Raw genomic sequence first — 68,815 nt, 5'->3', positions numbered from 1 at the left:
ATCACTGTACAATCAATGAGTCACTCATTCTGCTCTATTTTCCTCAATTAGCATGTTTAAGCATGAGTTGATATTTTGATCGACATATCCTATCAAGCAGTGGATCACACAGTGAATCTGTTTGCTGGCGGGGGCCTGATGCAGATATCTATGACTTTGGTGCTCGAGATTTTAAATGGGTGCTCGAGATAAATGCAAATCTACCACTGACATCAATGCATTATTTACGTGAATGTTCAAGACAAGTCATTTGCTTGAGTGTGTGAGCAGGCAGAGTTGGAGTTGAGCTTTCTCTTCTGACTTAGAGGTAAAGACGACCAATCCCCAGGGTCTGTCTACCCTGTGAGGACATCCGCTCTAAACAAAGGAGGGGTGGAGAGTGGCAGAGTTAGTGTGGGTGTAAAGGAGGGAACTAGGGGAGACTGGGGAGGATAAGGGGGTTTGGTGCATTAACAACAGCTGGAGCGGATGACCTTGGTTTCCCCTGAAATCCAAAACAAGCTGGGCCCCAAGCAGAACAGCAGGGCCATGCAGGGTCACAACATTGAGGGCTGCTACAGTCTGGCTCTGTTTACCCAGAAGACTTCCAGTCGATGAGTGGCCTCATTCTGGTTTGTGTGTTTGTGTGTGTGTGTGTGTGTGTGTGTGTGTGTGTGTGTGTGTGTGTGTGTGTGTGTGTGTGTATGTTCCTGTGTATCATTGCACAATGACAAATAAATATGACAAAAACATATTGTTTATGAGTCATTGAACTACAGTAGAATACAACATCCTCTGGACTTGCCATTGGATGTCAAAAGAGAAAGATAGCAATGTAAACAGAAACACTATGATAACAACACACACAGACACTAAGCACTAACCCTTGTGAAGCCATTCTTATTTTAGACTTTGACGCATTACAACATTATATTGGAATCTGACAACACCTTTCTGCCAATCTTAAAAACATATGCTTTCTCTCAGTAAATGGACTCCCCAGCTTCGGCACAGAGGAGGGTCATCTGTCCTGCGTTCAACAGAGCTCAGAAAACAGAGCTTTAAAATGGGGAGTGAAGCCACGTTCTAAGGATCAGACACCAGTCATAAATCAGAGCCACCAAATGTTGGTGATATTTCAATACTATCTCCATTAACCCTTACCTAGAGTAAACTCATATTGAGGCAATTAAGGAACAACTCTGTGACCCCAAAAACAAGAGTGACATCTCACAAGAAAAAAGTGAGTTTGATCAAGAGGCAGGAAAAACAACTAAGGTTTCTATGGGCATGCCATTTAAAGCTCTAAGTGGTGCGTGGTGCAATTTTCCTCAGTGACCAGCCCTCTCCTTTGTCTTCTCTACACCACAGTCAGAACATTCAATAAACAAAAGAGCCTCAAAAACGAAATGTCCAGCCAAGGATACAGAGTGTAAGAGGATGATGATAGGCAATGGTTCTTCAGTCAGTGATTTGATGTCAAACATAGCACACAGTTGAGGACAAACTAAGCCAGGAGTTGAAAAGTGCCCTGCGTAAGTAATGGGACAGTGAAGCATTTTGTCTTCTTCTAGTTCTACACTTCAAAAGTTTGGATTTGAAATCAAACAGTTACTATGAGGTTGAAGTAGAGATAGAGCTTTTATTTGATGGTATTTGTGTACATACTGTATTGGTTTCACCATTCAGAAATGACAACACTTTTTATGTCTATTCCCCCTATTTCAGGGTACCCAAAAGTAATGGGTCAATTTGCTTAACAGGTGTTTCTGGTAAGTCAGGTGTCTTCCATCACATAATTTGTGCAGGCATAAGAGAACTGTCAATGTCTAGTATTGATTCTAGGCTTTTTGTTTGCCTTTGGAGTCTGCTGAACATGGGAACCAAAGCGGTATCAATGAAAGTCAAGGAAGCCATTATTAGGCAGAAAAATCAGAAAAAATAGTAACATAGTAACATTTCCAAAATCAACAGTTTGTACCATCATTAAAAAGAAAAAAGAAGCACTGATGACCTCAGCCAGACTTCTACGGTGGATGACCGAAGAATGCTCACCATAATTAAGAAAACCCCCAAAACAACTGTCCCACTGATCAGGAACACTCACCAGGAAGTAGGCTTGAATGTGTCAGAGACTACCATCAGCAGAATACGTCTGCTCTTGGGATATACGAATGGACAAAAACTGAATCATAGTCCCCTCCCCAATTTCATCAGTGGGGGACAATAAACACGAGTGTATATAGAGTATATATGTATATGAGAGAGAGAGAGAGAGAGAGAGAGAGAGAGAGAGAGAAAGAGAGAGAGAGAGAGACTCACCCTCTCTGCAGTGCTCTCCAAGGAAGCCTGGGCAACACCTCCACTCCAGTGCAGTCACCTGCCGGTACATCAGTCTGTACATGGGCCTGATGAGGGTCCTGTAACTGACACCAGAACACCGTCACTGTAGGCAGCCCTGTGGCATCAGGATATCCATGGTTATCATCAAAAAGAGTCAACAATCACTGCCCTTCCTACAGAAACTCAAATCTATCTCACTAAACTCAACCTTTTATAGACATAGACATAGACAGAATCCTCTCCTTCCGTCTACAACAGGGGAGGCTGATGGAGGCAGGAATCTACAATAAAGGTACAATCAGCTACAATAAAGGTCTTGAAAAAGTAAAACAATGTAAGGCCTTGTTTGTGCCTCCACCACTCCACCGGTCTACAAAGCATAGTATCTGCCTGATCCAAAATCATCAGCCTTTCACTCAGAAGCTTACCTGCATTGCACCAACAACAGACACTGAAAAAGTTACAGGCCATACTGGAGGACCACTTACACATCCAACACCCGTCATTTGACCTCGTCCCACTAGGTTGGTGCTTCCGCTGCCCTAGGTCTAGAATCAATAGGAGGGTCCCATTTGTGGCCAAGGCCATCAGGCTGCTCAATACCCATCTTCCCCCTGAGCCCCCCGAGCCTGACACTCACTTTATAATTGAATTGCATTGAATAGGCCTCAACAGACATAATTACTTGTTTTTGCACTGACATTAGGACAAACCCATTGCTCTTTTTTGTCCCTTTGTTCCTCATTTATTCAGCTTTAAGCTTTAACCACATTCAGTTACCATTGTTTTAATTGTTCTGTCAATATATAGAGACAGGCATATCACTGTGACCTCTATACACAATGAATAACTCGAATCACATCAAAAGAGTTTAAGCAGTGTGTTGCAAAGGCATGCAATAACAACATTGGCCCAAGCTTAACACAGTGGCTGAAGTAGGAGTCCATTTAGACTTTTTGGATGGGTCCCAAATTCATAAAACAATGGAATGCAACCATACAGTTACAAATCACATACATCTGTATGATAAACTGCTATGGTCTTACATCAGCGTCTTTTCTAGAAGCAATGGCAGACATGGGAATACAGGAATGGGAATGGGAAAAATCACATGGCCTTTATGTGACTTTACGACTTGCTGTGTGGTGGTCTTGAGAGTGATTCCGCCTTCCACTACAGTAACAACAAACAATGGGACAAAGACCAGCTTTATGGGAGTGAACTATCAGCCATTAGACCTGGATGATAATGAATAACTCCTTTAGGCTAAAAATATACAAACACCATCAATGCATTATGATACCTCTGAAATGTCTGGGGAGCTGAACTAAAAATCAATGATCTGATCTTTTCCCAAAAGGGCTTTTTCTTCGGGAGATGTAAAATGATGATACTGAGAATACTGGTAAAAAACCCAACTTCTAAATAGAGTAGCAACTACAATAAAGGTCTTGAAAAAGTAAAAAATGTTTTAAAAAAAGTAAGGCCTTGTTACTGTAACCAGGTTGAGATGATAAACGTCAAGTTGAAATACCCTGATCACGCCATTGAATTGCTAGCTTTTGGGGGTATTTTGGTGACAGTCACGTGTATTATCAATACAGAGGACGAAGGTTGGAAACGTATGTGAGCTTGGAAGCAGTGCAAGGAAGCAATACTATTTGCAGCAGTGTGATGCATGTTACACTACAATGAGGTTGTGTCACATCCAACACCATGTTCATAAGCAATCTTCTTAAATTTGGTCATATATGCCATTTAGCAGGTGCTCTAAAGCGACTTGTGCATGCAGAATTATTTGTATATATGGTCCCAGCTGGAATAAAACCACAACCTTAGCATTGCTAGCATGGTACTTTAACAACTTAACCACACAGGTACAAAGTAACAACAAACTGGTTACTATACTACACTGTAACCTATCCAGGTCAATTCAGCCACTGGATTCTCTACACCTGTAGGGGCAAATACAGCAGCTTGCTCGACAGTCGACTTTCTATGGCCCTAATCTGACAGTGATATTAGGAAGAAGAGTAATAATGTTTTGCAGTGTTGCACATGACTTAAGACCACAGAGCATACAGTATGACATAAAGGCAGTAGGAGGAAGATGAGTGGATGGGACTGTTATCCATACCTGATGAGGTTAGAACAGGGTCCGGGCCAACGGCAGCTCTGAAACACTCTCTGTACCAGCGTCTCTGTCCCATTGTGCACCTGGCATGACACAGTGTTGGACACTGTGTACTGACACCAGTTCCTACCAAAGCAAACCACAGGAAGGGAGGGTTGATATGAATATCATCAATGAGCAACACTTACCAGGTCGGCATTAGGTGATTGAAAAATCCTGAATATCTGTCCAAATCAAGTTAGACATACAGTGCCCTCCATAAGCATTGTCTTATTTTAGTAGTTTGGATTTTTTTTAAATAATTACTATGAAGCTGAAGTAGAGATTTTCAACTTTAATTCAATGTTTTCTTTTTTTCTGAAATTACAACCCTTTGTATACATAGTCCCCCTATTTCAGGGCACCAAAAGTATTGGAAAATTGGCTTGACAAGTGTTTCTGGTTAGTCAGGTGTGTTCCGTCACATAATTTGTGTAGGCAAAAGAGAGCTGTCAATGTCTAGTATTGATTATAGGCTTTGCATTTGCCTGCTATTGGTGTCTGCCAACATGAGGACCAAAGAGATGTCAATGAAAGTCAAGGACTTTACCAAAACCTTAGACTTACCAAAATCAACAGTTTGTAACAGCATTAAAAAAAAAAAGAAAGCACTGGTGAGCTCAGAAATCACAAATGGGCTGGTAGGCCCAGGAAGAATTCTACAGTGGATAACTGAAGAATACTAACCATAATTAAGAAAGAACAACTGTTCCATAGATCGTGAATGTGTCACTACCATCTGCAGAATATGTCACCAGCCAAACTACAAAGGTCTCACTGCAAGGTGCAAACCACTAGTTATCCTCAAAAAGGATGGTCAGGTTACAGTTTGCTACAAAGTACCTAAAAAGCAGAGGTCTGCAGAGGTCTGGATAAAGGTATTGTGGATAGCATTATCATGTACTAGAATGATTGCAAATGGAATGTTTGGAGAAAAAAGGATCTGCCCAAGATTTATAGCATACCACCTCATCTGTGAAACATGGGGGTGCTATGGTTTGGGCATGTATAGTTGCCACAAGAACTTGCTAACTTGTCTTAATTGATGATGTTACTGCTGACAGCAGAAGCAGAACGTATTCTGAAGTTTACAGAAACATCTTGTCTGCTCAAGTACAAGCAAATGCCTCCAAATTCATTGGATGGCGCTTCATCATACAGTAAGACAATGACCACAAACATAGCAACTATGGAGTTTTTCAGGGACAGAAAGTGGAAGGTTATTGACTGGTCAAGTCAATCTTCAGATTTAAATCCAATTGAACATGCATTTTATTTCCAGAAATACCTCAACACAAACAACAACTGAAGATGGCTGCAGTCCAGGCCTGGCAGAGCATCACCAGAGAATATACCCAGTGTCTGGTGGGGTCAAAGGGTCGCAGACCTCAGACAATCCCTTAGCAAAGGATTGTCGACCAATACTAAACATGAGTGCTTAATTTGGACATTATATGATACTTTTGGAGCCCTGAAATAGGGGGAGTATGTTTAAAATATGTTGTGCTTTCTAAATGGTGAACCCAATGTGAAAAACAACAACATTGAATTAAATCTGAGTATAGAGCTTAAAAAAAGACTAAATGCTTACAATATTTATGGAGGGCACTGTATCTAACGTTCTATCTTTCCAACCTTATGTCTGTCCAAACCTTTCAAGTACCTAGCCATCATCCTTTCACCAGTCACTACTGCTTCATTCAGTATAACCCATACTGATTAACCTCTTAATGGTTTGATCTTTCTATACCTCCCTTCTCTGATCTATCCATCCTCTATTTCATCTATCCATTCATCCATCCAATCAACCAACCAACTAACCTTACCAACCTATCTCACCTTCTGTCAACTACCCAGACAATGTTATCAACCCTGATAAAAAGCCTTCTGATACCTATTGAACTTTTTAAACTATTAAGCTTTTTGGAACTCCAAAAACTCTCATCCGGTTAACAAACCAACTCTCTACCCACTCCACTGAACTACCCCAGGCTCTATCTATCTATCTATCTATCTATCTATCTACAGTATCTATCTATCTATCTATCTATCTATCTACCTATCTAGCTATCATTCTATGTATGACCTTTTCACATACTATGTATCTAACGTACTGTCTTTCCAAAGTTATATATATCTAACCTTTCAACTACCTAGCCATCATCCTTTTCACCCTCTATTGTCCAAACTATCTTTAAACTTTTTCTACTACCAAAACTTATTTTTTTATACTTATTTTTCTTGTTATTATTCAAAATGTTCCACCTGCTACTCCTCCTACAACTTTTAAGCTGTTCACACCTATCCAACTTTAAAACGTGCAGAGTTGCTATGACTTTTGATTTTGATACCTTTTAAACTGTTTAAACTATACAAACTTGAGAGTTCACTTTCTAACATGGAGGTCTATGGAAAATTTTGAACCACTGCCGCTCCTACACCTTTTAAGCAATTCACATAATTTCAACTGTAAAATCTGCCCAAAACTCCAAATTGGAGGGCACTGTCGGAGGATGTGAGAAAATGCATTGAGCAATGGATTAAGGCAATAAGTTATTGACAGTTGTTTTTACAGATGTACTGTAAACTAACCCTGAGGGACCATTATAGATGTACTCAAAGGAATAGATTTGCAGCAATGGGTCATTCGATTCTTTCTGTTGTTCATAGGCAAGCAAATAGTTCTAGTTGCACCACAGACATGTATCTTAGACTACTTTATTTTTCAGTCACTGACCCAGATTTCCCCACAAAAAGGCCAAATGCATGCGCTTGATAGCAAAACAAAAACATCTGTATATTCTGATTACATCAAAAGCATTATTTGTCGCTTGTTTGACCCTTCAAAACTGCACGAGATATTATTTTCAAAATGACACTCATAAACGCAGCCTTGTGTGAAAGAAATATACCGAAACTGCAGGGCCATGACTGAATTCCCAAATAAACGTAGTAAAATGCCTGTTAATTCAGGTAATAGAAGAATTGTATAACAATTTGGTTGAGTCGTGCTTACCTGCGCGCCGCATTAGCGCCTGCTGGTGGTCCAACGGTTTTTTCGGAGTTGGCGCGTTGCAATGTCACACCTGGAAATTGATAGATGAACCCACCAGTCCCTCGTGACAAATTGAGTGAAAACATCCAAATGAAAACAATGCTAAAAATGGTTGAGAGTGTCATCATGGTCCGTGCGTTTCGAGGGACAGAGGTTGAACACTACTGCGAATGCATACAGTTTGGAGATGCGCGTTTGGGAACAACAAACCCTCTTGCCTATCGATCAATATGTCGTTAAATCTAAAATAAAAGTGGATGAATTAGCCTACTGTATAAATGTGCAACTTCGAGAGACATTCTCTACAGCTCTCCCGGTCCCCGCCTTTGTGGTGTTGCTATGGCTTTTGCTTCCCAACTCTGCAGGGATTGTCTTTCTGGAGCAGCGTGCGCGCTATAACGCACTGGAGTTTGGGGAGGTCGATGCTGCAGACGTATGCTATAGGCTACTGCTCCAATGGAAGAGCGGTTCTAGGGTAGCTAAGAAATAGATAGATATGCTTTAATGTATGCACTTGTTAAAGAACAGACTACATATGTGTGTGTGCACACTAAACATTTGTGTGTAAAAACGAGTGCACAGATGTCATTAAAGAAAACACAAGAGAAAAGAAAACACAAGAATATGGTTATTTGCATGTTTCACACTGTACTGTAGCTCTTAGTGCATTGTGATCACTTCTAGAGTGGTGCCTCCATCAGGAATAACCTTAGATCAACTCAAGTGTTTCTCCACTCTGGACCCCCTGCTCTCGTCTAGACAACTGTCATAGTTACTTTCCTCTGTGAAGATAAGACGTCATACATTTATGGTTCCTCTTGTAGAACGATAATAACTAATAAACAGGCATATATCAATTTCATGTGAGCCTGAAATGAGCATCAGTTCTTATACTATTTTGAATGCTGTATACTTAAATCCCCGGAGCAGTTCTTAAATCACATCAACTACATCAAGGATTTAAAAAAATAAAAAAAAAACACAGTGTGATCTTTGTAGTTTTTCGTAAAATAATACAAGATATTTTATGAGCATAACAGTCTATGAAAGTGAATTAATCTCCAACACTAGAGAATTGTCTGATAAAAGCATACAAAGATAATTTAATTGTGCAAAAATGCCACATGTAATTTATAGCCCACAGATGAGCCATGAGTCATGGAGTAGGCCTACTTAATACCGTCCACAACAAAGAAAACAAATGACACACAAAAGAACATTTCACTAGAGGAAGTTGGAGTATAAATCTCAATTCAATAATACTGTAAACAGAAAAGTACATAAACAAACCAATTAATTGTAAGAGATTCACCATGGTGGGCAGCTTCAGTCCTCAAGGGGCACATTAGTGTTGGCACCAACACATTCATTTTAAATAAGCTTTAAATAGTAAATTCACTTTGAACTAAAATCTGTTGTGTTAGTACAAGACTGTGACAAAAGTGTTACAACAATGCAGCCCTCCAACACCAGAGCTACCCACCCGTGGCAGCACCAGTATGTACAAGTCTTGTAATTGAAGATTGCACACCACCCCTATCCAGCCACTTGCTTCAGTTATTTGGCGCCCTCTTGTGGTCACTGTATATAATTGCCTACAAGACGGGTCTCCTGACAGCCAGTCCACTCCAACTCTCTGTCCCACTTCCCCCGTCCAGTCACCTGCACCTTCTCTGGATCAAAGCTCCAGTATTCCTGCTCCCTGAAGAAGTACACTTGGCCGTCTGGGCGACTAAGGGCCCCGTTGGCCCCTTGGGGACCCCCCCTCCAGTCTGCCAAGCTGCGGGGGTAGTAGGACTCTGGCTTCAGGGTTGCCAGGTTGAGCACAAAGTACCGTTGGCCCTTGAACAGGACCAAATGGCCGAGGCGGGGGTAGTAGAAGGCACAGTCTGGGTGGCTTGGGATGCCCAGCTCACTGCTGCGCATTGGGAAACCTGGGTCCAGACCGCTACTAGAGTAGCGCCACATTCGCCTGCCTATGGAAGAGATGTTACTTCTGGTGATGTTAGAAAGGAAATTGCAATGTTATTGTTAAATATGCCATCATAACCTGTAAAAAGCTGTTTATTTCATTTGTTAATCTACCCAATTATAAATGTCAAACTTAAACTGTGACAAGAGCTCACACTACCTTTGAAAAAGTAAAACCTGTTGTCCATCTGTGAGTAAGCAGCGGCCTCGATGGCAAGGGGTAGTCCTGCCCAGCGGTTCTGCAGAGGCAGGGGAGAGCTTACGCTGCCTGTACATGTCACAGTCCAGAAGAGACCCCCACGGAACACTAGGATGGTGCCGTCATGGTCTGTAAAAACAGAAAACATGTTTATGAAAAACAGGTACTTGAGTCAAAGTCAATGAGGGATTCTCTTACTATATGGCAAGAGAATGTATGGCAACTAAGATATATTTTTTATTTCATGTACATCCCTCAAATAAGATTGTCAAATTATGCTATTTTGTGACATTACGCCTCGCCTGCAATCATCCACAAGATGGCACTGCTTACATGCTTATGTACATGCTTATTACACTTATTTGCCACTTTAGTCTTTAGAAACCAGTTGCATACTGTGTCTACAGGGAAAGCAATACATCATCTAATAAAATGAAAGCTTTTTGAATTATTTATTTTTTTAAAAGGATATTCATTATTCTGTAAGATACAGTTGCAGCATGTAGAATGGCTGTTTTTGATAATGAGGCAGTAAGAACCGTTTTACCAGTCGTCAATACTATATCTGGCCACGCTACAAAGATATCTGTCACTTTCTACCCAGAATGCAATCTTACCCTAACCTTAATCCAGACCCTAACCCTTAATTCTTGGGTTGTGATATTCCATTAACTGTTCCTTTCTACCATGGCCATGCATCTAGTGACAAGTCTTACCCATGGTGATGGCATCAAAGAAGCCTTTGCAGTATGGAGGTGGGGTTGAATCAGGCTCCCCAGCACCCCCTTGGGTCAGTTCCCACCTCTGGAGGGCAGAGCTGAACACCTGACCAGGCAACTGGACCACCTGACCACTCTCAGACTTCCCTATCAAGGACATTCAGTGACAAAAGGGATAGAATGTCTTGAGTAACATTTTAGTTTCACAGCAAGTTAGTATGAATATAAAAGACAACAGATATCAGCAAGCCACATGATTACTGTGCAAACTGAACAACACAACGCAACCACATGGGTGAATGAGTACTTTACTAAGAGGTTGACAGTAAAGTTAGCTCAAATTATTTTCTCCCAGAGAACAGACTAACATTCCAAAGAAAAATTAAAACACAGACACAACGTCTCGTTTTAATTGTCTTCAAATGTTGCCCACCCATTCTGTTTGTAAAAGGTTGAGCAAACATTTGTCTAAAGACCAGATAAAATCTGCATCCCTTAGGAGAGCAAGACAAAACATGGAAGATAGTTTGTCTGGCCTCTCCTGTTTCATTGGCTAACTGGAAACGTTGGCACGAGGATGTCTTTTCTTGTTTACATTTGTGTGGAATTGGGGACCGTTCGAATGGAAAAAAGACTGATAAACATTTGTTTTCAGCTGCCGGAAGCCCTGTCTCTGGGATACAGTGATCCCTGGACATCCCACTGGGTGCAGTGAGGCGTCACAGATCCAGAATGGAAACATGGGGATGAGGAGGTAAGTAATATATTACAGCAGGGAAGGGCAATCTAGCAGTTTGTGCTTAAGTGTGTGTGGTTCATGGGGTAAATATGGAGGCTTTCTTCACGATTAGCCACATTTACCACAGATATCAGTTTGTCACAAGGGAAGAGAGTCACATTACTTACACAACAAGACAAATTGGATGCCAAGATTGTGACAAAACTTTATGTTGGTATTTGAGAGGAATGTTAGGTAAGCAAGAATTCCAAAATAATTATATTTCAGTTACGCAACACAGTTCAAGGGACAAGGTCTGCTACCTGAAACACAAGATGTATTGAAGAATATTGCCACAGCAGATGATAATGGGTTAGGAAAGCTCTTATTTCATCCGGTCAGAATCTCAGACAACGATCAACAAGTGGCTTCCGTACAAAGACATGATACCTCCATATGTTTCCAATTCAATCCAACTTAAGATATGCATTCGATCACAAGTAAATAGTGTAATGTCATTTTATTTTTGGCTTCCTTTTACAGTCCTTTGATTTTGTAGATCTGCTGAATTACATGCATGACACAGTATTTCCCATTTCTCAGATTATTGAAATGAGCAAAAGAGAAGGGTACAGCTCTACTGTATTTCAATATAAGGTATTTATCTTAGAGCAGGATAATTATAGCAGCAACGTTCGGTCTCAAGGACTGTCATCAGAGAAAAGAAAAAGAGAGAGCACTGCGTTGCTGCTATGAAGTTTCATTTTGTGGATGTTCTGTTTATTTCAATAATTTGATTTGAACCAGCAGTGTTGTCACTCAGAGCTGAGAACATACCATAGAGCTGCTGTACCGCATTGATGTCATCCCAGCTCAGCACGGTAGCCTTTCCCAGCTTCTTGTAATAGGGGGACATAAGAGCACGGCGGACCGGCGAGTGTTCCAGGCCCAGCGTGTGGCCGATCTCATGGGCGATCACCATGAACAGGTTGTGACCCTTGTAGCCATTCAGTGTCCAGCGCTCCGCCATGTCAAAGTGGGCCTCACCTCGACAGGGGAAGAAGGCATGCGCTAGGGCGCCCCCTGTGGGTCAACAAATACAACAAAGACTCAGAGGAGTCAGGAGTAAAATAGGATAGACAAGGATGGTGGTGGGTTACAGAGCCAAAGGCCCTGGGCCCGTTCCCCACCCATACGCTACCTAGGAATTATGATTGAACCAGTCAAGAGAGTGATCAGTGTCTGTAAGCAAGGGAATATTGTTACAGAGCTGGGGGATGTTCTGAATGAGATCTTTCACAGCTGAAACAAATTGCTCTTCGTCTTTTAAAACTGCACTGCTTAAAAATGCACCCTCCTCTCCCTGAGGATCGCAGAGAGCAATGCTGTATAAACCACACATTCACTTATCCAATCAGATAAAATCAGTGATTACTTCAAGGAATCAGGAATAAGGATAGGGAAGCACTTCAGAAGTATTCAAACAAGAATACACTGTCTTGGCCGGTATGTGTGTGCTCCCCACCTGGTCCATCGAAAGCATTCCCCGTGCCGTCATTGTGCTCCCCCTCATAGAAAGCCAGTCGGATGTCCGCCAAGCCCTGGGTCACCTCCCGGAAGGCCAGGGCCGACACGTTGCTCCACAGCTGGAAGGCGGTGCGCACAGCCAGGGCTACCTGCCCCTGCGCAAGGTGGCGAGGCCAGTTCACTACCCGGTAAGTCAGGTGACGTTTGTGCCACCTCTCAGCTGTGAAGAAGATAATGGACTGTGAGTATGGAGGAGCAAGGTGATCACATGTATATTCCCATAACATCCCAGTAGAACAGCCCTATAGGCCACTTGCACCCACACTTGGGGTTGTCTTTGAGCAGTGGAAGTCAGATTTGGATTGGCATTCATGCATCTGTTAAGGGATGTTACACTTGTTATGTTGATGTTACTACAAAAAAACTAAATAATCCTAGTTTGGCCCTGGCCATGGGTGCAGTTGATTAGCCCAGGCAGTTTTTTGTTACATATGTTGCTTCCTTAGATACTGAGTAATCATATTTTAGACCCATTATTTTTTAGAGTCACTTTGTCATACTGTAAACCACTTTTTCCTTTTCGTTGTCATGGTAAATGTAATGCAAAATCAAAAGCTAACAAATACAGCCACGGTCAGGGGCAAACCAAGAAAACATTTTAAAAGGTGGAACATCCCTTTAAAAAAAAAGAAAAAAAAGGACAGTAGCAGAAAGGAGAGGGCCGGTGCACATTTCAGGAAGTGCAAGAATGGTTGCAGAAGGACTGTTTAAGTAAAGAAGTTTGTGAGTGTTTCATTTTGAACAATAAAAATGAATCCCTTTGGCTAAGTGAGGTAATGTTTATTGCTTTAATGTTGGTGGTCTTACAATAAATGGGTTTTACCTGGGAAAAAAGGGGATTCAGGGCAGCACTGACACTATCTCAATGAATGTAAACAACTCATTCAGAAGAGAAATTCTACTTTGTGGGATAGGAATAGTTGTCTAATGCAATATATGTGATACATTCAAGAGCTATACTGTAAATTTGGTACTTTTACTGTCCAAACGACTGAACTACACATTCTTGCAATGTCTGGTGAGAACGATAAAATAACTTTGTTGATTGAGGCCCCCTTAAACAAGAGACAACCATGGAGCAAGGTCACCTCACACATACCTCTGATTTGCACTCTGGTTTCTACATCTGTTAGAAGCCAGTGTTTTATCAATGGCCAAGGTAAGGTGAGGTAGTCTTCTTCACCTACACAAGCTTAGAGCCAAGGTGTTATAAACACATTTTTAGAACTTGTGTGAAATCACTCTGAAAGGGACAGGGGACGATCTCACCCTGCTTCTCTGTGCATGTTTATTGCACCTGAACCTAGATTTGACTCTTAAGGAAATGTGTAAATTTCCAAAAAACATTGACATAACCACTTTATGTTACAAACTAAATTCTTAACTGACTGTTTTACTCAATGTTTGCAACATGTCTCTCAAGCATGCCTCATTGGTGAGGCCAGATGGATCCAGTATGATGCTAGCTTGTGTCTCGCCACTCAACCTACCAGCTAGAGAGGGCTAGCCTCTGCCTTTACTTCTGCTGGACGATTTCACTGTATAGATGGATGGATACTTGGATGGATACTTTATATAACTGTATATAAGACCAATTTATATTTCCATAAAAAAGAATATGGACAATGAAGTAATACTCTTCTTCTAATCATGCTCCCCTACCACTGTTAAGAACAATTTTTATGGCATTCCTCTTTTTTCCTGCATCGGCATCACAGCCCTGTTACAATAAAGTACAATTTAATTCACGAACAAAACGTTGTCTACGGGACAGAATAACTCCTCCAATATCCTGTTAAGGTTTAGAGTCTTGGTCAAATAATACCTCAGTGAAATAGGATCATTGTGACTGGGTTTACAGTCTGGTATCTGTCTGAAATGGCTTCGCTTCAGGAGACCCAAACCTTTTTGGACTTGCATTGCGTCTTTGCACAGGTGGCAGCTGTCAGGTACTGAGTCAGAAATTGGCAGTTCAAGTCCTGCATTCCTGTCGTATTATGCATTCACTATAGAGGCTGTGTGGAATGTCTTCATCATGACCAAGACTTGCACATCATACCCCTCACAGCTCTATTCACCAGGGAGAATGGATCTCTTACACACTGGACAGTCTCCATATGTGCCAATGCAGATGTACAAGCTTACTTGGGCTTATTGGAGAGTTTCAAATATCTAATTTAGGCAGAGGTTCTCACAGTCATATAGAGATTAGAGAATTCCCTCAAGATAAATAAATGATTAATAAGGCTGTGTAGGCGGAGAGTTTCATAATATCTTCCTCATTCTGCCTGTGCTTCCCACAGACAAGTAGACATAAGGGCATTCTCTGAAGACACTGTACATACAGTTGGCCTATGACATTAACTAGGCTGGGGAAGCAGGGAATACTACTACAACAACTACTATTACTACTAAGTTCCAGTACCAAAGCATGTAAAGGGGCTAAGACCTCAGCATGAGCAGTGAGTCCAATGTGATACCTACAGTAATGTGAGGTGAGCGCTCTGGCACAAATTGTGGTGCTATACATTGAGTCAGTGTACTACCCCCATACAATGTAAAGTGCTTTGAGCATCTGGAAAATACATTTAGATTATTATCAAAATGTGTCAAAATGTTCAACAGCACTGCCCACTAACCTAGCAGGCTGTGGCGCTTCTTGCGTAGGTGCTGCCTGCTGTTAGCCAAACCCCCCAGGAAGATGGTGTTGACCCTCTGAGCCCAGGCACGCTGGCCCCTGTTGTCCCTCACTCCACACCTGGGCACAGCCATCTGGTGCCGAGTGGCACTGTCCAGCCGACCAGTGACTGGCAGATGGGTGAGCCACTGGAACTCCCTGAAAGAGGGAAAAATGCAGAGAGATGGATGATAAATGATAGGATAGTAAAAAACAGGGGGAGGAGACCACATCCATTTGTTTATAAATCAAATTAATGTCTGCTGAGGTAATGTACCTCATCTTGCTCTCCTCCATAAGTGTGAAATGTATGTAGTCTAAATATCAACATAAATAATAGCAGTCATAATACCAATTTCACCTGGGTAAATACCAGGCTCCGATGAGGACAGATTTTTTGACATTAGGGAAATTAAGGCTTTGTTTTGGTAGTAAAACATAAACATCTGATACAAAGATAAATCTTTGAAATGAGGCAGGTTTTTCTGTGTCCAAACATGAAGTAAACCTCAATGCAACTGTGAAAACAGAGAAGTGTGCTTGCTTTCCCACTCAAGCACAACTGGGGAATGGGGCACACTTGTAGCTTTTGCTACAACGCAATGTCAACACAACACTTAAACAAGCGTTTCCACAGGTTTGGCATTATGAGAACATAGTCAGAGAAAACACAAAGTCTAAGAAAAGTTGCATTACACCTACTTCAACTACAAATGCATTTAAGTCAACCTTTGACCAAACTTGAAAGTTGTCCTTTTGAATAGTTGAAGTGTTCCATCTGTTGAATGACACCTCCAACAGTACCTGAGAGCTGTGTTGACCTCAATGGCATTGTGCGTGTGATCCTCCTCTTCCAGGTAGCCATACTTCTCCAGAAAATGCTATGTAGGCAAACAGAGAACAAACAACATCTAGAATTACAGAATAAACTCTGGGCAACTTGCTCTACCATTTCACATTCACATAAAATTTACTTAGACATCTGGCCTAGACGGGAGAGATGAAAGCAAAGATCTAGCATGAACAAATGATTCAAATAAAGGGTCTAATCAGAGTTGGGGGGTGGGGGGGCTTAGCAAAGCAGATGCTAATACCACAGATGCCATAGGGAGGTTTCTCACCACTAATGTTTGTGGTGAGCTAACAACCCATCATCTTATTCCCCTGAGGAACACTAGTGCTGTTCCCATGCCCAGCTGGAGGCAGGCAGAGTGCATTGTGGGATGTGCTGTGGTGTTCTGGTCTTCACTAGCAGCTTGATGACGGGCGTCACTCCCCTGGGCTATCTTAAATGGTTTCCAAATGGAAAACAGCCAGCACAGCTGGGTAGAGGGAAAGGAGGGGTTGCTCTGTGTTTAACTCTAATTCTGACCATTAGCTCATCCGCAGACAATGGTCCAATGCATAAAGAGTCACACAGGGTTGCCTGGGTAGATTTATATTTTCAACAGCTCTAGGGGCGTGTCTCAAGTTAATATTCATCTCAAAGTAAAATAATTGCTTGATAAGACACTTCCAATGTTCTCATATATGGTAGTGGAGATCAGGTACTGTAGTCATGCTACGTAGGTTTTCCCTAAGGGACCAATCCTATCTTGGGTAGTGATCAAGGAGTAGTTCAAGAAGTGATTTGGCTGAAAGCAGTTACAAGAGTTACAAGTTCATTGTCCCTGTTTAAAATACTTTGAGTATTATAATGGTTTAGTTTATAATGGTTTAGGAGAATGGAGCAATTAGCTTGCATTTCAAAGCCAAACCACAGGGAGCTTAGAGCAACTTGTTGAGTAAAAGTACCATAAAGGGAATGACAACAGAGTGAGACTGGGACCAACATTTTATGACACAATGTGGACATAAAGAACTGAGAAATACCCATTAAATGGTGTTTCTGTAAGGATCACACAGAATACAAGAAGAACCAAATGTGGACATTTTCCATGCTTTCAAAAACAATGCAATGTCCAAACTGGAAATGTGCTCTGAAGTAAGGCGGGACATGACTTGTTTGGTAAAAATGTGCCAAAGCAACATGCTTTGTTTAGAGTTTGCCTCTTCACGTGCTTTAACAAGTTCAAGTTGCTTTGGTGGAAAAATGCTTGGTGGCGGAATTCCTTTTTTTTTTTTTTTTCGGGAGATGCTTAAAATTCCAGTAGCCCAGTGTTATACCAGCACAATGACCCTTTGACTTGATTTTCACATTGTATGGGGTGAACATAGGTCAAATGGAATAGAAAGGTCATGACCACTTCAAGCTCAAATGCCAGTGGACAATAGAATAATCAATTTGCAGTTGATTCCAATTGTTCCAATTGAAATACAGGGTGTTAAGTCAATTGGATTTTGCAAACTGAATAAATCAAGATTAGATCAGTCAGACAGATCAACTGACTCCTGCTTCTCCTTGGTGTTGCTGAGCTCCAGACTGCCAGGGGCAAATCAGCGTCATCCACATATGGGGAACAAGCAACTGTTCACTGACTTTAGTGTATGTGTGTGTGTTTCCCTAAAGGAAAGGTACACACAGGCATCCGAGGAGCACTGGTCACTGTTGGGTTATGGCTTCTCCATGTTCTGAGCCTATGTCACATAGGTCATGTGGTTGGGGTTAATGGTGTGAAGCCTGACCTAGGGCCACAGAGGGTGTAATGTAGTGTTGGTGGTAACTTGTGAGGCCAGGAGAGGAATCCAGAGGGCAGCCTTCAGTCAGGGAGGCCAGGAGAGCTGAGGTCAGCAACAAACTGGGATTTGTGTGCAAAGTCACACTCTCTTCCTGGCAGGAGTGTGAACGTTATTCTTTGTCAGAAAGGGCAAAACAAGTGGGGCCATATTGTTTGCAATTTTGCTTCGTGAATCTAAAGTGGGTTTATGCATCTAATATTATTGACATGAAGACCCATAAAGCAGGGGGAATTTTAAGATTACTAGAGTTTATGTAACTATTGATACATCTCTACCTGACCAGCTGATGTTCTGGGCCAGAATGTCCCTGACAACAATATCCACTGACACCACAGGACCTGATGAAGTGAAATGTCCTGTACAGGATCTCTCTGTATGTTCTATCTTAATATTTTGAGTAACTGACGTACTTAGTGTATAATCGACAGGCAATCACATGCGCAAACACACTCCTATTGGAGGTTGGACAACTTCTCTGCTCTGATGCTGGATATTGTTCCCTTGTTGCTACTTGATAGTAACAAACCTATTGATTGAGCATACCTGCTGTTGCTCATTCCTCTACCTGAGATCCAACGGGAACAGAGTAGACTGAATTTCAGATGACACATAGTAAGCGGGAACACATTAGCATGGAGAACTTTAATTTTCTCAATGCACAACTTTTATTCCAGCCCTGTAGTCTACATTTGAACACTGAATAGTGTTAAAGGTAAGTCGTAGACATCATTCATTGCATCGTAACTCACCTCGGCACCGTCCTCCGGTGGGCGCGTGAGGCTGGACACAGGTGAGCCGACCGTTAACTTCGGTGGTGTGAGCAGCGCGAGCGCGAAAGACAGCGAAAGTGTCCACAACTGATAAGAAGGTAGAATACTCATCATGCTCAAAACGCACATCGAAATCTCACGCTCACCCACTTTCAATACATTTCATATTTATTTTAGACATTGGTCAAATATGATACGCGGTTTACTTTGTCGAGATATATCCATCGTCTGTTTGTTCGTGGCAAGCAGTCGACTTTCACCATGCATGCCTACAGACCGCCTACCCAGCACTGGAGGGTGTGACTTATTTGATTATTAAACTGTGGGTCAAAGAGTGAAAGAGACGTAGGCCTATGAAGTCAACATCATACATCTATGGTTGATTATGTCGACAGTAAAGTATGATGTGCAAAACGAAAGTCTATGGAGATGGAGAGACATTGGCATTGGTAGGCCTATAAGGCATTGGGGGGGGGGGGGGGGGGGGTAATAATGTAATAATAATGTTATCTTGATGTCCAAAAAGTTGTCACAAAGTGCCATATTACGCCACCCAAGGTGTGGGTTGAGGACATCAGGCATAGACAAAGTTTACATATTTGATTTCCAACAATCAGAAATGCAAATGCAGCCAGGGCATAAAATTAACTTTTTGGTCTACCAGCCAAGGTGTCTGGTGGATGAGAAAATTCACCAGCCACTCAGCCATTTAAAATATATATATATATATATATATATATATATATATATATATATTAAGGCAAACATTAAAAAAAATACATTATCATGACTTCTGACGCATTGAAACCTGTAGGCTTTAAGTTTCGCATCTATCCCTGCCAAAATACCGCAAATATTTCCCACTGCATGTTTTCTATCCCACGTGTTTTGGCTACCCGCCAAAGTTGCTGGTAAGATTTACAGATTTACCCGCCAATGCCAAAATGTTAGGCCAAAGTGTTATTGCTATATATATATATGTAACTCTTAATCTTCCCCACAGGTAGACTTGGTGAGAAGTGTAATGGATTGTTCTACATCAAATAGCTATAAGGTGATAATGAGTTATACCTCAGCGCCATCATGAGGCTGATACATGAATTGCTACAAAACAGGGTCTTGTCTGAAAACAAGTACTTGATAGGGTGGGCAAATTCGAGTATCATGCCCAGGCTGTGTAGTAAATAGCCTAAACCTATCAATGTTACATTGAGCTGAGTGAATGGAATATGAATGACAGTCATACAATGTGCAATAAAAAAAAACAATAAAAAAAAAACAGTTGTCCTGCCTAATCTTTAACGGCACCAGCCACCACTGTTCTTTTTTCATTGCATCCTGGGTCCTTCACTGACCTCTCACTTACAGACCACGGTGACTGCCAAACCAGGATCCACCCAACCTAGGCTGCTCAGGTCGTTGTTCGCCATCTCCCCGAGCGCCATCATGGGGATGGTCAAAACCCTGCTCAGCGAGCTCCTCCTGGTGTCCACCAATCAGAGGGGGCCTAGGAGGCTCCACTCAGTGTCTGTGTCAGCGGACACATGGCTGGTGAGGGCGATGGTGGAGCTAGTGATGCAGTGTCTGAACGACAGGCTGGCTGAGCTGGTGCTGCAGGTAGGAGAGGTGGGCCAGGAGCTCCAGGTATCTGGGACCTCCACCGCCACCACCTGGGAGATGTTGGACCTGCTCTCAGCCAGGATCCAGCCCTATGCCCTGGCCAGGTGGCCCTCAGCTGTCTGACTGGCAGGGCTGCTCTGGAGTTGGAAAGAGAGCTGGAGAGCCAACTGGGGCCTCTGGCCGGCCAGGTCCTCTTGGCCATCATCAGCAGCATCCTGAGGTGGAGGTCAAGAGGGTCGGGCCACCTCCCCCACCAGCTACTTCTTGTCTGCCGTGTTGGTGAGAGATGGAGAATCTGGCAGTGCGGAGTCGGAGGTCAAGGAGCAGGCCAAGCTCCAGGCCGCCACTCAGTAATATCCGGCTGAAAATATCCAAGACCAACATCATCAAAGCTGTGGAGGTAAAATTGGCAGAGATGTTTGGTCGAGGCAGTGATGACCTCTGGCAGTGGGCGGAGTCAGAGGACACCCATCTGGGGGACTTCCCAGGACCTCGGCGGTGTCCAATGACATCATAGAGGTGGTCTTCGATTATGTCCTCTCCACCCTGGGCCTCTTGGTGGGGAGCCAACCACCATCCAGCTCTGCCTACTCGAGGCCCACCTCCTCCTCAAGTTCCAGGAGCGGGAACTTCATGTCAACGGCATCATGAAAGGTATGATGCATAACATCTCTACCACTGGGAGAGGTCGGACAGCTTGTTGGAACTAGATGTAGGCTCCTTCAGCAACAGCACCGTTTCTATGACGGACTCCTCCAAATCTCTGTCAGACCTGCGTCTGCTGTTTGTGCACTCTGCGGAGGAGCAAGGCGGCATTGGGACGGAGATGGACAACCAGCTGAGTGTGTCCCCTGAAGAGACAGACTCCTGCCAGGATGACATGATGCTGGCCTCTCTCTGCCAGGGCCTCCACTGCATATCTGAAAGCATACAGATCTGCTGTCATCATGACAAACATGTGTCTTCTTTAAAATAATAAATAAATAATAATAATATTTCACCTTTACAACATACTGTACCATAACCACATTAACATGTGACGGTAATACATATTAACATTAAACATTAACCAACAACACAATCAACAGGAAACAGAAAACAAAACAAGGTCGCAGTCATAACTCATAACTAGAGCCCGACAGATACATATATCGCAGCATCAATATTATTGGCCAATATTGGCCTTTTACAGAAATAGGGGGAGGGGGAACTCTGGAATAAACCATGACTGGAAATTACAGTGGTTGGCAACCAGAAAGGGGTATTCTAACAGTATGTTTTAAGAATGTTTTTCACAGTGCGTTTTTGTATGTTTTTGTAAATGAAATATAACAAAACTAATGAGATAAACTAAGTTAGATTGAACAGCAAATCACTGATCAATATACAGTGCACTGAATATGTGAAATTCTCATTTGGCATAGTAACTGTGCACATAAAATAAATACATGTTGCTCTACTGTATTTATTTAATGGAGATAATTGCAGGTCATTATTGAGATGTGGATGTATTAAGAGCATGTTTTTGCCATTGTTTTCTTATGTGCTAAAAAAAATATCTGCAGACATATCGGTTATCTGTGAATTTTGCCCCCCATAAATTGGCATAGGTATGTGACCCAAAAATCCAGTATTGGGCTCTACTCATAACAACACACACAGTATTGTATTACTGTTTTGCCTTGGTATTTTTTTTATTATATCATCCGTATCTAATCTAAAATAATTCCATTTCCACTCATCTGTTCTCAGGGTCCCTCAGCCATACTGGAGAGCTCAGCGATCCTGCAGCACCCAGAGATGTCGACTACAGCCATCTACCGCTCACTGCTCCTGGACGCTACCATGGCTACTCCCTCCCACAGGGAGGGAGTAGCCATGGTCCTGGAGACAATCATCATTACCTGCCCGCGACCCCTGCCCTCTGAGGAGAAGGTCATAGATCAGGAAGAGGAGGAGCAGAGCTCCGTTGGGGTCATAGACTATGTCACCTCCGAGCCATCAATCCCAGCAGGTCTAAATGGCGAGTGTTTGTTTGAGGAGCCAATTAAGGAGTACCTGACCAGAGCTAAGGAACTGGTCAGCCAAGTGATATTCACCACTAGAGCCCCGACCCCTCCCACAGAGACACACAATGAGCCAATTGGAGACCTGCACTGTCTCCACGGAGACTGCCATGACATTAGCCACCCAAACCCCAACCCCTCCCACAGATGCAGACGCGATCAGTGACACAGAGCGCCTCATAGAGCTGCTGTCACCTTACGTTGCCATGGAGAGACCTTCTGAAGTACCAGATCATCCTGGACCAGGAAACATTGTCTGCCAGAAATGGTAGCAACAGCTTTGACAACAACAGTGCTAAGACCATCCTGTGGATGATCCTAGAAGCCATCAGGACCAGAGTGGCTGGATCTGAGAGCTCCTCTAGAGGACAGCACAGGGCAGGGGAGTGCCTGGTAGTTTCCAACATGCTGTACTGCAGAGCCTAGACCTGCTGCCTGACCAGCTGATGGAGGGCGCGAGGGTTGGTGACTCAGGTCTACAGTACTGTCACTGGATATTGAGTATTATGGTCTGTTTCTCATCCTGTCTCTGTGATATGTTCTTAATAGAGTCTCTTGTAACGTTGGTGAAGTTCGGACACTTCAGAAGACCATGCTTTATGATGATAACTAACTAGTGGTTTGCACCTTGCAGTGATGCCTCTGTAATTCAGCTGGTGACGTATTCTGCGGATAGTAATCTCTGAAACATTCACTCCTACATGTACCTCCTGGAGAGAGTTCCTGATCTGTTGGACAGTTGTTTGGGGTTTTTTCTTAATTATGGTGAGCATTCTTCGGTCATCCACTGTAGAAGTCTTCCTTGGCCTACCAGCCTGTTTGTGATTGCTGAGCTCACCAGTGCTTTCTTTATTTTTTAATGATGTTACAAACTGTTGATTTTGGTAAGTCTAAGATTGTGCCTATGTTTCTGATAGATTTTTCTGATATTTTAGCCTCATAATGGCTTCCTTGACTTTCATTGACGTCTCTTTGGTACACATGTGGATAGACACCAATAGCAGACTTCAAAGCCAAATGCAAAGCCTATAATCAATACTGGACATTGACAGAATCCACCTGTCAAGCCAATTTTTCCAATACCTTTGGTGCCCTGAAAAAGGGTTGTAATTTCTAAATGGTGGCAGGCATAGCAGGCATGGCAATTTACCGGATGCGGGTCCACCACCGAGATCCATGATGAGCGACTCAACAGGGTTTTCACAGCCCTAGCCAAGCTCACTCTCAATGACGACAAGTGTGTCCTCCCTGTGCCAGCCATTGGGTATGTGGGGTTCTGGCTGTCAGCAGGTGGCATATCTCCACTCCAGTCCAACATGGATGCCATTCAGGACATTCCCGAGCCCAGCTCAGCCGCTCAGGTCGCCTCCTTCCTGGGCATGACGGGCTATTACCTGAAGTTTCTGCCACAGTACTCTGCCACCACAACTCCACTGCGTCAGCTACTGCATAAGAATGAACAGGGTGTGGTCTCAGGCATGCACTGATGCTGTGAGTGCCGTCAAAGCACAACTTACCTCATCTCCAGTGCTGGCTCACTTTGACATCTCCAGCCCCTCCCTTGTCACCTATGACACTTCCGCCACAGCTGTTGGGGCTGTGCTGTTACAGATACAGAACGGAGTTGAGTGCCCTCAACCCGACTGAGCAGCGCTACTCTGTGGGTGAGTGGGAGGCACTAGCGTGCATCTGGGCCTGTGAAAGGCACTTATGCCTATGGCCGCTCCTTCACCCAGAGGACAGATCATCAGGCACTAACCACGCTGCTGTCCATTATTCAGATGCTACTGTACACACACCCCTCCAAGCCACTGTCTCTCTGCAGGAGCTCAAGGAAGCCTCTGAACAGGACCCTGTCCATTCCCAGGTCCGTACGTCAACTGGTCTCAGGAGAGTTCACCTCCTACCTGGAGAGCAAGGGCATCCGTCATGTCCACACTGCCTTTTATCATCCCCAAGCCAATGGAGGTGTCGAGTGTTTCAATTAGACATTGAAGAACGGCCATAGAGCGCACCTAGCCCAAGGGTGCCCCTTCAAACAGGCCACCCGCCACACTCTGCTGCATTACAGAGCCACACAGCACTCAACCACAGGGGTCTCCCCAGCCTACCTCATGCTGGGCTGGGAGCTCAACCTGACCATTGACAGGCTTCGTCTCTTCACACCTCAGGCCCCTGCCCCTGGGATCAGAGCCTCAGTCACCAGACAGAAGAGGCAGATGAAGCAACACTTTGACCAGTCAATGCCAGGGTGCCAGACATCACCGTTTCAGACTGGGTCAGTCCATAGGCCCCACCGGAATAATAAAATGGACTCCTTCTGGTCCTCTCCTCTCCAAGTCTCCCGTCAGCTGTCACCTACCTCCTCAACGATGGCACTCAAGCCGTCTCCAAAAGGTGAACAATTTTCAGACCATCATCAAATGCTATTTATTCTTAAATATAAGTAGTCGTGATTTGTATATAAAGACGGCATGAGCTTCACTTGTGAATGGATTCAATGATTGCAGTCTTCAAGAGCGCTTCCATTCAATTCACCAGTGTGTCATCTGTCATTATCGACAGGATGGCAGTTAGTGAAACTGGATGGGGCTAATTTAGTGATTTCCCTAAAAGCGATTTCTTGAATTGTCATAATTAAGGAATTTGGCAACCACAACCACACCAAAATGTAACTTAAGCATTTAGGTTGTCTTTTTTTAACACTATAGTGTTAATATACATGTACTGTAAGAATGATCGTAAAATGGAACATTTAGACTCATTGACATGTTTAAGGATGAGATACTTACTTATTTTTCTTTGATATTTTTCTTTGCGGGCATAGGACAAGGAAGTGCGTCACCGCCGAAAGCAGTTGGAAATAGAGCCCAGGTCGAAAAGTGGTGCACGCCAGGTACGATGACTGTGATGTAGTGGATTGACTTACTTTAGCCAAATATAAAGTGAAAAGCATCTGCTAAATGACTAACATGCAAATATGGAGTTCTAATGATGCAACAAGTGCAGGTCATTAAAAATGAACAAGTCACTGTAGTCCTATTTCTGATGAAGCTCAGCTAATATTTATTTAACAAAAGTTCACGATAAGGCAAATGGAACCAGATAGAAAATGTAATTATTAACAAATAAATAAATAAATACAAAAATAGTAAATAAAAGTACTGGCACAAATGATTTCCAAATCCATGCTCCTTTATAAATTATTTGTACTTGGAAATTACAATAGAATACAAAATAGTCTTTATTAATTGTTCTACAAAATTCATTCTTAAAAAATAAAAGAATGCATTTGCTGAATCTGTATAGCCTACTATAATCGTATCTGCCTCAAGGTTACTAAAATTTGGATTACTGTCATCACATTAAGTCAACCCTTTGTGAAATTTGTAGCTATTGTGCCATATAAAACACTGGCATTCCCGGAAACAACCATGTCTTATCAAGAGACAGACAGGCCTGCTCTTATGAAACAATAAGACTGAAATTTACTGTACATCACTGTCACTGGCAATAACTAGGGACCGCATGGGAACTACATATTTAAAAAAATATATATATACAGCATTGTTTTTTATATGAATAGCAATTTGCAGAACTGTGTGCAATTACTGTTGATTGTCAGTTGGGAAAAAGCATAATATTTCTACGTCAAATCGGCTTGACAATCCAAAAAAATAAAGTTTCAGTGTACATGCTAACCTGATACAACACTTTCCCCATATCACTCAAGTAAAATATGACACCAAACATAATCTCTGAGAAAGACAAGTGCTTCTTTGGGTTACTAAGGACGATAGCTCAAGATACATTTTAGACTGAGAAACAATAACATTTCCAATGTAAATTAAACTTAAATAACTACTGACATATTTAAGAGATAAATAACAACACATGACAACCCTAGGAGAACAATTTCATTCACTGAATATAACGGCCATATCACAAGCAGTACAAATTGCGATTTTGAAACATTCTCCAATGTTAAACTCTCACATTTGGTTGACACAAAAAACATACTGTATCAGTGGCACATTCATAACATTTCTGTAAATGTACACATTCACCATTCAGCAACAAGCAGTTGATGCCAAAGTATAATTGAACCTGACAGATACCACTGTGTAAACAGGGGTCAATAGAATGGCACAATACCAACCCTGCACTTAAAATAGAGCCAATCATACATGATGAACCATAAAACACCAACCATGGCTTATTTCACTGATGTCTTCATACATTCCCCTTAATTGTTTGCATCACTATGCCAGCCAAATAGTTTAACGAATGGTTATATTTTGTATTTTCCAAATAAAAGTGAATAAAAGGACAGTCATCTAATCAACAAAATGTAACTCCTTTTTGGTTTTGGATTTGGCCTTGAATCCATTCAAGCCAAATAGTCCTAACTAATTATTAATAGATTCACGTCATTTCAAAAGAAAATTAAAAAGGTCCAATAAGTCACTTTCCTATCCTTGACCCAAATATGCACATTATGTATGTAGTTTACATAATGTACATAATACTCTCCACCCTGGCTATAATCCCCTTTCTATCGTTTTTCTTTTTCTTCCGCAAATGTTCGGTCTGAACATTTTTGTCGGTCTGGAGAATAAGTTCTGTACCACACAAGGGATGTACACTCACTGAGCACTTTATTAGGAACACTATACTAATACTGGGTAGGGCCTCCCTTGGTCTCAAAACAGCCTCAATTCTTCGTGGCATTGATTCCACAAGATGTTGGAAACATTCCTTTGAGATTCTGGTCCATGATGACATGATTGCATCACGCAAATCCTGCAGATTTTTCAGGTGCACTTTCAAGCTGTGAATCTCCCGTTCTACCACCTCCCAAAGGTGTTCTATTGGATTCAGATCTGGTGACTGGGAAGGCCACTGAAGAACATTGAACTCATTGTCATGTTCATGAAACCAGTTTGAGACGACTTTTGCTTTGTGACATGGTGCATTATCATGCTGGAAGTAACCATTAGAAGATGGGTAAATTGTGGCCATGAAGGGATGCACATAGTCAGCAACAATAGTCAAATAGGCTGTGGCATTCAAGCGATGATTGATTGGCATTAACGGGCCCAAAGTGTGCCAAGAAAACATTCCCCACACCATTACACCACAGTGTACAGGTGTTCCTAATAAATGAGATGGTGTACATGTGTTCCTAATAAAGTGTTAAGTGAGTATATATCGTTCACTGTGTTTGGAATTTAAGCTAGGCAGCGATCAATAGACGTTTTTTGGAAAGTTGTGAAGAATAGAAAGCGTCTTCGGTCCCGCATGTTATCATTACTGTGTTTATCTCTCTCCTGTCCTCTGTCATGGTCCTCTCTTCCTCTCCTGTCCTCTGTCCCTCTTGCCAAATGGTATGTTCTGCCTATCCGGCACTTGCTATTACTCGCACTTCAAGAAGTTTTGCAATCACTAATTAATAAATGTGCTATGTGTCAATGTCTTTTCTCCAGGACTCTACGGGCCAGTTTCCTAGCCTTAATTAAGCCTGGTCCTAGACTAAAAATAACTTTTAATGGAGAATCTCCATTGAAAGTGTGATTTAGTCTAGGGCTAGTTCTAATCTGTGTCTGGGAAACCACCCTTGTACGTTCATTTAGGTTAGTATAAGCATGTGGTGTGTGTGTGTGTGTGTGTGTGTGTGTGTGTGTATATATATATATATATAAAAAAATAAATGTACATTTAGCCAACTTCAAATCACTTCAGGGAATACATTGGAAACTCGATTCATGAATTGGAAATACCCTCATTGAAAACAATGGATGACTGGCCAAATAACGAACAGAGTCAACTTATTGCCTGAAGTAAGTTGAGATGAAATGTACATGAAGCCCAGCCCTGCGTTAGCTGAGGGAGGGGACCTGCAGGACTGAGTTGTGCTCAGTGCACACTCTCTTCAGGGGTGGAGCTCCAGAGCTTTCCTCTTCCTCCTGTTTGGGACACAACAGTTTCAGGTGAAGTTATGTGCATGTTTAAGTGATGTGAATATATTCCTGGACAGGATCTGTGAGACAATGTCATTAGAGACAATAAACGGTTTAGACCAGTCTCTTGTTCGAAAAAAGTAATGCTGTGACCCTGTATACATGTGTCAGATGTGGTTTACATGTGTGAGATATGTGCTTCATGGCTGGTCTAAAACGGTTTAGACCAGCCATGTGACCCTGTATACAGGTGTGGTTTACAGGTGTGAGGTGTGTGCTTCACCTGAGCAGTGAGGTATCAGGTGTGGCTTATAGGTATGAGGTATGTGCTTCACCTGAGCAGTGAAGTATCAGATGTGGTTTGCAGGTGTGAGGTATGCTTCACCTGAGCAGTGAGGGGCAACAAGTCCTCCTTGATCAGGGTTGGAGGTTCATCAGCTAATTCACATGGCAATGATGACTCTGAAAATAAATAATAAATAAAGTGTTATCAGAAGATATATATATATATATACACACACACTCACCGGCCACTTTATTAGATAGACCTGTTCAACTGCTCGGTAACGCAAATATCTAATCAGCCAATCACATGGCAGCAACTCAATGCATTTAGGCATGTAGACATGGTCAAGACGACCTGCTGAAGTTCAAACTGAGCATCAGAATGGGGAAGAAAGGTGATTTAAGTGACTTTGAACGTGGCATGGTTGTTGGTGCCAGGCGGGCTGGTCTGAGTATTTCAGAAACTGCTGATCTAAGGGATTTTCACGCACAACCATCTCTAGGGTTTACAGAGAATGGTCAGAAAAAGAGAAAATATCCAGTGAGCGGCAGGGATAGAAAGGCAACAGTAACTCAAATAACCACTTGTTACAACCAAGGTATGCAGAAGACCATCTCTGAACGCACAACACGTCAAACCTTGAAGCAGATGGGCTACGAAAGGGGGTCCAACCCAGTACTAGCAAGGTTTACCTAATAAAGTGTCCGGTGAGTGTATATTCAAGCTAATTTATCAAAGTTGTCTGAATCATCAAAACAAGTCTGTGGCTGATGTTTTGGATGCTGTGAATTATTCCAAGCAGACCTCAATACTTGTGGCTGACAAGAGGCTTGACTCCTGAGGTACAAAGTCGTCCTACGAATGGCCTGAGCAATATTTGATTATCGACTGTTATACCTCATTCTAAACCTGAAGTCCTTTACTTCCATACCACTGTAGTTTGAAATAATCTACTGATAACAATATATCCAACTTTAATCCGCTGGTTTTGATGAAAACCTACCCAAACATGTTTGCTGATGCCGATGTTCACAAATTGTGGCTGACAACAATTCATTGCGTTGCAACAGCGCCAATTAGACAGGTGTGATGGTGTTGCTCAGTGAATTATTTCCAGTGATAATGTGGGAACGGTGGTGCATCAGGTCAGAAGATTATTTCAAAGTAGTATAGAAGTACAGGACTTAAGGTATACAACAAGGTATTGCAATCAGAAATCGAATAACGTTAAGACCATCCGTAGGACGGCTTTGTACTGCAGGAGTCACGCCCCTTGGCAGCCACGATAGGGGAGCCATTAGGGCTAGTTAGGGCTAGTTGTGGGTCCATTAGGGCTAGTTGTGGATATGATTATGTTCCATGACGATCATCAACATGCGTGTACTACACAATACACATGAGTGCGCATATTAGTGTGTGTCTTACCCTCCATGCTCTCCTGGCCCAGCGTGGGGGGCTGTGAGTCGTCTGTGCGGAAGTCACAAGCGTGTGCAGGGCTCACAGGCTCGCTGGGCTGGGGGCTGGAGTTACTGCTGCTGTCCACTTTGGGCTGGTACATATCAGAGAGGGAGCTCTGGTTACTGTTCTCATCTGAGGAGGAAGACAGAACATGCAGTGTTACTTTGAATACTTTGAAAAAGATGCTACAATTGTTGCCTACCTTATTTAGCAAGAAAAAATCCTCTAATCAGGTCAAAACATTAGCTGTGACATGTCCTGGGCCTCATGTTATTCAACCTTTTCACAGGCATAAGCACACAGCAATGGGTGGTTAGTTCTTGTTCCCTACCATGAAAATCCAGCAGAACCGAGTGTGTGTTTTCTGAGACAGGGTCTGTGGAGAAGTTGACTGTCCCAGTCGACAGTTTCTTGTCTTTCTAAAAGAGGCAAACCCATTATCAGATACTTTGCATTAATAACGAAATACAGTTAAAATCAACCATTAGAAGATGTCTCATCAGAGTCATAATCTAAACATAAAATACATAAAAAGTTATGCTTTGAAAATATCTCGCCTCCTTGGTGTCCACCACAGGTACCCATTTGAATATCCTTAGAGATGTGTCTCCAACAGTCACCCATTTCTTCTCCCTAGACAAGATGTTCATAAAACAGTCAGGTCAAAGAGAGGACTCAGCTTTGCTCCATCATCCTCGTTGATCTAGATTTGATGGTACCTACATGAGTTTATCATCAACAATGGTGATGACATCCAGATTATATAATGGCATGTTTATGTTTATGTAATCGATACTATCGTGACTCCCAAGGACCATAAAGCGACTTCACTTTCAACTCATGCCAGGACTAATATGAATGCCTGGCCTGCCACGACTATCACTAAGTGTATGGTAACCGCTAAATAACTGTCTGCCCGTGAAGTAGCTACGTAGCTAGCTATAGTTACATATCCTACAGAAGCATGTTAGCAAGCTAACTAACTAGCTTGACTGAGCTTTGCTAAAGTACCACTTTAGAGTCCCGCCCCTTTTTTGAAAAGCCACTTGTCTCGAGGGAGAGGGCTTTATGCTGATTCTCATTGGTTGTTCACTGCGTCTGTCACTGTCATTCTGTCACACCACGCCTCCTTGTCGCTGAACTTTCTGTCTCGAGAATCTTTCAAGATCTATCACACAACAAAAACAGTGTTGTACTCACCATCTCCGAACTCTCTCAATAGCCGCCATCACCTTCTTCATGTCATCTTTCGCCCGGCTCCGGGTCTCAGCGCGAACTGAGCGTCCAGACATAGCTATTTGTTCTTGGTTTTACTTTTATTCGTCTCCCCTGCCACTCCGATAGCTTGTTTAGCCTTCAGCTGTCCAGCCCCCGAATCTCGCGAGTTCTCGAGCACCCGTTCACTTCTGGTTCTTAGAGAACGCCTTTCGAATCCCCTGTATGCACTTACAAAAAGTTACCAGCTGGGTTCACTTGTTAATATCTGGTTATGAGCTCAACACTGAAAATGTAACTGTAGGCACAAAATACATCACAGCTGATTATTAGCTTCAGTAATAAAATGAACCCACATACACCAGCTTCCACCAGAGCAATGGCCAACATTTCTCTCTTGGTCAAAGTAGTGCACACTACACATAAACAATCAGGCTTTAGTCTTTTCTTTACAGAGACATTTATAAATTGTATCCCTGACTTCCTGCAGTCATGATATCGGGATATGATACAGGGATTCCTGCTTACTCTGGTCTCACGTAGCCATACCTCAGAGTGACGTTGTTCTCACCCCTCTTTTGGAGGTCTGGAGAATTTAGATTAGCCGTTCTGGCTTTGATTGATTGAACTGGACAGAGCGATGGGAGAATGTGCTCACAATTTCATTGGAAGTTACATTCCAAGAACCATCCCCAACATGCCCATAGAATGGTTGCTTGTTTTTATATGCATCATCTTTTCTGACTGGGTAGGACTGTTTTTCACAGAGTTGTTGTCTATGCTAGCTTGCAACATTGAAGAAATTGGAAGAAAACCTGAATTCAGTTTTTTTGTAGCTCCACCCAAACAAGGTATTTGATTGGTTTAGCATGTCACAAGGTGTCACACATTTCAGACGGGTTTCCTCCCTTTGTAGCTACTTTCTGCAAAGGATTTCCCCAGGCTTTCTGAACTAGGTCTCAACGAGGTTAACCCTGGTTCAAAACCTCAGCATGCTTTGGGTGAATGGATGCTATATACAATCCCGTCCTAAAGAACAAGTAACTTTGTGCTTCACAATCAGAAGTCCATCAGACACATCTTAGCAAGTGCCCCAACCTGACATGGCTGCATTCATCCATCCCACTTAAAGGGATAGTTCACCCAAATATCACTTAAATCACATATTTGGTTCCTTACCCTGAAAGGAGTATATGGACAAGGACAGACTTCAATCCACGCTGGTTCTTTTTATCTGTGGTACTGTTACTAAAAGCTAATTGCTAGCATGGTTTAACCAAGGTTGAACCAAAAACCAATGGAAGTCAATGGACCCCAAATAAGCATGTTTGAAATGTCATGCTCAAATCATCTCAGTCATTTAAATTAATTGAGTATTTTCAGAGAATTTGAGATGTTTTGGGCATGACATTTCATTTCATGCACATTTGTGGGTGAACAATCCCTTTAATGCAAGTAGTTATTACAAATAGATGGACTTTACCAAATCAAATCTTTAGGGACAAAAGGGCAGACATTCTGATAACAAAACAAATCCAAGCCCCTATTCCTTAGAAACACATCATGAATCTTTATTAAAACCAGCATGCGAATACCACTTATCCCTGACAGTGTCCATCGCAGGCCATTCAGTGAGGAGGAGGCAGTAAGAGAGGGGGAGAGAGAGATCAAACACACAGAGAGGTCTTTAGTCCTTGGGTGCGGCGTGCACAGCGTCCAATGCGCTCTGCGCGTTCTGTATCTGCTGCTGGAGCCTCTGGCGCATGCCCTCGTTCTGGGCTTTCTTCAGCATGGTCTGCATGTCCTGGATGGCGGCCCGGTAGCCCGGTGCGTTGTGGAACACGCGGATGGCCCGGTCCCCGCTGCACACCAGGAAGCGGCTGTTGATATCAAATCTTAGGTCAGTGATCTCTTCACTGTGGACGCCGTGGAAATCCTCCTCGAGCTCGCCGGTGGCAGCGCTGTACATGGCCACGTTGCAGCCGTCGGATATGGCTATGATGCGGGCGTCCGGGGACAGGGCCACGCGACTGCCCTCCGAGGACTTGCACGGCGCTGTCCGCAACAGGTAGGGGTCCTGCTGCTTCTTGTACTCCACATCCGTGTCCCATAGCCGCCACGTGCCGTCTTTGGACACGGTGGCCATCCTGGGGGATAGGAGAGAGTCATGGGAATTGATGGAGAAGTATTTATTGCAATTATTCACCTTACAAAGCTAAAACGAGTCAAAAGCGAACCAAAAATATATGGTCTTGCATAACCCATTTCTCTAGAATCGATCCAAGTAAGCTAGAGTGAGTGTTAAAATGTCTAGCTATTGCTATTAATTGCTGTGTATAATGTGTGACGTTTTGATGTTTGAGAATGACTTCCAAATCGCCTTACCTGCGAGAGTCATTTGAAAAGGCAAAAGAATGAACCCCTGCTGAATGACCCTTGAGATCGAAGGCTCGCGCCACCTCTCTGAATTCTCCGCCCTTCCCAAAGCAGACCTCCCACACCTTCACATCGGGTGTGAAGCCACAGGACGCGACAAATCTGAGAACAAAAGGATTCCGTGAACATCTGATGTCCAGGTGGAAGCATTTATTTCTTTTCATTTGAAACCCATGCTCATTGTATGACAGGTCTGTGAGTGCATAGAACATACATTCTCGTTTAAATTGTTTTTTTAAAGAGATTACCTCATCATTAAAAAATGTGGATGCATCTGCACAGGGATCACACAGACGTTTTGGTAGAAATGTCTCTGTATGATCCTCTGTGCAGATGAAAAACTATTTTTCACATTTTCAATTGAAAGAAAATGTGAACGCTACTGGTTTTTTTAATCTATGGGCTAATTGATTTTACACACCCAAAAAAACTTTTCAACCTGGCTGGGGGAGCTTGATGGCACTCATACATGTATGGATGGGTTAGAACATGTTGACAGTTGACAGGGTTCTACTGACCTTCCACAGGGGGAGATGGCAGCATAAGAATTGGTCATCTGGTTGGTGTTGATAGAAGCCAGTACCTCTCCTTTGAGGTCCCAGATCAGGATATTCGTGTCAGTGGAGGCACTCATGATAAACTTGCCTACAGCACATGACAGAGAATATAGTGATACAACAGAAGAACAACTCAAGACAAAATCATTACCACAGTGTCCAATTACCACTGACATTGAAATCACTCTGGCTTCAAATTACTCTAAAAAGAACTGCACATTGCACAGCCATATTTCAAAGCCTTTCAAACTGTATGGATTAATTAATAGTATTCATACCAGTCTCTGCAATGCCAATGTTTATAATATTGGCCTTGTGTTTCTGAGGGAAGTCTTCAGGAGCAGCTTTGAAAGTGAAGGACCCATCATCTTTCTTGATCATCTTGAAGATACGAATGGTATCCCCGTTAGCCAACCAGGTAATGAATGCCCTGCAGTGCACAGGAAGCACAAAAAATAAAGACAGAACATTCCAACCAGTCTCTACCATTTTCCTGGAGAGTGGAGTGTGCACTGTGTGTGTAAGTAATGTGTTTGTGAGTGTGTATACAGTAGTATTTGAAAGCATGTAAAAATTACACTAAGGTGTGCTTGATTAAGTTTACCTGACACAATTCAATCAATGGATCATAGTCCCTAAAGTGCAAACCCTGCCCATCAGACAATCTGGCATCACTAAAGCAAACGCTGTGTGTGTGTGTGTGTGTGTGTGTGTGTGTGTGTGTGTGTGTGTGGTGTCAGACATCTGTATGTGTACCGTGAGTCAGGGCTGAAGCGGACCAATGTGGCATGGTCCAGATCTACATTGGCCCTGAGACATTTGTGTTCTCGGTCCAGGAAGTCTTTGGTGCTCCAGATCCTGACCGTGCGGTCGTCGGCACAGGAGGCCAGGTACTTCCCGTTGCTGCTGAAGTCCAGGCATGTCACGTTACCACTGTGGCTCTGTTGATAATATGGGTTGAGAAACTTCAAGGGCCCGTTTTATACTGGTAGGCTTTTGTAGTTAGATTCATTATTTAAAAAATAAAGCTTCATCCATTATTTAAAACAAAAGATTCAAGACTCAGGGAATCTGATGACAAATGACTTGGAAAGTTAGGGCGGTCACATCAAATATGGAACTATGGCAGGGGTGCCTGACAAGACTAAGTGATTAAAACCGTGGATCATTCGACAACCTTGTCCGAGCATGGTGGGCCTCATCATCATTATCCAACAATATGAGCTGGTATTTTGAATTGATTAGATTTACATATACATCTTAATCAGCCTTTGCAATGATGTAAGCAATTACATCATTGTATATGGCAGATTATTCAATGCCTTATGTGGCTTATTGAAGGCAACATTCAAGAAGTTGCCCTGCATGCAAAAGGACTTCCCTATACATACACTAGGACTGTGTTGTTCTTAATGAACATTTGCAGGTCAAGCATGTTATTTGTAGTGTGGCTCACCTTTAAGGAGGACGCCAGGAGGGAGTGGCTGAAAGTGTGTTGCTGGCCTTTATCCTTGCGAGGACGCTGTTGCGGTTTCTGTTTCTTGGCAGCGGGAGCCTTCACTGCATTCTCCTCAACTGCAAGAGATGAATTGACAGCAGTTACACAAGACCGTCTTGCAGACACTTGGCACTTTCCATTGACAGAATCCTAAAGTAGGCCTAATTCACATCTAACTATAATGTTCAAAGTTATGTTCCTGTCAGTGGTAACTAAGCCACACTTGACACTTCTATGAGGCGTCCATATACGGATGCCGTTAGTCATCTACTGTTTCTTGACAGGCCAGTATACCAGTATATATTACAGTGTGACCACCACCAGTGGTCATGACATAGTCGCGTATGTCATGACAACAAAAGACAACAATCAGATAGTTACACCACAGTCAGCAAACAAACTAGCTGGAGAATCGATTCTAGTTCAGCAGTAGGTCTACTCTCGGAAACGGAGTCGGGAGCAACATGGTCGGAGTCTGACAGGCACTCTTTCTTCGCCTTCCACCGACTCTTGACCGGGACACTATCACAAACACCACTCCGCGTCCTGTCACTGAGTCTGCCAAAGCAACTCTTACCAAGTAGGTCATCTTTGTGTTGTATTTGTTCGCTTATTTCCCCCTTTTGCTTGCCGACTGCAACTGCAACCAAAATGATCAGGGCTCCTATTAATAACGTCAAAGCAATGAAGGCGGCTATCTCCATTTTCGGCAAGTTTGTGCCACGTTAGCACTGGCTACAGCTGAAACTACCACAGCTAGCAAGCAACATCCATTGACGCTCTTTGACCTTTGTGAAGAGAACTTCCGGTTTGTGGAAGTCTTCCTAATAAAACAAGTGAAAGCGCTCCCTCAAAATATAATTTCAGAATAGAACGCTTAAAAACAGATACCTTGCTGATATTGATGCCGTAACTAAAATATATAAATTGCAAACCCAAATCTTAATAAGTTTGAGTTACTCTTATCTGCCAAGTACACACAATCAGAAGAGAGGGGTATGCCATGTGTACAGGATAGATACGGTCTTAAGCAAAGTCCATAGTAGCCATACCTCCACGTCATGTTGTTCTGACGGGAGCCGATATATAGTAGCAAAGTTTGAGAAAAAAGAGATGTCCGACGCATTGCTGCTGTGTCTGATTGCAGGGCTTTCTTTTAAATCTTTTCTTAAAACTCATTTTAGCCTTTAATTGATGCTGCCCATATTCTTTTGAATGTGTTGTGTTTTACAGTTTTTCTACTTTTATTTGTGTTTATGATGCTGCTTATTCTTTTGAATGTGTCTTTGTTTTACTCTTTCTACTTATATTTTTGTTTTGATTTGCATATCTGGTTTTGTAAAGCACTTTGTAACATTGTTTTAAAAAGGTGCTATATAAATAAAGTTTATTATTATTAATATTATTATTATATTGTGCTCATCCTAGTTTACTCATCACAGATTTTATTAATACAAATCATTACTGAGACAAAAGAATAAAACTGATTTAAAGATGAAAAAACTTTATTTGATTGAGTGTCAGCAACCTCAATGCCATACATTCACCACATTTAATGTATTATATGTACACATGATTGCAAAAACATTTAATTCGGAGAAAGGAACGGGGAAGGGGGAAAATAGTACAGTATGATGACTGTGGAGGTAAAAGGATTGGGAGGTTAAGGAAGGACATCTGGTTCCTTTCTCTAGTTGATTTGTGCAATCAGCCCCTCAAGATCTGGACGTGCCTTGAAGCGTGCTAGGTAATCTGCCTCTGTGTGCTGGGGTAAAAACAGAAGGGCATGGTTGTTTATCAGAAAAAAATAAAAAAGATTTTTGATCAAGATAAAGTTTATTATCCCACATGTGCCATGCTTAAAACCAGACAGCATTAAAAAACATGAGCATCAACATGAACATTATGTGCAATAGTGATCTTCTATCCAGTTCCTTTGCCCTAACCTGTCCTAAAGTACTTCTTTAGCCTTAAAAAAGAAGTCTACAATATAAAAACAATACCACATATTGTGTACATTCTATCCATTATTTCTTGCAATAGAGTGCAGTTATAAAAGTGCCATCAGTGTAAAATAAAGAGCTACACATCTGTGCCATTGTTGGCACCCTCACAGTCAGTGAGGGTGGGGAGAATCATTTAGGATTTTATCTACTTTCTTTCTTACTTATTAGAGGAGTTCACCTGGTGAGTTTCAGAAATACAAATTAAAAAGGAACATCAAATGTGGCTCCACTCTCATGATATCTTTATTATGTTGACTGCTGATGTATAATTACATTCAAGAGTGCCAACTAAAAGTGCTGGCATTTTTTTCATCCCAGTTTCCCACTTTCTCCTTAGCATTACAAGATAATTGTGCAAGGAAAAAAGTAATGCAGAGGATAATACTTAAAAACATAGAACGCTCACCGGTTTTACATCGAGTTGAACCCCCTCGGGCTGATTCTTTAAAAGGACCTCCATAAGGATGGGGGACAGTGTGGCGTTTAGCTGGTGAAGCTATAAAACAAAACACATGACACTGATCAATTCTCCCAAAAATAAGATGCAAAACAAGAAGGGATAGAGGCCAAAGAGAACACATCACAAACGCTCTCGATGCTCTGTTACCTGGACAACTCGTTCATGGGTCTTAAGGGTGGTGTCTACATACATCTTGGTGCCTTGCTCCTGCATGAGCATGACTTCTGTGCTCTTAGTGGGTAATGCATAACTGAGAAGAGAGGAGAAAAGTGTGAGAGTGGATAGTGCTTCAAGCATCAACACATTAATTCAAACTTCCTAGAGAATGTATTATTCCATACAAGGGACAAGCCTGTGAGCTTTGTGACAGTGACATGGATTTTCTGTAATCAGAACTCCTGGAGGAAGCCATTTATTTTGAAAGGAGATCATTTCTTTGCCTCTTTATATTACTGGTGTAGCTTTTAGGGTACATCATAAAGCAATATTTAGTTAAAAATGACCTTGAAGAAACCCTAACTTAAGTAGAAACTTTAACTCTTCTGTGGCACAGTCTCTCGAAGGCTGCCTCTCACCTCTCGTCCACTTTGACACATAGTCGGTTGCAGAGGTTGTGGATGTATTGGGTGTAGTGCTCCACAAGGACCATGTCATAGCCAGACACTTTCACATTCAGGGTCCCATACTCTGTATCTGTGGCCATTTTGATCTGCTTCATCTGCTGCTTATCCTTCTTTTTCTTTGGCTGAAGACATAAGAGATTTAAGTTTGACCAATCACTATATATAGCAGCAGTGTAAGCTGGAGAGTCATAGAGAAGTGTGAAACCTGAGTGGGACATGCATAATGTACTCTGTAAAACGATTTAGGGTCAGGCGAGTCTTACCGCTTCTTTGGGTAACAGGTACTTATATCTGCCTATCCCATGCGTAGGCATGCTCCTGTACTGCCTCTCATTTCCCAGTGCCCAGCTTTCTGCAGAGAAAAAATGTCAATTTATCAAAAACAGCCACTTATTAAGTCATAAAACAGGAATAATTACCACGTTTACAGATGCAGGAATTCATGAATTATGTACATACCTTGAAGCGGATGATGGACTGAAACTGTTGCCCTGAAAATATACAACATACAAATGACATACTGTGGTGCACTCCTGGTGTCAAAATGAAATATGATGTCAACAGCCACTATCCACTATGCTAACCACTATATAAACACACAAATGAACACCAGACTTGGTCCTAAAATGGTCAAATGGCTCATCTCATTTGCGGTATAAAGGTTTAACCCCGTTTACCGACCTACCGGCGTAAAAACGCTGCTGCTGGGTCCAACGCACGCGAATGTTGCGAGAATGTAGCCTGTATCTGAGAAGAACAAATATTTGTTACACATGGACAACTGTCAAGGGTCGTCTGACGTCCATGTACTGTACTGTGGCTTGGGTCATTTTTATTTCGATACATGGCAAAGTCTCCGACTCCATCTGTCCATATAGGACTGCATAGAGGAGGATGCTATCCGGCTAGGACTGTACATGCTTGACCTTCTTCCTCGCAAGCTCGCTAGCTGGCTAACATAGCAAGCTACATAACAATAACGAGACCCATGTTCAAATGCATCATTTCTGGATCGAAATCTCAATACCTTGCAAATGACAGAATTCATTGCATCAAAATACACATATACGATAAAAGAAATATAGATCCACGAAGGAGGTGTAACAGACTCTTGGGGTGGGCAGGTGTGCACACAAACATCGCGTTTAGTCCGCCTTAAGGAAAATGTGGTATAAGAACAGTGACAACAATACTTTGGTTCCGCTCTCAGCAGACATAGTGAAAGGGTGCGTTTTGCTCAAGCAAAATGGGGCCCAGAATAAACCACATTGTTTGACCAGATATATTAGCTGTTTATGAGGAGAAAATGACGATAATAACAATTCCCTAATGGTGGCCAGGTAGGGGCAGAGTGTTCCATTAGAGGGGAGGAAAACATGTTTGGCTCCTCGAGCGCTTTTTCCCAGCAATCAATTCGGCGCGTCCATGACAACCAAAGACAGGAACCAGGCTCGTGTTATTGTGTAACTAGTTAGTAAACGACAACGTTTTTGTTTTAAAAGAAAACATTTTCTGTAAATAAAAAGTATATATGTTTTATTGTCCTTGTTTTTCAGAGATTCATTGCTCATTTTGTGTTGAACAACTATGGGAAGAGATTACTATGCAGCACTAGAAATAAATAGAAGCGCTACTGATGCTGACATCAAGAAGTCGTAAGATCTCAGACATCATGGCTTTTGCGCCTTTCTTTTATTAAATTGTAGCTAGCGTTGTAACGTAACATCGTACCAACATTGTAACGTAATGAAACGAGTTGCATGCTGCTATGGTTTTTATTTCTTATTTTGCAGATACCGACGAATTGCTTTGAAGTTCCACCCCCACACGAATAACAAACCAGGTGCCTATGAGAAATTCAATCAAGTAGCCGAGGCCTAAGACGTTTTGAGCGCCCGTAAGTACAAGTACTCCATACTCTGTGTGATGCATCAATCTGTAAGCCTGATGTGGTGTGTTGTTGCCAGTGCCAACATGGACCATCACAAAGTAATACTATTTCTAATGTAGCTCGGAAAAAGGCAACCTATGACAAGTTTGGGGAAGAAGGTCTTAAAGGGGGTATCCCACCTGAGTCGGGAGAGAATGGAGCTTGGTCATCTACCATTGAAACCCAGACAAGATATTCAGGCAGTTTTTTGGAGGTGACAATCCGTTTGCAGGTGGGTAAAGGATGTTCATTATTTTCTATCGTACTTTTCCCAAAGTTAAACCTACCACAATAATGACAATTCCTTGCATGACGACTTGTCTTTCCAGACTTCCACACAACCGATGGGAATGAAGTTGCCATCGGGTTTGGGGGCCTAAGAGGAAGGGGAGTGAAAACACAAGACTCCCCTATTGAAAGGGACCTCCACCTGGCCCTGGAGGACCTCTTCTATGGATGTACCAAGAATCTTCTTCCCGCAGGGTAAGAGCCACACATGGCTTATGCCTTATTGTTGAGATGCCCCTTGACCAATATAGGTGTACCCAGTAATGAAAAATTGGTCAAACTAATTATAACTTAAGAGACTTAATGAAGGCATTATGAGCCCTTTATAAGGCCTACACAGATGCTTCTCAATTCATTTAAGCAAATTTCATGCTATGTAGACCTAAAGGGGGGGCAAAAATGATATGCCACATTTGCCAAGGCACCAGATGTCGGGACATGTCATAACACCCTTTAGTATGAATTTGAAGAAGAATATACTTTTGGCCTTATGAAGGGTTTATTAAGACTTTTAAACATTATAATTGTAAACAGGGGGTGGGGCTTTGTTGTTCTTTGAATTCCAGATCGCTCCTTCAACACCACAATGCTAATTGTGGTAACCAATCAGAATCAAGAATACTCTGATGCTGTGGTTTTGGGTATATAGAAATGTTTACTGATGTTATTTATAAATGGTACTTTTATTTCTAACTGAGAAATACAACTGACAATGGCAAAGAGGACATATTTGTTATGACATTTACAATCACTATGAATGCGGTCTGTGTGTCTTGGGACACGGTGGTTCACATATACACCATTATGTTAAAAAAGACTTCCAGCAAGGTTGGGCACAAATCTTGCGGCATCAACTTCAAGAGATTTCAGAAGTATCATTTTTAATCTTAGGGGTTGCTGATGATCGTGTGATGATGGTGAAATACAGTGGAATGTGCACAGGACCATGATCACAGGGGACCAGCATGCCTATCAGGAAAAGCATCTCCTCTTGAATATTGCTTGCTGTGTCACTGGCAAAACAACCAAAAGCACCTTTAATCAGAACTCATACACACTCACACTTTGTTCCCATCAGACCCTCTCTCACTGTGTTTGACAATCACTTATTTCATCATCATTTGTGCATTCAACCTACAATGTAGGTTTACATCCATGTTGTATGTCTGTCTTTGGTTTCCATAGGCTACAGTACTCTGTGTGACTGCTAGCACAGAGCACATTGCATGATAATTACAATTCTGCACTTACTCACTTAGTCTGTTTTTCATTAAAAAAAAACATACAGTATTATGAGTATTGTATTGGGACTCAAGCAATTCACATTGTGCTTTTTTGCATTCCCTGTAAATGTACCTCATCTCTAAACCAGGTCATGAATGAAGATGGACACACATCCAGCATCAAGGACAAAATACTGACAATCATTGTAAAACCTGGATGGAATGAAGGCACCAGGATAACATTCGAAAAGGAGGGTGATCAGGTAAGACAATTGTCAAAATACCCTAAATATGTATTCTGTGCTTCACACATATCACTTCCCACAGGAGCTCAAACCTGTGACCTCAGTGTTTGTACATGGAAACAGTCTTGTGTCTTTTCATATGCACCAGCTACATGTTGTACGCAAACACATTCAATATGCCATGGAACAATTCATTACACACTTTATAGAAATGATGTAACATAGCTAAATTGAGGCTAACATACTGGATTCCGAACACTGGATTCCTGTACCCAGATTAAGTTTAGTCCTTGACTGAAAAGCGTTTTAAATAGACATTACATTGAAAGTGTAATTAGACAAGATTTTATCTGTGTATGGGAAACCGCCCCTGTATTCATGTACTGCTATCCAGTTCCTTTTACCTGACTGTTTCTCTTAGGGATTCAACAGTATTCCCGCAGATATTGTGTTCATTGTGCGGCAGAAGAGTCATCCCCGGTTTTCAAGGCAACACAATGATCTGGTCTACATGGCCCAGATTTCTCTGGAGATGGTGAGACAGCCTCAGTCTGACCCAATAGAAAAAACCAAGAGAGCTTAGTACACACTACACATAATAGTCTGCTTCGATGAACTTAATTCAATTAAGTCCCTATTAAGTAACTGGCTTGTTACAGCCTATAGTTGGTTTAAGATAGCCATTTCTAAAACTAATAATTCATTCTACCAAATAATGTCAAATAAAACCTCAGAAGAAAGATTCTCTCAAACAATGACTCACTATGCTGGAAACTACTCCCACCAACCTTGCCTGTTACTGGCTCATAAAGGGTCTTATTATATCTTGTATGCAATCATTGGTTTCTCAGGGACAGTGGTGGTTGTAAAGTCATAGCTAAATGTACAGTATGTTAAAACATGGCAATGGTAGAGAAGGCAGCCCATGGTGCCTGTCATAGTTGGAGAATATCATGTTTTGGATGAAGCTATATTAGCATAGAGTTTAGTCTCCCCATGACACGTTTATTCCTTCCCCCAACAGGCCCATACAAGTATACAAGGGACAAGCCTGTGAGCTTTGTGACAGTGACATGGATTTTTTGTAATTAGAACTCTTGGAGGAAGCCATTTATTTTGAAAGGAGATCATTTCTTTGCCTCTTAAAATTACTGGTGTAGCTTTTAGGGTACATCATAAAGCAATATTTAGTTAAAAATGACCTTGAAGAAACCCTAACTTAAGTAGAAACTTTAACTCTTCTGTGGCACAGTCTCTCGAAGGCTGCCTCTCACCTCTCGTCCACTTTGACACATAGTCGGTTGCAGAAGTTGTGGATGTATTGGGTGTAGTGCTCCACAAGGACCATGTCATAGCCAGACACTTTCACATTCAGGGTCCCATACTCTGTATCTGTGGCCATTTTGATCTGCTTCATCTGCTGCTTATCTTTCTTTGGCTGAAGACATAAGAGATTTAAGTTTGACCAATCACTATATATAGCAGCAGTGTAAGCTTCTTTGGGTAACATGCCTATCCGTAGGCATTCTCCTGTACTGCCTCTCTGTGCCCAGCTTTCTGCAGAGAACAATTGTCAATTTCTCGAAAACAGTCATTAAGTCATAAAACAGGTATAATTACCACGTTTACCGATGCAGGAATTCATGAATTATGTACAGTGACACAATTTACCTTGAAGCGGATGGTGGACTGAAACTGTTGCCATGAAAATACACAACATACAAATGACATACTGTGGTGCACTCCTGGTCTCAAAATGAAATATTATGTCAACAACCACTATCCACTATGCTAACCACTATATAACCACACAAATGAACACCAGACTTGGTCCTAAAATGTTCAAAAGGCTCATCTCATTTGCCGTGTCAAAACCATCTCAAAACCGTGTTTGGTCCCTCGAGCGCTTTTTCCCAGCAATCAATTCGGCGCTTCCATGACAACCAAAGACAGTAACCAAGCTCGTGTTATTGTTTTACTCGGAGACGACCAAGTTTAAACCTTTGATTTTGGTTTTAAAATAAACATTTTCTGTAAACAAAAAGTAAATTTTTTAATATTGTTTTTCCAGAGATTACTTGCTCATTTGATGTTGAACAACTATGGGAAGAGATTACTATGCAGCACTTGAAATAAATAGAAGCGCTACTGATGCTGACATCAAGAAGTCGTAAGATCTCAGACAATATGGCTTTTGCGCCTTTCTTTGTTTTAAATTGTAGCTAGCGTTGTAACGTAACATTGTACCAAAATTCTAACGTAATGAAACGAGTTGCATGCTGATGTGGTTTTTATTTCTTATTTCGCAGATACCGACGAATTGCTTTGAAGTTCCACCCCCACACGAATAACAAACCAGGTGCCTATGAGAAATTCAATCAAGTAGCCGAAGCCTATGACGTTTTGAGCGACCGTAAGTACAAGTACTCCGTACTCTGTGTAAATCTGTAAGCCTGATGTGGTGTGTTGTTGCCAGTGCCAACAATCCACCATCACAAAGTCATACTATTTCTAATGTAGCTCGGAAAAAGGCAACCTATGACAAGTTTGGGGAAGAAGGTCTTAAAGGTGGTATCCCACCTGAGTCGGGAGAGAATGGAGCTTGGTCATCCGGATACATCTACCATGGAAACCCAGACAAGATATTCAGGCAGTTTTTTGGAGGTGACAATCCGTTTGCAGGTGGGTAAAGGATGTTCATTATTTTCTATCGTACTTTTCTCAAAGTTAGACCTACCACAATAATGACAATTCCTTGCATGACTACTTGTCTTTCCAGACTTCCACACAACCGATGGGAATGAAGTTGCCATCGGGTTTGGGGGCCTAAGAGGAAGGGGAGTGAAAACACAAGACTCCCCTATTGAAAGGGACCTCCACCTGGCTCTGGAGGACCTCTTCTTTGGATGTACCAAGAAGATAAAAATATCCCGCAGGGTAAGAGCCGCACATGGCTTATGCCTTATTGTTGAGATGCCCCTTGACCAATATAGGTGTACCCAGTAATGAAAAATTGGTCAAACTAAGTATAACTTCAGAGACTTAATGAAGGCATTATGAGCCCTTTATAAGGCCTACATAGATGCTTCTCAATTCATTTAAGAAAATGTCATGCTATATAGACTTAAATGGGGGCAAAAGTGATATGCCACATTTGCCTAGGCACCAGATGTAGGGACATGTCATAACACCCTTTAGTATGAATTTGAAGAAGAATATACTCTATGCCTTATAAAGGGTTTATTAAGACTTTATTACATGTGTGTAAGTTATAATTAGTTTACTTTATGACCAAAAATCAAATCATAAACATTTATTATTCTTAAAGGGGCTATCTGGGATTTGAACATTCATTTTTTTACTTTTAAAATAATGATATACAGCCATTGATTCTTGAAGAATAGCCTGTAACTTATAAATGTCTCATAAGCTTAGTTCAACTGTTTTACCCCATCAGAACCCTAAATATAAGCTTGTTTTACTCCATTGTTTGTGAACATTGTAATTGTAAACACACACTGTATAGCAGGGGCTGTGTCTTTGTTGTCCTTTGAATTCCAGATTGCTCCTTTAACACCGCAGTGCTAACCGTGGTAACCAATCAGAATCAAGAGTACTCTGATGCCTTGGTGTTGGGTAAAATATATAGAAATGTCTACTAGTGTTTGATTTATAAATGGTACTTCTTTTTCTAACTGAGATGACCATGAGTGTAGTCTATGTGTCTCGGGACACAGTGGTTCACATATACACCATTATGTTAAAAAAGACTTCTGCCATGTTTTTTTGTTTTTAAAAAAAAATGTTTTTAGGGCATTTCTGCTTTATTGGGATAGAGACGGTAGAGATTGACAGGAAGGATGGTAGAAAGAGGAGGGATGACATGCAAGATGTGTCAAGGGTCGGAATCGAACCAGGAACCTTGCGACTACGTGGTATGCGCATTAGTGTGCTACGCCACTAAGCGCCCCGACTTCTACTATGTTTGGCACAATTCTTGCGGCATCAACTTCAAGAGATTTCAGAAGTATCATTTTTAATCTTAGGGGTTGCTGATGATCGTGTGATGATGGTGAAATACAGTGGAATGTGCACAGGACCATGATCACAGGGGACCAGCATGCCTATCAGGAAAAGCATCTCCTCTTGAATATTGCTTGCTGTGTCATTGGCAAAACAAAATCACACTTTGTTCCCATCAGACCCTCTCTCACTGTGTTTGACAATCATTCATTTCAAATCTTAGTAAAATAAATAAGGCCAGTATGCATTCAACCTACTATGTAGGTTTACATCCATGATGTATATCTGTCTTTGGTTTCCATAGGCTACAGTACTCTGTGTGACTGCTAGCACAGAGCACATTGTAGGAAGTGTAACTGCATTAAGAACAATTCTGCACTTACTCACTTAGTGAGTGTTTTTCATCAAAAATGTATAGTATTATGAGTATTGTATTGGGACTCTCAAGCAGTTCACATTGTGCTTTTTCGGGTTCCCAGTAAATGTGCCTCATCTCTAAACCAGGTCATGAATGAAGATGGACACACATCCAGCATCAAGGACAAAATACTGACAATCATTGTAAAACCTGGATGGAATGAAGGCACCAGAATAACATTCGAAAAGGAGGGTGATCAGGTAAGAGAATTGTCAAAATACCCTAAATATGTATTCTGTGGTTCACACATCACTTCCCACAGGAGCTCAAACCTGTGACCTCAGTGTTTGTACATGGAAACAGTCTTGTGTCTTTTCGTATGCACCAGCTACATGTTGTACACAAATCATTCAATATGCATTCCATGGGACTTTATAGAAATTAGGTAACATCACTAAATAGAGGCTAACATACTCCTGGCTTCTCATTTTGGGTATAACACTAGAATCCTGTACCCAGATTAAGTCTAGTCCTAGACTGAAAAGCATTTTAAATAAACATTTACATTAAAAGTGTAATTTAGTCCAGGACTAGATTTTATCTGTGTATGGGAAACCGCCCCTGTATTCATGGACTGCTATCCAATTCCTTTTACCTGGCTGTTTCTCTTAGGGACCCAACAGTATTCCTGCAGATATTGTGTTCATTGTGCGACAGAAGAGTCATCCCCGGTTTTCAAGGCAACACAATGATCTGGTCTACATGGCCCAGATTTCTCTGGAGATGGTGAGACAGCCTCAGTCTGACCCAAGAGAAAAAGTCAAGAGAGCTTAGTACACACTACACATAATAGTCTGCTTCGATGAATTTAACTCAGTTTAGTCCCTATTAAGATTAGATTTTAGATTAGATTCAACTTTATTGTCATTGTGCAGAGTACAAGTACAGAGACAACGAAATGCAGTTAGCGTCTAACCAGAAGTGCAAAATAGCAGAAAGTGCAATGAACAGTATATACAGGTAGTGCAATATATGAGCAGTAAGTAGTGCAGTATAGTATAAGTAGTGCAGTGTAAGCAGTATATGAGTAAGCAGTAGCATTATAAGCAGAATAAATAGGTTGCAGTATGAACAGTGTAGCAGCATATGAGCTGTATAGGTAATGCAGTCTAGCAGTATATATGTATTAACAGTAACATTAAGGTAGATAGCAGAATAAATATAAATATGGAATGCCGTATGAACAGTATAAACAGGTATGTACAGTATGTACAGATATGTGCAGTGTATTAACAGTAGTATTAAAGAAAATATAGGGATATGTGCATTATGAACAGTATAGACAGATTATGGACAGTATAGACAGATATGTACAGTAGAGCAGTGCTATTGAGTAAGAGCAGTGGTACAGTAATAGTGCAATTGTCCGGGTGGGGGGGGGGGGGGTGCAGGGGTTGCAGGGGTTGGTAGGTTGTCACCTAGGTGCAGTGTTCGAGTTCAGTAGGGTGACAGCCGCAGGGAAGAAGCTACCTCTGAACCTGCTGGTTCGGGTGCGGAGAGACCTGTAGCGCCTGGGGTGAACAGTCTATGGTTGGGGTGAGAAATGTCCTTGACGATGCTGCGTGCCTTACGCAAGCATCGTTTGCCCTGGACAGCCTCGATGGAGGGGAGTGAGGAACCGGTGATGCGTTGGGCAGTTTTCACCACCCATTAAGTAACTGGCTTGGGCTATAGTTGGTTAAAGATAGACATTCCTAAAAACTAATAATTCATTCTACCAAATAATGTCAAATAAAACCTCAGAAGAAAGATTCTCTCAAACAATGACTCACTATGCTGGAAACTATTCCCGCCAACCTTGCCTGTTACTGGCTCATAAAGGGTCTTATTATATCTTGTATGCAATCATTGGTTTCTCAGGGACAGTGGTGGTTGTAAAGTCATAGCTAAATGTACAGTATGTTAAAACATGGAGAATATCATGTTTTGGATGAAGCTATATTAGCATAGAGTTTAGTCTCCCCATGACACATTTATTCCTTCCCCCAACAGGCCCTGACTGGTTTCTCTGTTGATGTGGAGACACTAGATGGCAGACTTCTCAACATACCTGTCAATGACATTGTGCAGTGAGTGGTGCTTCACTTCAGTTGTGTTACTCAGTGGTTTATTTTCTACATGCTGAGAAATACTAAAATGATTGTGTAAAATGCTGCTTTAACTGGAGACTAAAGATGTAACTTCCCCACCCAGCCCCAAACACAGCAAGGTGGTGTCTGGAGAAGGAATGCCTCTGTCCCAGAACCCTTCCCAGAGGGGAAACCTAATCATCCAGTTTGACACGCTCTTCCCCCAGAAGCTGTCTGCTGACAAGAAACGACTGATCAAGCAAGCCTTAGCTTTCTAAAAATCAAACACCCAGGAAGATTGCTTTTAAATAAAACAAGTTTCTCATTGATCCTCAATTTTTATAGAACTGTTCCTATACAGAGGGAATTCTACCATAGCCATTAGTTACTATCCAGTTGAAATGACAGATTGAGAAGAGTCCCACACAATTATTAATCAACTTTATTATTGTCAGATGTTCTAAAGGGATTAAAAGACAATAGAATAAGACTAGCTTCAGTCTCAGGGCAAGACTAAAGTGAAGTGGAAAAATGTGGTTTAAAATGGCAACTACAAGAGAAACATTGAATAGTAAACTAAAATGAGTAACGGCAGCACAGCACCACCCTCCAGCTAATGCCCAGGTCGACAGAGGGGCCTAGTTGTGACAGGCTGCCATCATGGCACGTTTCAGCTGTTCATACGTGACGAACATCACCACGTTCCAGGAGCCCAGCCGTAGGAAAGAAGGCATGAACCTGGAGGCAGAGAATAGAATAGACAACTCAGATCCAAGCATAGGTTTAGACCAACCTGATGACTTTCAAAGCCCATTGCCAGCCTTGCTCAACAGACTGGTTTGAAGCTGACCCGCCTGAACAGGAAACAGCAACAGGAAAGGGTAGCCTATGCACAGAGACAATCCTTTGAAATCCATCTACTTCAGGACATGACCCCAGCTTACCCCTTGTAGAAGGCATGGGGCCCCTCCTTAGTCACCATTGCAAGAGCACAGTTGAGGGCACTACTGTACTGGCCGTGGGTAGAGTTCATGTATCTTGTCTTCGCCACATCTACAGGAGAGGCAATCACAGTGGTGCAAAAGCCTGCTCCAAAAGCTGATGTAAAGTGGCACAGGAGGTCATCTGTAGTGCAAATAGTAAGGATTGAGGAGAGGCACAGCAACACAATATCCAGATTTGAGTATTATAAATGCATAAAAACACAAATCAATAAACTCAGTAGATGGCAATGCAATGACTCACCAGTCAAGGGTGTGGTCCTAATAAGTGCATCCTTGATGAGGTCATAAGTCACCAGTTCAGTGCAGTTGACAATTGCATTGCGTGCAATATTCGGGGCAGTACCTGCAATTAGGGATTGCAAACATTAACACTTCTCCCAGAACTAAAAGTGCAACATGAAACATTCCCCCCCAAGCCTCACCTCTCCACAGGCCACGAACACCCTCCTCCTTGGCAATAGTCTTGTAGGCATCCATTGTGCCTTGGTAACGCCGGCTTGTCCCAGAAGAGCTTGCCTGAGCCTGGAAGCGGACCTTCACCACATCTGTGGGTTGGGCCATAGCCACTGCCATTGCCCCGGTGGTACAGCCCGCAAGCAGGCAACTGCCAATCCCTACATCTGATGAACAGGGGAGAGAGGGGGGGGGGTGTCAAACTTTCAACTGACAGGTGGGGGAATTGGCCACCATGTTGGCATGGGGAATGTGTTGGACCCAAGTTGACTCACGGTCAGAGCCTTTGGTGTAAAACTGCTTGACTGAGTCGTAGAGGCCGATGCGGACGGAGGCGAAGCTCATCTGCCTCTGTAGCCCTGCCACCAGGCCATTGTAGAGGCTCCGGGCCCCCTCCATACGCACCATTGTGGTGATTGTGCCAAACACACCCCGATACACGGCTGTGCCACTACCAGTAGCCCCTCTGGCCTCCCCCTGGATCTGTACAGGACAAAATGGGCATGGAGAGACTTTACAGACACTAGGAGGGGAGGACACATAGGGAGGGCACTGGAGGATGAGTGTTGGGCAGGGGGGTCCCAGCAAAAGCGTCCATGATGCAAGGTCCAGTGTCAGCAAAATCCTAGGGTTTAACAATCACCTCCTGGAACCGCTTAGCCTACCAGCTGGGAGGAAGTCAGGAGAGAAAATTGGAAGAATAGGAGTTGTCAGTCTTTATGTATGCAACCAAGTCAGTACTATTAGCCAAAAAGAGGGGCATCTGAGAACCTTATTCAGACCAACCTAGTTGTGGTTTAAGCTCGAGCTGAATCAGGTTATAGTAAGTTTGGTTTGTCTTCTTGGGGGAAACCAATTATTAAAAGTAGTAAAGAGTATATGGAATCCTAGTGTTCTTGGTGATGCAAGCCTTTTCGCAAGTGAAGCTATATGACATAGCAGCACAGTCTCAAATACCCCTTTGAGAGACTGCTGTCAGAGTCCTTGTGGTTTCCTGACAAGAAACAATAACTTTGACTGCATACACTTCCTGGCTTCCCATCTGCATCATAAAACCAGGTGGTGACAACAGATGGACCCTCCCCCACAAACACATTTAATCAAAGAGCCCATAGACAATACCTGTAGGCGCACTTTGGCTGTGTCCAAGGGAAAGGTGAGCAGGTCAGCGATGCAGGCCGCTGTTCCAGCACCCACAAACTTAACAGCAGCTGTGGGGGGCACATCAGTAGGTCTGAATCCAACCATTTTCAGCCTCTTCGTAAGATCAGTGGAATGTGAAGATTTAAAAAATGGACTGAAGACGACAGTGAACTCTACCCAACTGTGAAAGGGGAGCCAGAAAGCAGTTACAGGTTACTTATTCATAATAAGGACTGTATGCATTAGACATGATCTAAAATAGACAGATAATCACAATGTTGTTCGGCACAATTCCAAATAAGGTGTCAGGTTAGGGCACAGTTTGAGACACATGTCGCCAAACAAGTGAAAAGGGGCGGGCTATAAATTGTTCCATTTCAGATAAACACATTGGCGGAACAGCAACGACACCCACCCCATTGTGGGACCTGCCTGTGCCATGTCAGTGCTTGACTAAGCAAATGAGTAGGCCAAGTGAACCGAACAAAGGAAGAGCTGCATCCGTGTATTTGTGATGCTGAATCAGACCGCCTACGGCAAGCTATTCAGCTGGCCCCTGATGCAAGGTGTAGTCTACCGCAAAAGCCAACAATACGAAATCCTCAGGGAATCCTAACATGTAACACATGGCCTAAAGCAATTAAATCTCAATCTACAATTTAATTCCTTGAGGCCTGGCTGTGTCAGAAACACGGCTTAACCAAAACTCAAGAAGTGTTCATACCTCACTCAAGCGACTCAGGAAGGCAAAAACAAAGATCAGGATTCTCTAAAGGCGTCCCTCTGGTCGAAATTACTTTCAGATATAATTTGGTTGCCTTGTTGTTCCATAGAAAAGCGTTCAAAAGTGATGTATCCAAAAAACATACTACTCCAAATTCTGAAAAAAACAAGAGCGCAACAAGTTAGTCAGCAGTGGAAACACTGAGCTCTCAGTAAATCGAATGGAGAAAAATAAAACAGACGACTAAACTTCTCAATCTTACCGTGGAATGAAACGTGAAAATTGAATTATTACCAAAAATAGCGTTATTCGGTGAAGCGGATGCTGCGACAAGGTGAATTCTAGCCGACACAGAAGACTTGGTCAGGGAAACAGAACAGCTGCTTTTATATCCTTATTAAACAGCGTGTTACGTCATGACCCGGCAGCTGTGTTTGTTCTCCTCGCGCTGCGTGGCTCTGTCCTGTTCTCACACTCAACACATAGCCGCTTGTGATTGGACCAGCGGCGATTGGCCTTCAAATCTCCCCCAATCAGACGTTCCTTTGGTTAATTAGATGATTATTTAATTGCCTAATAGATATTAATGTTGTTGTAAATACAAACAATGGTATGGAAGAAAACAACAATTCTCAAAACCACATAGTCTCTAGCATAACTCGGTAACATGGTATTGTATTAATTCGTTATTACCAAGCCCAAGACTGTCCAGTCCCACAAAGAGTCAAATCATCAAACCCACTTATAAACATCGGTAAACAACTTATATACAACATTTAGTTTAATGGTCTTAGTCTTTGTGCACCCCTGAATATATTTGGTGGTAAAGAGACATTACTTACATTGGACTTTCACCAATGCTTGCTATCATTATTTGATTTAAATATTGTCTGTTTTTTTTTGTTTTGTTTAATATAGTGTGTACATAGACATTTTTAAATAGGTTTGCTTATCTTGCTGAGTCATGATGAGAATCCAGCAGGCCCTACACCCCTTTAGGATAATGACATCCATATGTGAAACCTCCAAGTAGTGAGCTGCGGTTAGAGCTTTAAGGCTGTTTGTTGTGCACGGCGGACTCCACCGCAGATATTTACTTTGCATTTCATACCTCCCCCTTCTAAAGGTCCCTTCTTCAGATCTATTGCTACTTGTTGTGTGAAAGGATTTGTTCTATCCATCAGTTTAATAGAGAGGTGAAGGGACTGTATACTCAAATAACTTAAGGTCAGGGGGGGAGGCTTAGAAGGCAAGAGGTTTTCTTTGTAGAAAAACATATTATTGTATCTTCTTCTGGTTGTTCTGAAGATGGACAAGATGTGTTTATAAGAAACTAATTCATTTTACGAATCAGATCAAACAAATATGCACAGATGTTCTTACAGATATGTGGATTTACAAACTTTGTTTTCACAAATGTAGACACAGTACTGGTGCGATAACCACCACCTCAACACATGTTTCATCATCAGGCAACATTACAGAGTTACAGAGGCTTTGTAGAGGACATTCTCAACAGACATGTTATTGCTGCCTCAATATAAAAAACAAAAGAAAGTAAAATGTGATGCATTTACAGCAAGGCGTGTCTGAAGAGATTAAATTCTCTGACAGGATGAATAAGTAAATTATTTTAAAACATGAACATAGATTACAGACAACATAGGCTATCCACTCTTTCCACTCTCTATCCATTATTTTTGTGTTACCAAATTTGAGGTAATATGACACAGACCCCAGCATAAATAAAATGCCTTACTTTCCTATGGGTTCAAGGGTAAAAGAAGATATCTTTATAGAAGATAAAGATTAAAAAGCCCATATGTAGGTTGTTTGTTCGTTATAAGATGATTGTCATGTTGCTGATTATCTCCAGGCCACTCAAGCCATGCAAAAAACTAGCAGAGTACCCCAATTATCTTACATGATGCTGAAACTATTGACAACTTATCTGCCCTGGCTTTTCTTCTTTAGTTTATGAGATACACATCAGGGGAGGCTGGTGGAGGTAGAAATATTGATACCATTCCTGATTCCATTCCATGCATTACAATGAGCACATCCTTTGATTTCTACCTCCACCAGCCTCCAATGACACACATGCATCCTTTTTTAGAATCTGTTATTCCATTGAATATGACCAGCTCTTCCCTCCATTCCTGACATTACCTGTCACTTGTATGTATCCTTGTAAATAAGAGAACAGATTTGGGTTATTTAATCATGGGTTTGGTCATCAATTTGAATACATAGATTAAAGGATATCGGATGTAAACATGCTCTCTTTTGTGAATGAAAGATGATTGTTAGGTCTTGAGGGGTTTCCATATTATTGAACACACTAAAGAAAACTCTGATTAACTGTTCAGAAAGACATTTAGATAAACAACCTGTGTGTGACAGCAAGGTTTATTAAATTAACAAAAGTCATTCACCCTTGTTATTACGTCTACCAGTTCCTACCATTTAGAATTTAATTTAGACAGAAACAGACAACAATATATGCAGCTTTATTGATACCAACAGTACATTTTGGGAAGACACTACAGTATCTAGGCCCGTTGCATTGTAATATACAGATTTGTTGGTTGGTTATGAGTGATCGACCAGCGATTCACCAAGCTTTCACATCTTAATGAATAAACCACATGTAAACAAAGTAACATAGAAAGACAGACTATTGCATTTTGTGCTGTAACTACTGTAAACATTTCTTTACACAGTCAAAGGAAAAGAATGAGGAGGAATATGAAGAATGTGTGGCTCTGCTTTCTAAAGGTAGCCAGTGAATAACAGGTCATTTGCCGCCAGACCTATTCTGGCCTTGTCACCACTCTGGCCCCTGTGCTCCCACTTCAGCACAGGGTAGTGTGGTCTCAGTCCCTGAAGTGGTTGGAATCTTATCCTGGGGGGCCTCTTTTGAACTTCCACCTGAACTAATATTGGGGTGGATGATCCATTTTGTCTATCAGCCTAAGAAAGAAATACCATTGTATTCTAGAATCCCGCACAAGGATTCCATTTCATGGAACCTAGGGGATCAACAGGCATAATATCCATTGATATCCCTGTGGTGAAGCCTTGGCCTCCGCGCCTGCACGGCTCTGTCCAGAGAAACACATGCTGAAACCACAGAGAGATCAGAATGGTGACTCCCAGGACTGCTGTGCTCTTGTCATCGCCCGCTTGATCTGCTCATAGGACACAAACATCACAATGTTCCATGACCCAAGACGCAGGAAAGACGGCACAAATCTGAGACGGAGGAGAGAAGAGTGTAAGAGGACAGTGCAATAGTGTATTCCATTTCATGTGGGCCAAACAGTAGACAAGTCCTTACCCCTTATAGAAGGCTGTAGGCCCCTCCTTAGTCAGCATAGTGATGGTACAGTTAATAGCGCTGCCATACTGGCCTGACGCTGAGTTCATGAACCGGGTTTTGACCACATCTACTGGGGAAGCCACAATGGTAGTGCAGAAACCTGCACCGAACGCAGCTGTAAAGTGACACGGTAGGTTATCTGGAAGAGAAAATACATCCTCAACATTAATCTAGTGTGCATTAAATGTCATACACCACTTACAGATTGTACACTGCGGTCTTATGTTGTTTATCTTAATTCACACACAGAATGCAACTGTTTATTATTCATCTTTATTACAAGTAATACACACAATGTGATATTGTCCATCATTAGTTGTTATTGCAGTCTGGAGTCATCTATTTGTTAAGTTTTGTTATGTTAAACTATAGCCGACATTAACCTCACCTGTCATGAGGTCAAACTTCAGTATGAGTTCCTTGATGATGTCGTAGGTTACAAGCTCTGAACAATTTACAATGGCGTTGCGTGCTATATTGGGTAGGCAGCCTGAAACAAATACACAGGGAAGTAGTCAGAATCAAAAATCAATGATGCTAGAGTAGCAGAAACATCAAACAAACAGAGCTTGGCCTTGGAAAGCAGCAGTGACAATACGCTCTTGCTCTAATCTAATACTTAATTATCAGACTAAACAAATGGGGGACTTGCAAATGCAAATGTGTTTTGTCTCCAGTTTCCCTGATTATTTTAGGGCCAACATTTTTTCCTAGCTTTGAAATGAACCGTGAGGCTCATAACTCACCTTTCCAAAGCCCTCGCACCCCTTCATCTCGTGCAATGGTCCGGTAGGCATCCATGGTGCCATTGTACCTCTTCCCCCCGTCAGCCAAGCGTACTTGGGCCTGGAAACGCACCTTCACCACGTCTGTGGGCTGAGCGAAAACCACAGCCATCGCTCCGGTGGTACAGCCTGCCATGAGCCGGGTAACGATGCTAGCAGCTGGAGAGAGGTGAGCACAGTCAGTGATTCTCACTGAAAGGACTGGAGTGCTAGTGAGAAATAGCTCTGCCAACTGTAGCATGCACTTTGTTTTCTACCCTGTTATTAATCAGTGGATAAGTCGTCAAAACAAGAAAGCTCACTCTCATTGCCACGGGAGTAGAATGCCTTCATGGAGTCGTAGAGGCCAATGCGGACGGAGGCGAAGCTCATCTGCCTCTGTAGCCCTGCCACCAGGCCGTTGTAGAGGCTCCGGGCCCCCTCCGTACGCACCATGGTGGTGATGGTGCCAAACACGCCCCGATACCTCACCACATGGGACCCCTGCGCCAATGAGACCTCTCCTTGGATCTGAAATGGAAAGCAGCATGTTAGCTGTCACCTGAATGGGAACGTCAGGGCTTTCAATCTACATTTGGGCAGGTGGAATAGTATGAAGTATTTAAAAAGCAGCTTTAAACAAAGCCACCAATCCATTCTCACCCCTCACCTGTAGTCGGACCTTGGCCGTATCCAGAGGAAAGGTGACAAGGTCAGCGATGCACCCTGCAGTGCCTGCACCAAAGAATTTGATGGTAGCTGTTGGTGCCAGGTCTGTGGGTTGTATTCCAACCATAGCTGTGCTGGAGGCGAAGATGAACTTGAAGTAGAAAAATAACAGCCGAATTTCTGTGTGAACCTACCCAGACAATATTTGGTTCCCTGATGGGACAGGACACAGGCAGAATGATCTCAACAAGCAAGGACTTGAATCTCACTGCTGACTTATTGACTACACTATGTGTACATAATGTGCTCACCCAAACTGACATTGCATTTACCCATGCTGGAAATGATGCAGTCATTGTTAATCACACAGTCATATTACCCACTAATTCACGGACTGTGTGACTGAGACATGCTTTCAAAATACTTTCAACACATCCATGAACTCTCAATCGACTGTAGTACCTGTTCGTGAAGACAGAAGAGATTTATGTCTCTTCTACAAGTAAACTTCTTGTTTGAAGATGTTTTCCTGTTAAGATGCCTTGTGCCATACAACCTGCCTGGACAAAGCAAAGCAGCATTCCCACTACCTGTGACAAACCATTAATGATTTTAATATTAGCAATGATGGTGGTGGTTGTACAACCTTCTTTACTTTCACTCTACAAGGACAACTGCATGTATTATTCAAATGCTATGTATTATCATTATTAATTAATTACCATACCATTTCTGATATTGCCATCACATTGCTATGTCACATAGAACCACTGTTTGTTACATTTCAAATTTACATCAAAGCCTGGTTTAAAATTAATTGTCACAACATTGTACTTCTGCAAAACAGTTAGTGTATACCTTTACCTGATCGTATTTTGAAGGAGAATAATATCCAATAATAATATTTGTTATTATTATAGATTTGTATTAATAATAATAAAAAAAGGAAAAAGACCGGTAATCCAGAGTGAGTTAATCCGGGTGTGCTTTGCCCCGTGTAGTGCATGAGTACTGGTGTTGCGCTAATGGGCTCCCCAATTTATAGACGCATTTTGAGCTACAGGCAGTCTGTCACATTGGGTCAAATTGCGTATGCGGGTGTGTCACACATGATGCTATGTTTATCTCGTGTTTACGGTGGGACACAGTTCGTACTTGAGCAGTTGTTGATCTGCACTTAACTGTAAACAAGCAAATTCAATTTCATTACAATAATCTTGGCGAGCGGAATTGTATAATGGCAAATTTAAAGGCCATTACATTTTTGGAAGTTTCATAAATTCATCATAAATTACCGGGTGCTAGATTCATTTCACGTGAAATAGTGGGCATTATCATTATTATGTCACTTTATCAAAACGGAGAACATATTTACATATTACCTAACATGCACACACATCTGTCATTTTATACGAAGTCGTTTCTTATTGGTCACTCTGTATGGCCAATCAGGAGGAGGGGCTTGTCTGGATTCCGAAAATTGCATCTCAAAACCTGTTTCTTGGGTGCCATACGGACCACATGTGGTAAGGCAATGGCATAGAGGACAGTTTCCCACTACATATGTAGCGTTTTCTTTCCCGGTGAAGTATTTAGCAAGAAAAGTATTGAAACTATGTTGTATTAATTGCACGAAATGCGCAAAATGTTCCAGAATTGTTCCTGGATTCTGAACTGTCCCATGCTGACAATTTAGGCTGGTATTCACTCCCCTCAGCCTGAGCATAATGCATATTCTCCTTCCAAACAACAAGAGGTTTGCAAGACTTGTTAGACGTGTTCTTAGAAAAAGAACAGAAAAAGAACAGTATGTACATTCTTTCTCTTACCCCCCATACATAGGGCTGAGGTTGGTGGAGGTGCAGGGCATCTGTATGCAATCATCAGACCACCAGGCATCTGGAGAAGGAACCTTGTCACAGAGGGATTTGGGGTTGGTATTTACCAGTCGTTGTATTCAACAGGTGGTGGTAAGAACGGTTCTCTGTCTTAAACCTGCCAAACTTGTTGTTGTTTTCCTTATCCCCTTAATTACAGCTATTCCCTTCTCTGAGTGTTGCAATGCGCCAATGATGCCACACATGATAACCACTCCCCAGGGACATATTTAGTGCATCAACAGAGCAGTTGACAACCTCCACACCATTTACCAAAACACTAATGGGCTACAAAAAAAATCTGATGAGTGCTTCAGATGTGTTATGTACTAGCAATGTGAATTCCTCTTCAAAGGTATGAAAAGAACATTTCTAAATAAAATTACAGAACATTTAAGATCACAAAGAAAATTATTTCTCAATTTAGTAAAGATGACTTTAGTATCTCAAATTAATTTGAATTGCTGGTGTGAGTAAAGTGAGAACTTGAGTGACCTCAACCCCAGACATGGAGAGACTGCTCACATCCTGACTGCTCACATCGACATTTTCTTCTATATTTAAATAGAAGTACAAAAGAACATTACATAAGGCGTCGCCATTTTCTGATTACACTGTGTGAAATATTTTCTCTCTATGGACTGCCGCTGTGTGTGCGCGCGCGTGTGTGTGTGTGTGCGCGTGCGTGCCTGTATGTGTGAGAGAGAGAGAACGAACAAAAGAAAGAATACTTGAAAAGTCACATTTGGTTGGTGAGGCAGCAGTAAAGGAGGCTTGACCTCTGTGTGCCTGAGGTGGAGGAAGGCACTGGTGAACAAGCAAAAGCAGGAACACAGTCAACTGCCACCACTGCACTTTATAGCCTTGCCTTTGTCTGAGCCCCACAAGGCTCTGCCTCAGGTATCCCAGGCATGCAGCTGGGTACACTGTGACACGTTACAGAAGCTGCTGCTGACGGCACCTGCTTGTCTCAACTCCGGCTGAAACCGGTTTTCTCAACAGATCCTGCGACCTTAGAGCACAAACTCTGTCTGGTAAACAAGCAACTCCTCCAGGCCCACCCCACCCTCACCTTCTCCCTCTCCCACTGAAACTGAATACCGGTATGGCAGTCTCACACAAATCCCAGAAGCCTCCCCCCCCCACACACACACCACCATGCGCCCCTTCCCCAGTACCCTCAAGACTATAAATACATCAGTCAGTACATCCCTATGAGGTTAGTAGAGCACACTGAGCTAACGGAAAACTGTGTGTGTGAGTGAGTGGGATTTTCTTATGTGTTTATAAGTCTGTGTGTGTGTCTGTGTGTGTGTGAGAGAGCCTTCCTTTTTTCTGACGGTACTGTGTATACCTGGTCGCTACAGGATATTTTGTATATATCAGCCACTAGTTATACGCTTACAATTAAAAACAAATCCCTGTTTTACCTGACTGGACAGAGAGGGGCACACCTCCCCACTCCAATGAGCAATGATGACTCCAAAATCGACTATTATTATATCATGAACCGTAAAGTCAACACCAAGCCAAGATTTGATGCAAATAATTAGTGACAACAATCATGTAGTATCTATTTAATCACCACAGTGTGTGTTGTCTGTGCTGTGGCTGTATCTAATTGCTGCTATGATTTTATGTATTGCACTAATACAAAAAAACTGTTATGCAAAGTAGAGGTTTGATCCCCCAAGTCTGTTTACTGGGAGCAGTGACGCATGACTTTAGAAATATCTGGGATCAGGTTTCAAGTCTCTTGGCTGTCTTCCATTACATCCAGTACACAACTGTCTTACTATTCTATTGGCACAACACACAAAAGACTGCATTCACTTTGGTGTCAATTGTCACAGTAACAGAGAGAGCTGGGAGGGATGCCCACAGAGATAACAGGCTTAGGGGATTGGCTATAGGATAGCAAATTTGTTTAGGGCTTCATGAAGAGGGGTAGGGATGACTATTTTATTCCCATACCTCTCCGGCTATGCTCCTTTGGCCAGACCTTTTCCAAAGGTTAGGGCAAATGCTCTCTGCCAAGTCATGCCATTGAGCTGCACCTGCCTGGCCCTCAACCCCTACCGTCCCCCCTACCTCCCTCCGTCCTCTCCACCAGGGGCTGTCAATATACCAAATAAGGTAGCCTACTACAATGTCCATTACCCCAATCTCACATATGTGTTGGGTCTATAACCCTTCTAGTGATGTCGTTGTGAGAGTACGTTAACAAACTTTTTGGCTGCCGGTTTTTGTCACGAAAACTTTATTTCTTGCTACCCGGTTGATCATTATTAGAATTGACCATTTGTACGATCTTTACCGAATAGTGTTGCCTTTTTTTGCCTACTGAGTGGATTACAGAGAGCTGTGATTGCTTTCTATGGATTGACAATAATGGATTCTATCTGTTTGACTTCACAAGTGGTGAGAACCATGTAGATCCTACCTTCGAACATTGCCATATTGCCTCTCGCTGGAATCTCTGTTGTGTTTTTACAACCAAATGTGAGAAACCCTAGGATTACCCGCTCTCTTGAATCTCATACAGCTCGGTGAAGTGCTTGCCTCCTTCCTCCCTGCTTGTCTGCCAGCCTGCTCTACAACTCCTTCCCTCTAAAATACTTTTCTCCCTGGCCTTCACTTGTAATTCAGCCTTCACTGCGTTTGTTAGAAACTGTAAGGTACCCCTCCTCTCCACAAGAAGACACCAATCAGTGAACTTGTGGTAGGACCTCCTCCTCTATGTTTCCTTTTGACTGACCGTTAATGTAAGTTCATTTCTGTTTGATTCTATTGGATTGATTTCTTTCTATTGACGTCGATATTCTGATGATGTATTGTGACATGATCTCTGATTTATTCTGTTACTTATGATGAAGTAGGCCTGTGTTTGGTCAGTCATTGTTTGAAGTATGTAGGCTATCTTAAATGCATGTGATCTATGCTAGATTTATGATGGTGTGGGGGGAAATGCGGCGTTCGGCCTGTAGAGGGAGCTACAGGACCGTGGCCAGGGTTACGTCAGCGAGGCTCCGTTGCACACCTGTTGCAAATGAAGCCTCGTTGACTAGATGGTTTAAGATGTGTGTGCCTCGGCGTTCGAGAGAAGAAATTACAACCATTTTTATAATAAACAGGACATTCCCTTACCACCACACTGCGTCCGCCTATCTGTGAGCAAGGCCACTGTAACAAGTCCCTTGCCCACAGATAGGCGGACGCAGTGTGGTGGTAAGGGAATGTCCCGTTTATTATAAAAATGGTTGTAATTTCTTCCGTTGGCTTTCCAGCCTCCTCCAAACACTCGGCGACTTTCCAGTCGCCGTCCTTCTCTCGAACGCCGAGGCACAGTTGGCTCCAGTTAGAACCCTTAATCCATAACAGCAATGCCGTCTGATGGGCCCTGGCAGTTAAATCGCATTGAGTAAGTCTCTGCTCTCTCGTTGCTGTTTGCTCTGCTGGCGAGAATTGTGTTTTCTGACTGTGGGTCCTAGTGCTGGCTAGTTTCAAGTCTGTGGTCGGGCTCTGGCTTGCTGCATATACGTGGCTTGGAAACAAGTCTACACCATGCCTCCACTCACCTCTCCACCCGGATGCAACAGCTGCCTCCACCTGAGTCAGAGGATCGTTGAGCTGGAGTAGCACAACTCGATGGTTGCCTTAGCAACATCCAGGCTGGCTGAAAATGACATCACTCTCCCCTGGCATGGCACTATCACCATTGCAGAGCCAGAAATAGTGAAAGCTCCACCAGGAAGATCCCTGGCCCAGCCTGGGGGCTAAAACAAAGAACCTGCACTGATCTACTCCCTCTGCCCCAGAGCCCTGGATTGTTGCTTGGGGAAATAAACATTGCAGAAGGTGTTGCTCTGGGGCCTGGACCACCACCTCATGAGGACAGTGGAAAGGCAGTCACTGCCTCTCGCTCCTGTAGTCCTTCACCTCAGCAATAAGTTCCATGCTCTGGAGCGGTTACATACATCCCAGCCCACCCAGCCTGCACCTCTTGTTGGTTTTCCTGATGCCTCAGCTGCCCCTCCAGTGCCCAGTCCCACTACTGGGGCCCCTGTCGTTCCTGCTCCTGCCCTGGTGTCTACTGTCCCTGTGTCTGTTGCTCCAGCTGTGTTTAGTTCCAGCCCATACACAACCAGATCCCAGCATCCTCAGTCCAGCATATCCTACAGATCTCACAATCCACCTGGTTCATCTCAGCAAGACCATCCTCCCCCATCGACCATTGTCCTCGGGAGCTCCATCGTGACGCATATTATAGGGAGGGGGAGCCACACCTACAGTTTTCCTGGAGCCTGTGTGTCAAACATCCTGGAACAGCTACCCACAGCACTACAACACCACCCGGAGTGCACCAGGCTCATTGTGTATGTTGGGTTGAATGACACCAGGAAACAGCAGTCTGAAATGTTAAAGGGGGATTTCAGACATCTCCTGGCTATACTCCTGTCCACAGGTAAAAGGATTCAGATTTCTGGTCCAATTCCAACTCCTGGACGTGGCTATGGCCACTTTACCAGGCTTCTCTCTCTCCACAACTGGCTCAAGGCAGAGTGCGCAACCCTTGGAATCCACTTCATTGACAATTTCAACCTCTTCTGGAACCGTAGTGAATACTATAAGAGAGATGGACTCCATCCCAACCGCACTGGTGCATTTTCTCTCTGCTAACATGGACTTTGCCATCCTACACACTGTCAGAGTTGACTGAGGAAGTCCATGCCCCCACAAGGTAATCACATCACTCATGCCAATAGCAACATGTGAGATCCACTAAACATCAGTTAAACTGTACTACTCGTGGTATAACTACAAGTAATCTGATCTCCATCCCATTAAATGTTCCATGTCCTGCACTAAGAAAGACTGGATGGGGAAAAATGGATATGGCACTTCTCAATGTTTGATCACTAACTAATAAGACTTTTTTTATTAACAAACTAATATAGAAGGCATGGTAAAAAAAAAAAAAAGCAGCTGTAGAAATATCCCTATTGGTGATTTTTGCTCCTTTGAACATCATGCTATACTGTTAAAATCCCAACCCCCTGTGCTTGTTATAACAATATATAGACCCCCAAACAGTGTCCTATCTTTTTAGATGACTTCACTGAAACATTATGGTCATAGGTGATTTTAATCTTCATGTGGATAATGCGGCCGACTCTGAAGCCGCTGAGTTCCGAAATGTGTTGAGCTCAATGGATTTTATTCAACAAGTTAATGGGCCGACTCACAACCGCGGTCATACGTTGGATATAATTATCTAAGGATTGATGTATCCTCTGTAATTGACTTGGCAATCTCAGACCACTACTGTATTTTTTTCTCTGCATTCATATCATCACCAAGCTTTGTTACTGAGTAGGTTGTTAGGAAACATTATCTTAAGTTGCTGACAATTTCATAACTCATATTAATAACATACCCCCATAGATCTTTCCTACCTCTTGTGATGATTTAGTCAACAATTTTAATAATAAGCTGAAGACTACCATTGACGCTATAGCACCAGCCAAACTTAAGAAGATTAGAGAGAGGAGCATTTTCATTCTATTTTATCATTAATTACATTCTCCTTATGCAAGACAACGTATGCATTTCTATACTCCCGGAGTGTGAATACATGAAGCATCGCATTGCAGTGGATTACGGAGAGCTGTTATTGCTGTCTATGGAATGACAACAACGGCCTGCTGCGTTAGCCTCCGAGGCTAAAAACAGACATCGTCTGTCTCCACGACCCTGCCTGCTGCCTTCTGAGGGTCTAAATTCTTTGATTCAACACCGCAGTGGGCTCCATTCTCGGAGCCCTCGCGTGTAAATACCCTGTCTTCCCCTCCTTAGAGCCTCCTATTCGACAAACTCTAACCCTAACCCTATTCCATTCTCTGAGCCCTCGTGTGGTCCTTCCATTCGAGTCATCACAGCAGCGTGATCATGCCGTCGCTCTCCTCTCCATCTGGATGCAACAGCTGCTTCCACTTGAGCCAGAGGTTTGCTGAGCTGGAGGGGCGAATTTCAACTCTTCACCAGATCAGGGAGGACGAGCAGGACATCGACTCGATGGTTGCCCTGGCTACATTCAGGATAGCTGAAGATGACACCACTCTCCCCTGGCTTGGCACTACCACTACCGGAGAGCCAGTAATAATGAAAGCTCCACCAGGCCTACTGGAAGACTCCTGGCCCAGACTGGGGGCTAAACCCAAGAACCTGCACTGCTCTACACCCTCTGCGCAAGAACCCTGGATTACTGCTCGGGGAAGCAAGCATCACAAGCAACAGATTCCATGCCCGGGAGCAGCTACATACATCCCAGCCCACTGAGCCTGTACCTCCTCCTGATCCTCCTGATGCCTCAGCTGCCCCAGTGTCCAGCCCCACTACTGCGGCCCATGTCATCCCTGCTCCTGTCCCAGTGTCTACTGTTCCTGTGTCTGCTGCTACAGCTGCATCCAGGCCATACACAACCAGATCCCAGCGCCCACACTCCAGGAGATCCTACAGACCCTGCAACCCACCTGGCACTAAGCCTGACCACCCTCCCCCATCAACCATAGTCCTAGGGAGCTCCATTGTAAGAGACATCAGAGTGAGCCCCTACTGTTTCCCTGGAGCCTGTGTGTCAGACATCCTGGAACAGCTACCCACTGCACTACAACACCACCCAGAGTGCACCAGGATCATTGTGCACGTTGGGTCGAAAAACACCAGGAAACAGCAGTCAGAAATGTTAAAAGAGGACTTCAGACATCTCCTGGCTGCACTATTGTCCACTGGGAAAAGGATCCTGATCTCCGGTCCAATTCCTACTCTTGGGTTTGGCTATGGCCGTTTCACCAGGCTACTCTCTCTCCACAACTGGCTCAAGGCAGAGTGCACAACCCTCAGAATCCATCTCATCCACTTCATTGACAACTTCGACCTCTCCTGGAACCACAGTGAGTACTATAAGGGTGATGGACTCCACCCCAACCGCAATGGTGCACACTTTCTCTCTGCTAACATGGACTTTGCCATCCAACACACTGACATGGCTGTCTGAGAAAGTCCAGGCCCCCCACAGGGTAACGACATCACCCATTCCAACAAACCAAAGTCAATCAAATCAGTTATCTTGTGTAATTACTACAGCCTGTCATGGTCAACACAAGGGTCCCGGACTAATTAAGAAACACTCACTAATTTCTCACAGTAGAGTGTTTTCATTCTAATACCATCCCAGTGTAAATGCTGTAATACTGAATGTGCATAAGCCCCTGTCTTTGGACACTATCACTCTGCCTAAGGCTGCTATGAATGATTTTGCTGCTGTTGATAAAGTAATGTTCAATTAAAACCCTCCACCTGCTCACTTGACCCTATCCCCACCACCTTTTTTAAGACTGTGTTTAATTGTCTAGAGGATGAAGTGCTAGTGATTGTAAATCATTCATTGCTGACTGGTGTTTTCCCCCTGGCACTGAAAACTGCTATTGTGAAACCTGTCCTAAAGAAAAGTAACCTGGATCCTTCAGTACTAAACAATTTCTTTTTTAAATAAAATTCAAATGAGAATGAACATGGATGAGAAGAAACTCTCAATATTAGTACTTTTAGACTTAAGCACTGCTTTTGACACAGTCGAACATGACATCCTTATTAACAGACTATAGAAGTGTGTTGGCCTCTCTGGCTCAGTTTTAGATTGGTTTAGGACTTGTCTGTCCGGCAGAGACTATTTGTCTCCATTGGTGACCACTCCTCGGCTAACACTAGCATAACATGTGGAGTTCCTCAAGGCTCCATTCTGGGACCTATGTTGTTCAGTCTCTATATGTTGCCACTGGAAAATATGCCAATGATGCATAACTGTATCACCCAATGACATCAGCCCTATTGAAAAACTGGTTCAATGCATTGATTGTATGAACTTGTGAATGTCACATCATTTCTTGCAATTGAACAAACATAAGACAGAGGTTTTAATTATCGGAGCAAAGGTCCAGAGAGAGATACTGTGGACACTGTAGAAACTTAAAATCCCTGGCACAAAACGCCAAACCCCTAGCAAAAAATCTTGGCATGCTTCTAGACCCTGATTTGAATTTTAGATCACATCAGTAATCTCACTAAAACTGCCTTTTATCACCTTAGAAATATTTCTAAAGTGCAACCGTTTCTCTCCCAGATACTGAGAGACTTATGCATGCTTTTATCACTAGCAGGCTTGATTACTGCAATGCTCTCCTTTCTAGTCTACCTAAGAAAGCTATAAATAAGCTACAGATCATTCAGAATGCAGCAGCACATGTGCTGACCAAGACCAGAAGGAGAGCACACATCTCACCTGTCCTAAAGTCCCTTCATTGGTTGCCTGTCAGTTTTAGAATAGATTTTAAGATCATGTTATAATCACTCAATGAACTAGCACCTGAATACTTGTCAGACATGCTTTTAATATATGCTCCCTCTAGATCACTCAGGTCCTCTGGCACTGGCCTTTTAGTTGTTCCCTGGGTGAGGACAAAGAACTACAGGGAGGCGGCATTTAGTGTCGATGGTCCTTGCCTCTGGAACAGCCTGCCAGAGGAGCTGAGGGCGTCACAAACACCTTTAAAATAAATCTTAAGACATACCTTTTTAGTTTAGCTTTCTCTTAATCCATCTTATTTTAATCTACCCTCTTCTACTGTGCTACATTGGTCTCTTTGTTCTACACTGTTTCTTATTTCTTATACTATCATTACCCTTTATTTTCACTGTATTGTTAAGCATCTTGTATTGCAATTTTGCACGAGAAGCGCTATATAAATAAAGTCTGATTTGATTTGATTTGATTTGATTCTTGTACTCAGTCCTAATGTTGGTGCCATGCTCTCTGGCCTCCAGCCTTTGCTGGGTCAGCTGGAGGGGGTAAGGGGGCATGGTGACCCAGCTCCACATTCTGTGCCAACCCTTCCCTGCACAATGACAGAAATAGTTGGGCTGTGGCAGGACAGGCTGACAGTGCACATTAGGCAGGCACTAGCTCATGAAATGAAGGTCATTGTAGTACATTGGGTTGAATGTATTTTGCATTGATTGTTTTTATTTTTCATATCAAATAACAATACAATACGCTAACAGTAGTGTACTATAAACTGCTAAATGCACTGACATTTTAAACATGATTGGATTAAAACTCATTATTAGTGACCTTGCTTCAGCAATCTATCTATCTATCTATCTATCTATCTATCTCATTCATCCTTCCAACCAACCAACTGGACCCAGGTGCGGTGCATATAATGAGGCAAACAAAAGAAAGGCAGACAACAAAAATAAACAAAGAATTACTTGAAGTTCTGGTTAACACAGGATACAAAATACAAACTTTACACGAAAATCAAATGGGAGAAAGCAACGTCTCCAAAACAGAAATTGTAGGTAACTAAAGGCAGCGGACTTAACTTGAAAAATAAAGAAAAGAGAACAACGCCTCATTACTCGAACTTGAAATATCAAAGGCTTACTTCTCTTAGGTGAACGTACAAACGATGCACACACTGTGAAGA

The 68,815-nt window shown here is 42.6% G+C and overlaps 8 protein-coding genes and 1 pseudogene across 15 annotated transcripts in view; 2 read left to right on the top strand and 7 right to left on the bottom strand.

Annotated features, from left to right (window-relative positions):
• The window catches only part of col26a1 (collagen, type XXVI, alpha 1), a gene marked incomplete at both ends in the record, with an annotated part of 32,700 nt that extends 25,064 nt beyond the window's left edge, over positions 1–7,636 (bottom strand). The window contains 3 exons of the mRNA XM_083693726.1: positions 2,302–2,405; positions 4,460–4,582; positions 7,512–7,636. Coding sequence (XP_083549852.1) covers positions 2,302–2,405; positions 4,460–4,582; positions 7,512–7,636 — 352 coding nt within the window. The remainder of the gene's footprint in view (positions 1–2,301; positions 2,406–4,459; positions 4,583–7,511) is intronic.
• A 997-nt stretch (positions 7,637–8,633) lies between these two features.
• On the bottom strand, positions 8,634–19,075 carry LOC310818375 (matrix metalloproteinase-28-like). Of its 4 annotated transcripts, none has more exons than XM_083689313.1 (8): positions 18,850–19,075; positions 16,226–16,302; positions 15,384–15,580; positions 12,683–12,904; positions 11,995–12,240; positions 10,437–10,586; positions 9,682–9,849; positions 8,634–9,526 (listed from the first exon to the last, which is right to left on the bottom strand). In XM_083689313.1, the coding sequence occupies exons 1-8, from the start codon at positions 18,997–18,999 to the stop codon at positions 9,129–9,131; spliced, it is 1,608 nt and encodes a 535-aa protein (XP_083545439.1). In that variant the 5' UTR covers positions 19,000–19,075; the 3' UTR covers positions 8,634–9,128. The 4 variants fall into 4 exon arrangements, with proteins under 4 accessions (XP_083545439.1, XP_083545440.1, XP_083545441.1 ...); XM_083689315.1 differs by having other exon boundaries at positions 9,419–9,546; XM_083689316.1 differs by having other exon boundaries at positions 9,419–9,543.
• A 6,590-nt stretch (positions 19,076–25,665) lies between these two features.
• Positions 25,666–31,625, bottom strand: bcl7ba (BAF chromatin remodeling complex subunit BCL7B a). 2 transcript variants are annotated; one of them, XM_083697494.1, is made up of 7 exons: positions 31,461–31,625; positions 30,818–30,893; positions 30,592–30,679; positions 30,228–30,392; positions 28,902–28,978; positions 28,800–28,851; positions 25,666–28,522 (listed from the first exon to the last, which is right to left on the bottom strand). In XM_083697494.1, the coding sequence occupies exons 1-7, from the start codon at positions 31,550–31,552 to the stop codon at positions 28,473–28,475; spliced, it is 600 nt and encodes a 199-aa protein (XP_083553620.1). In that variant the 5' UTR covers positions 31,553–31,625; the 3' UTR covers positions 25,666–28,472. The 2 variants fall into 2 exon arrangements, with proteins under 2 accessions (XP_083553620.1, XP_083553621.1); XM_083697495.1 differs by lacking the exon at positions 28,800–28,851.
• Positions 31,626–32,891: 1,266 nt separating this feature from the next.
• On the bottom strand, positions 32,892–36,742 carry tbl2 (transducin beta like 2). The gene is made up of 7 exons (XM_083690286.1): positions 36,544–36,742; positions 35,925–36,043; positions 35,225–35,409; positions 34,747–34,898; positions 34,430–34,556; positions 33,861–34,013; positions 32,892–33,622 (listed from the first exon to the last, which is right to left on the bottom strand). Exons 1-7 carry the CDS (start codon positions 36,668–36,670, stop codon positions 33,163–33,165), a joined length of 1,323 nt encoding a protein of 440 aa, XP_083546412.1. The 5' UTR covers positions 36,671–36,742; the 3' UTR covers positions 32,892–33,162.
• Positions 36,743–37,453: 711 nt separating this feature from the next.
• On the bottom strand, positions 37,454–44,438 carry mrpl48 (mitochondrial ribosomal protein L48). Of its 2 annotated transcripts, XM_083697385.1 has the most exons (8): positions 40,083–40,204; positions 39,741–39,802; positions 39,515–39,546; positions 39,319–39,407; positions 39,008–39,177; positions 38,580–38,682; positions 38,379–38,468; positions 37,454–37,731 (listed from the first exon to the last, which is right to left on the bottom strand). In XM_083697385.1, the coding sequence occupies exons 1-8, from the start codon at positions 40,101–40,103 to the stop codon at positions 37,657–37,659; spliced, it is 642 nt and encodes a 213-aa protein (XP_083553511.1). In that variant the 5' UTR covers positions 40,104–40,204; the 3' UTR covers positions 37,454–37,656. The 2 variants fall into 2 exon arrangements, with proteins under 2 accessions (XP_083553511.1, XP_083553512.1); XM_083697386.1 differs by lacking the exons at positions 39,515–39,546; positions 39,741–39,802; positions 40,083–40,204 and adding an exon at positions 44,413–44,438.
• Positions 40,425–43,324, top strand: LOC310821615 (dnaJ homolog subfamily B member 13-like; annotated as a pseudogene). The gene is made up of 6 exons (XR_014555083.1): positions 40,425–40,710; positions 40,849–40,952; positions 41,066–41,217; positions 41,315–41,468; positions 42,646–42,759; positions 43,163–43,324. The product of XR_014555083.1 is annotated as a dnaJ homolog subfamily B member 13-like (transcript).
• Positions 43,171–49,536, top strand: dnajb13 (DnaJ heat shock protein family (Hsp40) member B13). Its single transcript, XM_083697381.1, has 9 exons — positions 43,171–43,276; positions 44,813–44,911; positions 45,051–45,154; positions 45,262–45,423; positions 45,521–45,678; positions 47,269–47,382; positions 47,795–47,908; positions 49,175–49,251; positions 49,376–49,536. The coding sequence occupies exons 2-9, from the start codon at positions 44,844–44,846 to the stop codon at positions 49,527–49,529; spliced, it is 951 nt and encodes a 316-aa protein (XP_083553507.1). The 5' UTR covers positions 43,171–43,276; positions 44,813–44,843; the 3' UTR covers positions 49,530–49,536.
• A 140-nt stretch (positions 49,537–49,676) lies between these two features.
• On the bottom strand, positions 49,677–52,991 carry ucp2 (uncoupling protein 2). 2 transcript variants are annotated; one of them, XM_083697383.1, is made up of 8 exons: positions 52,838–52,991; positions 52,576–52,731; positions 51,831–52,032; positions 50,984–51,191; positions 50,678–50,875; positions 50,497–50,598; positions 50,196–50,376; positions 49,677–49,989 (listed from the first exon to the last, which is right to left on the bottom strand). In XM_083697383.1, the coding sequence occupies exons 3-8, from the start codon at positions 51,954–51,956 to the stop codon at positions 49,890–49,892; spliced, it is 915 nt and encodes a 304-aa protein (XP_083553509.1). In that variant the 5' UTR covers positions 51,957–52,032; positions 52,576–52,731; positions 52,838–52,991; the 3' UTR covers positions 49,677–49,889. The 2 variants fall into 2 exon arrangements, with proteins under 2 accessions (XP_083553509.1, XP_083553510.1); XM_083697384.1 differs by having other exon boundaries at positions 52,870–52,967.
• A 2,095-nt stretch (positions 52,992–55,086) lies between these two features.
• On the bottom strand, positions 55,087–57,955 carry LOC310824992 (dicarboxylate carrier UCP2-like). Its single transcript, XM_083697382.1, has 7 exons — positions 57,853–57,955; positions 57,392–57,541; positions 57,045–57,252; positions 56,704–56,901; positions 56,346–56,447; positions 55,916–56,096; positions 55,087–55,830 (listed from the first exon to the last, which is right to left on the bottom strand). Exons 2-7 carry the CDS (start codon positions 57,515–57,517, stop codon positions 55,716–55,718), a joined length of 930 nt encoding a protein of 309 aa, XP_083553508.1. The 5' UTR covers positions 57,518–57,541; positions 57,853–57,955; the 3' UTR covers positions 55,087–55,715.
• Between the last annotated feature and the right edge of the window lie 10,860 nt (positions 57,956–68,815).

Source organism: Argentina silus (assembly GCF_951799395.1).
Source record: "Argentina silus genome assembly, chromosome: 2".
Taxonomy (NCBI): domain Eukaryota; kingdom Metazoa; phylum Chordata; class Actinopteri; order Argentiniformes; family Argentinidae; genus Argentina; species Argentina silus.
This window is presented reverse-complemented; position numbering and strand designations above follow the sequence as displayed.

Coding starts and splice junctions, on each gene's coding strand:
- ucp2 (XM_083697383.1), bottom strand. CDS start 51,956: ATGGTTGGATTCAGACCTACTGATGTGCCCCCCACAGCTGCTGTTAAG. Junction 50,377..50,496: donor TAGGACCACACCCTTGACTG/GTGAGTCATTGC, acceptor TTTGCACTACAG/ATGACCTCCTGTGCCACTTT. Junction 49,990..50,195: donor CCCCATGCCTTCTACAAGGG/GTAAGCTGGGGT, acceptor CTCTGCCTCCAG/GTTCATGCCTTCTTTCCTAC.
- dnajb13 (XM_083697381.1), top strand. CDS start 44,844: ATGGGAAGAGATTACTATGCAGCACTTGAAATAAATAGAAGCGCTACT. Junction 47,383..47,794: donor TCGAAAAGGAGGGTGATCAG/GTAAGAGAATTG, acceptor TGTTTCTCTTAG/GGACCCAACAGTATTCCTGC. Junction 47,909..49,174: donor CCCAGATTTCTCTGGAGATG/GTGAGACAGCCT, acceptor TTCCCCCAACAG/GCCCTGACTGGTTTCTCTGT.
- LOC310818375 (XM_083689313.1), bottom strand. CDS start 18,999: ATGTGCGTTTTGAGCATGATGAGTATTCTACCTTCTTATCAGTTGTGG. Junction 12,241..12,682: donor GAATGCTTTCGATGGACCAG/GTGGGGAGCACA, acceptor GTTGACCCACAG/GGGGCGCCCTAGCGCATGCC. Junction 10,587..11,994: donor TGCGGTACAGCAGCTCTATG/GTATGTTCTCAG, acceptor TGTCCTTGATAG/GGAAGTCTGAGAGTGGTCAG.
- bcl7ba (XM_083697494.1), bottom strand. CDS start 31,552: ATGTCTGGACGCTCAGTTCGCGCTGAGACCCGGAGCCGGGCGAAAGAT. Junction 30,680..30,817: donor CTGTGGTGGACACCAAGGAG/GCGAGATATTTT, acceptor TGCCTCTTTTAG/AAAGACAAGAAACTGTCGAC. Junction 28,852..28,901: donor TGTTGCCCCTCACTGCTCAG/GTGAAGCATACC, acceptor TTCACTGCTCAG/GTGAAGCACATACCTCATAC.
- LOC310824992 (XM_083697382.1), bottom strand. CDS start 57,517: ATGGTTGGAATACAACCCACAGACCTGGCACCAACAGCTACCATCAAA. Junction 56,448..56,703: donor GGTGCGAGGGCTTTGGAAAG/GTGAGTTATGAG, acceptor TATTTGTTTCAG/GCTGCCTACCCAATATAGCA. Junction 55,831..55,915: donor CCTACAGCCTTCTATAAGGG/GTAAGGACTTGT, acceptor CCTCCGTCTCAG/ATTTGTGCCGTCTTTCCTGC.
- mrpl48 (XM_083697385.1), bottom strand. CDS start 40,103: ATGAATTCTGTCATTTGCAAG. Junction 39,803..40,082: donor TGAATTCTGTCATTTGCAAG/GTATTGAGATTT, acceptor TGTTCTTCTCAG/ATACAGGCTACATTCTCGCA. Junction 39,408..39,514: donor AGTCCATCATCCGCTTCAAG/GTATGTACATAA, acceptor TTTTCTCTGCAG/AAAGCTGGGCACTGGGAAAT.
- tbl2 (XM_083690286.1), bottom strand. CDS start 36,670: ATGGAGATAGCCGCCTTCATTGCTTTGACGTTATTAATAGGAGCCCTG. Junction 36,044..36,543: donor ACACAAAGATGACCTACTTG/GTAAGAGTTGCT, acceptor CATCTCTTGCAG/TTGAGGAGAATGCAGTGAAG. Junction 34,557..34,746: donor CATTGGCATTGCAGAGACTG/GTATGAATACTA, acceptor CATGTGCTGTAG/GCAAGTTTATCATGAGTGCC.